This window comes from Colossoma macropomum, unplaced genomic scaffold, assembly GCF_904425465.1.
Source record: "Colossoma macropomum unplaced genomic scaffold, Colossoma_macropomum, whole genome shotgun sequence".
NCBI classification, from domain to species: domain Eukaryota; kingdom Metazoa; phylum Chordata; class Actinopteri; order Characiformes; family Serrasalmidae; genus Colossoma; species Colossoma macropomum.
Window position 1 is genome coordinate 30190410 of NW_023494800.1, and position 72089 is coordinate 30262498.

General features: G+C 41.0%; 1 protein-coding gene across 2 annotated transcripts; it reads right to left on the minus strand.

The window, feature by feature from the left end:
* Positions 1–5801: 5801 nt before the first annotated feature.
* LOC118820043 (noelin-like) lies at positions 5802–54036 on the minus strand. 2 transcript variants are annotated; one of them, XM_036588153.1, is made up of 6 exons: positions 53445–54036; positions 29939–30088; positions 27255–27410; positions 21245–21464; positions 14726–14832; positions 5802–8665 (listed from the first exon to the last, which is right to left on the minus strand). In XM_036588153.1, exons 1-6 carry the CDS (start codon positions 53508–53510, stop codon positions 7991–7993), a joined length of 1374 nt encoding a protein of 457 aa, XP_036444046.1. In that variant the 5' UTR covers positions 53511–54036; the 3' UTR covers positions 5802–7990. The 2 variants fall into 2 exon arrangements, with proteins under 2 accessions (XP_036444046.1, XP_036444045.1); XM_036588152.1 differs by lacking the exon at positions 53445–54036 and adding an exon at positions 33908–34441.
* Between the last annotated feature and the right edge of the window lie 18053 nt (positions 54037–72089).

Here is a 72089-nt window from a genome sequence, read left to right on the forward strand (position 1 = left end):
CAGGGGAGGCTCATTATACTGACAGACTGGTTCGCTTTCATGATTTTATTACTTTCATGACTTTTATTTTATATCTTTTACCGCTGCAGTCATGCAATGACGGATGATCTTTGGATAATTGGAGCGGAAGCTCTTCTTTCTTCCGTTCAAAATTCTGCCGTTTTTCTATATGAAGATTCTTTGAGCTTGAGCGTTAATTGGCCATGGGTCAAACTCAAATATTAGAGTCTAAAACTGAACACGTTCAGCTTTTTCAGACTCCAACCAGCACCAGAACCTGATATTCTACAACATTTTAAAACCACTTTGTCTGGTCTGATCTCATCTTGTTGGATGCATTGTAACTGTGCTTACAGGGGCTTTCCAGCCTTAAATTATTAAAGAAATTAAAGAATTTAAATGAATGTTATTTATTTAATTTTTTATATATTTTTTATATTTATATAGGGAGATTCACTCGAAAGAGGCCCCAAATATTCGTTAATAACTCTCACTAGGAGGAAGCAATTTGAACGAAATAACATGCAATGAGCTCCTCAGCATTCGGAGCTTCGAACAAACCGGGATGCCCCTGCGTCGGAGCGATGAGGTAGGCGCCGGACAGCCATCGCAATGTTTAACCTCCTTTTGCAACTTCCTGGTGCAGATCCCTGTACCCCTTCATGTGTCTGGCAGAAAACGGAGATCACCTCCAGCATCGCATGTAATGCAATCGATTACACACACGTCAAGATATGTAGTGTATTCTTTTGGTTCAGATTGCTTCATCCTAACGGGAGTCACAGCAGAATATTCGGGGCCTCTTATAAGTGAATCTCCCTGTACTTTATCTATTGAAGCCTTATTGGCAATGTTCTCTCACTACAATACCCAGCATGCATCACACAAGTACATCACACATCCATTGGGAATCCCTGTGGTGTCAACCAATCCTGACTGATTGCCCAGCCACAGCTATAGGCTAATAAATAGACTCAAGCTAGCAGAAGTATAACTCACTTCAACTGCCACACAAAGTCATAAAGAATAAAGAAACAGCATTTCTGTCTTTATTCAGGACAAAATTGAGTTTTTACCCTTTCAAGCAGGGAACGCTGCTAGAGGAACCAGCCTGTTGTTTTGGATGCTGGTAACCAACACCAGGCCAGCCTAAACCAGGATAGACCAGCTTAGACCAGCATGGAATGCGAGCTGGTTTGTGCTGTTTTTTCAGCAGGAAAAAAGATCCAAACTGAGGTAAGTTTGCTAACTTTAGCTTTTAGCTAATCATCATTATGAATTATTGGTTTTATGAGTCTTGGTTCCTCTGAGTGGTTCTTTTTCTCTGTTTGAGTTTCTCCTTTTGAGTTTTGGTTCTTCTCTGTGGTTCTTTCCTCATGATTTTAGGAAGTTTCTCCTTTTGAGTCTTGGTGAATCTCGGTGGTTCTTCCTCAAGTTCTTAGAGAGGCTCTGCTTTTGAGTCTTGGTGAATCTCGGTGGTTCTTCCTCAAGTTCTTAGAGAGGCTCTGCTTTTGAGTCTTGGTGAATCTCGGTGGTTCTTCCTCAAGTTCTTAGAGAGGCTCTGCTTTTGAGTCTTGGTGGTTCTTCCTCAAGTTCTTAGAGAGGCTCTGCTTTTGAGTCTTGGTTCTTCTCAATGGTTCTTCCTAACACTGCTGGGAAGTTTATCCTTTTAAGTCTTTCCCTCAGCTGGATCATTAGGGAACTGGACCTGCATTTCTGGAAAGCCACATTGGGACAATGTCTGCTATAGAAAGAGCTACACAAATAACAATGTACTTAACTGAAACAAAACATACAGTTGGGAGAGGCTCCAGCATCCCACTGTGACCCAGAAGGATAAACGGTTTAGATGGTGTGTGTGTGTGTGTGTGTGTGTGTGTGTGTGTGTGAAACAAAACATGAAAAACTGTTGGCTCACTTTGAAACATGAGTTCTCAGTTTATAATGTCGCCTGTTTAGCACAAAGTTTATTCTTATTGAAATTTCTTTTTGCTTTAGGCCATGAAAAGCAGTCCACATATTTTTGACAGAAAATGTGTTTTATGCATTGTGTTGTAACTATTCCGCCTTGCAGGCATGTCATTAAGTTTCATTAGATAAGCACTGTGCTCTCCAGGAGCCTTATTTGTGTCTGAACAGCTGTTTTAACTGGTAGTACTTGTTCTTTTATATATCGCAGTGTGCTGTACAGAAGTGCAGTTTATGGCCTACAGGTTATTGTCTGTATTGGATCATCTGTTTCACTGCCTGTAATAATGTGACTTTTGAGACATTTGAGGCCCAATTTCCAAAACAAAAGGCTTTTACAAGACCGGCTTTATGACCGGAACTTTTACAATAGTTTAGTTTCTTGACATCTGTGTGAAAATATTCTGCACTCGTCCAAATTGTTTGAAACTCAGATCAACTTTGGTAAGTAGTTATTAATGTTTTCGTATGAACAAAAAATATGATTTTTTACAAAACATGGTGGTACAACATGCTTACTTGCTGGTACACTGCAAAGAATGGCATCTTAGCCAGTGAAATCATTTTAAATCTATTAGATATATTTATGTTCCTCATTGTGTGAATGTTAGAAGACTATTATAAGATTACTTAACTTATTTTTCACTTTAAGTGAAACTCTCACTATATTGGCAGATACCTTGCTTGTTTTAAGAAATATGCTTGAAACAATAGTTATGCAACTGCAGTTATCTAAATGCATGGCTGCTGATAGATAGTAAACAATATATTAAATGGGGTTTTCTTGTACTATAATCTGGCTGAGCTGCATTCAAAACCATAATAGAATATTCAATATACATATATATGACAACACACATGAATTCTATATTTATGCATCAAGTTATTAAAATGGCATTGCTTGGTGAAAGATCTTTTAAAATGTAATTTTATAGCGGGTCTGGCAGCATTGCTCCCAGATGTTTTTAGTCATTGTAACATGATGAAAAGCCTGGTAAATTCTGGTGCACTCTGAGATTGAAGTACAATTAAAATACAATTTAATTACTGTGCATTTTTTCAGTTTAACAACTATGCTAACGCATGTCACGCAACATCAAACATTGTACTATATCAAAAAGGTCCTTGGGTACAAAATTTAACTCCACACTTTGTACAACCCAATCAATTAAATATGGGGTTTAAATGATTTGCACGTAATTGCATTCTGTTTTTATTTACATTTTGCACAGCATCCCAACTTTTTGGAAAAGGGGTTGTATTATATATTGAGACTATTTTAAAGACTTTGTCCATCATTTGTGTTCTACTGACTCCATAAGGCAAGTAGTGCTTGGACCCCTATTATCACCACTCAGGTGCATGGCAAGTTAATTTTGATATGTGCATATTTACGTCCCTCTATCTCCCCCTCACTGCTCCTGACAAACCAATGATCACATTCGTGTCATTCCACTCATTTCAAACTCATGGTGGCCATAAGTCCGAATGGTGTTTGGAAACAACTGACGAGTTTATTCTTCTGCACTGCTCATCATTGACATGTTCAAATATCTTTAAGGTTGCCAGATTGATTAGATTAGATTAAGTGACCCTTATTAGTCCCACAATGGAGAAATTTCACCTCTGCAATCTAACCCATCCGTGTAGTGAAACACCATATACACACTAGTCAACACGGACCCTAGGGGGCAGTGAGCACACTCGCCGGGACCGGTGGGAAGTCCTAGCCATGGAGCACGGGGAGCAGTTGGAGCTTAGGTGCCTTGCTCAAGGGCATTTCAGTTATGTACTGTCATCTCAGGGGATCAAACCGGTCACAAGGCTGGTTCCCTAACCTCCAGCCCAAGACTGCCCCAGGACTGGGCACCCTTGATCACCTGCAATACATTTTCATGTTACATTTTTACACTTACGGCATTTGGCAGACGCTCTTATCCAGAGCGACTTACAATTTGATCATTTTACACAGGTAGGCGAAGGTGGTGTTAGGAGTCTTGCCCAAGGACTCTTATTGGTATAGTGCAGGGTGCTTATCCAGGCAGGGGATTGAACCCCAGTCTACAGCATAGAAGGCAGGGGTGCCCATAACTTTGTGGCCTAAGATCTACTTTTTCCAGTGGACAGGTCATCGTGATCTACCTCTTAAAAAAAGCTATGATAACAGTAAATTGAAGAGACAGTAGCCACATTTCACGTTAGTCAATTATGTTGACCTGCCCGCCACCAGAAGCAGTAAGAAAGTCTTGAAATTCGATAGCCTGTTTGAATGAGGAGCGATCTACCAGCATTGACTGGTCGATCACAATCGACGTATTGGCCACCCCTGCACTGTACCAACCACTAACATTAGAATTTGATCCTAATTTGATTTTTAATCTTAATCTTGAAGTTTTAATTTTCTATTGACTATTTGAATATTCAAGAATAATTTCAACACAGTGGAAAATATTCCAAACAGAAAATATTTTATAGTTGCAGCTATTATAAACGTTACGTTATGATGAGACAAGCGATATGAAATTTTACCAAAGTTGTTTTTCAGTTTTATCCAACGTTCTGGTTACTTTTACTTTCCCTAAGGTGTTCTGATGTCCATGGTGATCAGGCGGAGCCTGTGCAAACTCCACCCACTACACTAGTAATAAATGACTACATTCTCCAATGTGTAACCAATCAACAGTGCGTAATGAATCATGACATGAGACAGGAAATTACATCAGCACACTCTGTTTATTGGTACGAATCATTGCAGGAACAGCACACATCCAGCCAAGCACAGAAAGAGCGGGAGTTCAAGCAGACGGTACAAAAAACATTCAACAAATGTAAAAAAATGGAAGGTCAAACTGGGAGAATAGAGGAGATAGAAGGACAGAGGGGAGTAATAATGTCTAACACTGCCTGAAGAGCAACGTTCCAGATATCAGAACAGTGGGCCCTGTCTTTGAAACTGTCAGGTAAATAGGATTTAAAACAATTTTTCAAAATCTCTATCGTTAAAGATGTAAACCACGTCATTCAGAGTGGTTTGGCGTGAAATGGTCCATCGGAACTGTTCACAGTGGTGGTGATAGGAACCAGACGGCGCCTCTAAAAGCTCCCTCACAGAAAGTTATTACACTGAACGTTAATTAATGTTCCTTAATGAACGCAAGTTCTTTCAGTTCCAAACAGCTTTTCTTTCTGTAGCACTGTCCATTTTTTCTTCCCAGAATGATCCAATGCAGTGATATTATATCATTTAGTTTTTAATAAAAACTTAGTCTACCTTCTAATAAGCTAATCAACAAAAACTGCATTATGTTTTTGAAAAAATATTAGAGTTAAATGTTCAAATGTAATTTCACTGAATGAATTTTGAGGGCCGGAGATCAGCAGACAAGTAAAATCCAGGCAAATCCATCAACCAAAGACTGAGGCACACTTGGAAACAAGTTTAGGAATTCCATGAAAACCACCAAGAACAAAACCAGAGAACAAGAAACAGGTGGTGGGGGTGATGAGGGGCGGAGCCGGAATATTCCAAGGAGATGCAAGCAGGGTTCCTGTGATTTTCAGCTACTACATCACTCCTAAATGGTTCTATGTAGAACCATGAATGCTCAAAAATCATCTTTATGTTTAATAGTTCTTTGCATGGTGAAATGGTTCGTCAGATTGATGGAAAATGTAGTGTATATGGTTCTATATAAAAGAGTTTTTCTATTGTTATGATGTCAAGCATGTAACAATAAAAGAACCCTTTTTGGTGCTATATAGAGTTCCATGTAGAACCACATACAACACTTTCTCCATCAATCTGAAGAACGTTTTCACCATGTAAAGAACAATTTAAGCATGAAATGGTTCTGTATAGAACTCATGGCTCTAAACAGAACCATTCCTTTTACTAAAGAACCCTTGAAGAATCACCTTTTTAAGTGTGTAGAACTTACGATGAACAGAGAAACCTTCCATCCCTGTAAGCAGAAGAGCTGGTAGGAATTTTGGGCTCTACATAGAACCATTGTCTTTATTAAAGAACCCTTGAAGAACTCATTTGTCTTCGTTTACAGAACAAAAAGTCTGAGTCCCCTCCCAACGTTCACCTAAATGAGACTCGTGTATGAAACTTTACCGGGATGTTGTGAGACAAAGACTGGGCCCCTTGGGAAACTGGCAACATCACCCTTCATTCACCGTTAGCACTGTTTAGTTGGACCATCTCTTAAAATGCAGGGAAATTTCACCTGAACCCAACAGCAGATGTGGTTCACATCAAACAATCTGGGATTGGTGGGAATTGCACTGGACATGATTAGGCATGCCAGCTCTATTTTGGGCTGTGCACGGATAAACCTCGATCTTGCTGAGTGTTGATTAGATGGTGGAGGATTTGTTTCTGGATTACACTAAAACCCTTCTGCTTGTGTGGATACAGTTGACCATTCCAGGCCACTGTGTAATCAGTGTACATACAGAGTGACACGTTATGAAAGCTGCAGCCCTGCTGCCTGATTACCAGCCATGTTCCACCAGCCTCGGTTCTCGAAGCGAGGCTTTCTTTTGTGGGTTAGAAAACAGCTTTTAAGGAATTCAACAACAAACTAAGACATGAGAGCAACAGTAACAACTGCTGCTAACTACCAGCAAGATACTGTGTCGCCTGTATCCATCTTTTTTTTCGCTGTTTTATAGCTAACGTGAGAATATGACATCCCACCAGCAGGGCGGCGCCAAAAAGCGATGAATTCCTTTATACGCCAGAAATATTAAGTGAGGAAATAATGTCAATATGATCTCTAAATGCTTTATATAGTGATAAGGAGATAGTAAGGAACCAATTTACCTTAACAGAACACATCTGTTGTTATGCATTATCAATGGACATATACATATGAAGCGTAGTGGTGAAATTGACCCTAACAGGTCACTGATAACAAACCAGAATGAGAAAGAAATGAATGTCTTTACCCCCATAGTTCTAGAAAGCACCCCCCCCACCCCTCCCACACACTGTTTACAGGATCATACAGGTATAAACATTCCTACAAGCACACCTGCATATGTAGAATCCGCTCATGCAAAATGAAACGCATCTCACGGCTAGTCACAAACACGGAAAATAAACCACAGTAAGGTTCTACCTGAACCGCCTTGTTGTACATCGTCAGTTACACTGGCTACAGCAGTCATACTGCATATAGCGATGCTAATGCTAAGTCTAACTTGATACATTAGCCAGCTTGTTAGAAAGTTAGCTCGTCGTTTAATGCCTCATAGCACTCTTTGGTCCGATATAGGGTGCTACATTGCTTGTTACAGACACTGTTGGGGTTTCGTTAATGGCAGGTTCAAGTAAAATCTCAGCAGAAACCTTTGAACAACAGCAGAACTTTCAACAGTCAACGCCCTCAGCCTATCGCTAGTTTTGTTTGTGTTCCGCTATCACAGCCTACAAATGTTTGCTGAGTATTGCCTATTGTATTGTCGCGTTGAGAATGTGCTGGGTCAGGCCTCAAGTCGGGTTGTGATTGGGCTGGACAAGGCTCGGGTAACCATTTGTTTAGGTTGGGATATGCTGTAATTGCTGTCCAAGTGGGTATCTTTTGATGTAGCACCTAATATTTCTCTCCACAAAGTTAGCCAGTGCAAGAAGGGGCAGTACATTTTGGTTAAGAGTCAGTAACCAATCTGTCAAGTTCATGGCTCTGCCCCTTTTTTCTCGCTTTGACCAACACTTAAGTCCTATTAGTGCCAGAGAAAGCCTGTACAGAACCCTACGATGAAAAATTGATGTGTTATAAAACATCAAAAGGCATGACTTTTTTGGCATTGGTCTTGGTTGTTTGTCCAAGTCCATGATCTTAAAGTATTCTCTTTGCTTTGTTTTTTATACATTTTTCATACTATCCATTAGCCCAACAGTTGTTTCATCTGTTGGCGTTCCACCCCATTACATATGACCGAATGTTCCATAGCATCCCTGTTCACCACTGCCAACGCACATAGTCTCCATAGTTACGCGGCATCTCCAAGCTTACAGTTCCTCAGAGCGGATCAGGTGGAAGAGGGTGACGTTGTAGAGCACCTGATGGCCGTTGTTCCAGGCATAGAGGGCGCGGTCCCGAGGATTGTAATCCAACATGGAGATGTGCGAGTATTTATTCTGCAGCGCGATGTCGATGTACTCGTAGGTGGAAGAGTTGGTGTGGTAGGCGTAGTAGACCTTCGTCCCTCCGGAGTAGCCGTTGGTCACGTAGAGTGTCCCACAGATCATGAAGGACTCCCCTGCGCTGCGCTTCGGGTGGTTAGTCGTCCACGTCTTGATGATCTGCAATGTGATTGGGTTGAGCTTGCTGATGACCATGTTACCTGCATTTTGATTGGTGGCGTAAACGGCCCAGAGCCCACCCTCATCTGCCATTAGGTCGATGTCGGAGTGGCCGCCCCAAGCGTAGTGGTACGCGTTGCTGAACCCTGCGTTATCCAGCCTCTGGGTCTTGCTGATGGTGGAGGTCTTGAAGTCAAACTTGATGATGACGTGGCTCTGGAACTTGTTGAAGTAGATGGAGCCGTTGTAGACCACCTGACCTGTCCCAGACCACGGGTGTGGCAGCCGGTGGGATGTGAAGTTATCTGACGTCATGAAGTCCGCCATCGACCGATACTCCCGCACAAAACGGTTGTTGTGGTAACCATCCATGTACCACACCTGCGTAGGAAGACAACAGAAAAAATGGGTACATTTTGAGAAAGTGGGAGAGAGCAAAATAAGGCTGGCTTTACATGGTATAACCGTCATACAGTTTACACGAATCTCATTTCACGAATGCAGTTCATCTGAAACTTGTTTGATACACAATCGCAATAGTTCTGACAATATTTCTGAGACGAGCTTTAAGAAAGAGCCGAAGAAAAGGGTCCTTTCTGTGTGGAGTCTGCATGTTCTCCCCGTGTCTGCATAGGGTTTCCTGCCACAATCCAAAGACATGCTGTCAGGCCTTGGATATGCTGAATTGCCCCAAGGTGTGAATGTGTGTGTGAATGTATATGTCTGTTTGTCTGCCCTGTGATGGACTGGTGACCTGTCCAGGGTGTATCCTGCCTTCTGCCCAATGACCGCTGGGATAGGCTCCAGCACCCCCCGTGACCCAGAAGGATAAGCAGCTTAGAAAATGTGTGTGTGTGTTGGTAGTAGGGCTACAAACGCAAATAAATAGGCTTACAAAAATGAATAAATATATGTTCAGTTCCTTAAAAAGCTCCTCAGGGTGATGCACATTTCTTCTCACATTTTACCATAAAGTCTATCCATTTTAGACACAACCTTGAGAATGAGAATAGTCATTAACTTTTTTGTGTACATGAGTGCTTTTCTAATTGGCCATTTTGCCTACTTGACTTGTTCTGGACATGGGGGAGCACGGTTCAAACCCAGCACAGGGAAGCAGTCGGGCTCCTAATGATATGTTCCTGCCAACCTAATAACGGCACTGTGAGTGTGAGGTAATTTGCTGATCTGTCATTGCAGCCCTTAACGATGTGTTTATCATGAAAACTCATATTGCGATAACAACAAAAGTCCGATTTTTATTGACGTTGCCTTAGCCTCAAGTGAGACCTCTACACAGACATGCTCTAACACTGAAGTTAGACAGTCAGATTCGTACAGCAGTATATTTGCCAGACAGGACACAGAAAACTCCAGATAAACAAACACCAGGGCAATGAATCAAGCTCAGTCCGGCAGCGTTTAATCGGCCTCTCTTCGCTCCTCGCTGTGGTGTCTTGCTGTCGGGTTTCGCGCGTTTATTGGCACACCACGGCCAGATTTTCTTGCTGGAAATGAAATCCCAGCTGCAGTGGAACTCGATTAAATCTCGCCGCCTCGGGGACCGTCCCGCTCCCGCTGTGGGAGGGGCCTGGCGGTGGGCCGGAGCGCCGCCAGAACCCGGAACCCCGTGAGGATAATTCCAGATCATTCCGGATAAAAACCCAGCTCTCTGTGGAGAATGCCAGCAGGGCCCAAACCCCTGCGTCTCGGAAATAGACAGAGGATGGGAGGGAGGGGGAGGAGGGAGAGATGGAGATAGACAGAGAGAGAGAACAGAGGAAGAAAGATGACAGAAAAAGGAAGGAGTGCAAAAGGAGAAAGGAAAAGCTTTCTCCTGGCTGGCTCTCTTTTTGACCACCTTAGGAAAGCACTGTTAACCCCACCACATGCACACAATCCTCCCCGCTCATATAGCCTACAGGCTCATCTATCATTCATAAAGGCCTACTTCCGTCACAGAAAGCAGAGAGAGAGATAAATCTCACCAAGAGCAGCCCCTAGTCCTACACAGGATGCCACACGTGAGCAGGGTACCCAATTACGACCTGTTGTTTGTGCAGAGGTGGGTACACTCTACAAATGGCTGGGCTGATTTTCTACCCAAACGCTGGGTCGAGCCTGTTGGGTTATTTTGTTGGGTTATTTCTAGGACTTTTTGGGTACCCCAGCTTTTGGGTTAATGACTGTTGCAATGAGAACCAAGCTAAAGGTTAGTGTTCAAGCCATAACAGTACCAGAATAGAGTCGTCAATAAAGGTCATCAAAGGTTGGTTAAATGGTTATCAATGACTAGTCGTAGCATTAAGATTTGAAGATCTGTACGATTGCAAGGGCCCAGAACAGACAGCGTCCCACAACGATTGTATCTTTGTTTATTCATTTATTTGCATGTGATTTTTCAGGTGTGATTAAAAAAAAAAAACATAAAAACATAAATTAGGCTTTCAAAAACCAAAGAACAGCAAAAAACATTACCCTGTGTTTGGGAGGTAAAAACTATATGCTTTGAAAAAGAACTCTTTGTTAATAGAGAGAAACCTGATGCTACCTTATGCTCTTAAGAACCTTATGCTACAGTACCTGCAGTTGTTAAATGGAAATGATGCAACAGAGCTTTGAAAACAAACCCCCAATGTTCTACTACACTGTTAGAAATAAAGGTTCTGTGCAAGTACATTTTTTTGTTTACTAAGGAACAAACAATGTAAATGTTCCCAAAACAGTGGTTTTAAGGTCTGATTGTGAACCTTAAATACCTTAAAGTTTTCCAGGTGAAAAGTTTGTATTTGTACCTTTTCATAACCGAATGTTTTAAAACAGAACAGTAAAATAAAAGCCTGGAGACGAGACGGGGTGTGTGGAGTCAGTACAGCTTAGAACATATCATTTCAGTGGATTATGGTACAGTTATGTTCCCTGACTAAAGGTACTGAGATGTACCCTTGAGGGTCCCACCCCAGTAACAGTTTCCTACCATTTTTGCTAAGAGTGTACAAACATGCCATTTTTAAGTTTTTCCCTCATTAATCAACAGTAAAACATACCCTCCGTTCTTGTGTTGTCATGTTCTCTCAACCATGGAAATCTAAAAGTTTAAACTTAGAAGTGAAGGCGAAGTTGAAAGTAGTCCGGTGTGGTTCTTCAAGGCTTCTACAGTAAAGGGAATGGTTCTGTTTAGAATCACCATTCATGCTTAAATCGTTCTTTGCATGGTGAAATGGTTCTTTAGCTTGATGGAGAATGTGTTGCTATTGTTCTGTATAGAACCTTTCTAAAAACAGCCCTATATTGAACCAAAAACTTCTATTGTTACAATACTGAGAAGAGCCTAATTTGGTGCTATATAGAACCATATACAACACATTCTCCATCAATCTGAAGAAACATTTTACCATGCAAAGAATCATTTAAGCGTGATTCTAAACAGAACCATTCCCTTTACTAAAGAACCCCTGAGGAACCATCTTTTTAAGAGTTTAAGGGCACTCTCTAACCTAGTCTTCCATCTTCCAGGGTAAGTAAAGTGCAAATTAAAGCCAGAATATCTCCATAATTTTTTCACAGAATTTCATCATCTGTAGCTGATAAAGGAGTTTGTCTATGGAGATTTTAACAAGCTTTGAATAATGTATGTTTTGCTTCGACAGCCAAGATGCAGCGCTTTTCAGAAGCAGCAAACATATTCTGGTATACAGTATATGGATATGCAGTTTTGTTGGTTACGTTCATATTCAAAGATGGCTGATTATGAATATAAGCAGCAAGACTGCATGTTAGAGATGTGGTGAAAGTAAGAGTTGGAATGATGAAGCTATAAAAATTCGGGCCATTATGAAAATTTTGGCACATTGAGGAGGTGCATGGCCCCGAAATTGCGACTGGCACCCCTGAGTAATGCTTACTTAGGTACCTTTTAGATGATTGCTTGTACTTCAGCAATTATTATTTTAAATTAGCAGTGCTTCTACTTTGGCTCCCCTCCCACCTCTGTGCGCCTGTGGCTTGGCTCGTGGCTTTTGCCTTTATGATTTGTGATTGTTTCCACTTTACAATATGCTAACCTGATATTGCTCTCACTGAATATAATGTCTCGCTGTGAGGCTGTTGCAGCAGTTTTTTACGAGAGTACGTCCGTGTTTGTGTTTATGACAGTGATGCATGGCTGGGACATGATTTATGTTTTGTGTTTTTATGACTGCGGTTACGGAGCCCAGAAAAAACTCTTTCACGCAGCGCACTAAACACACTCAGCGCGTTAAGGTGTCATAAAGTGCGTCCAGCAGGCAGTTCTGCTCGCTATAACGACATGCTCGTTTGACCGCACATATCAAGCATGCAGATTTACCCTGCTCATTTGCATCTTAACGAGCATTGGGAAATGACACTCTGTCCCACGGAGCCACTGAGTGTGAATGAAGGAGGATATTCTAGAGTGGTGTGAACAAGGGACACACTTTCTAGAACAGTGTAAATAAGGTGAGGACATTCCTGAGAGAATGGGAAAACATGCTTAAACAGAGTGAGTGGGAGAACCTTCTAGAACAGTGCAAATGAAGGGGAAACTTTCTAGAACAGTGTAAATGAGGGGAGGCCATTCCTGAGAGAGTGGGAAAACATTCTTGAAAAGAGAGGGACAACATTCTAGAACAATGTGAGAGGGAAAGAACATTCTAGAACAGTGCAAAAGAGGGGAAAATGTTGTAGAACAGTGTAAATGAGGGGAGTGGAGGTCTGCACCAGCCCCCTGTGGGTGGGAGCGGGCCGAAGCACACATTAATAGAAATCCCGAAAATTAATGAATATCGTAAATAAAATAGAATGATCACCAAACCATATATATATATATATATATATATATATATATATATATATATATATATATATATATATATATATAACCAATATAAAATGATAACAGTAAAACAGTTAAAATGAGTGAAGTCATTCTAAAGAGTTAAAGCAGCCGATCACATGAACAACACGCAAAGACAGCAGAGCCACAGCTGCCCAGCAAAACACCAAAAATAACTGCTTTGTGGTTTAATTCCTGCTTTGTGTTTAAATTGTGAATAAATGGCGTTTGATGAAGTTATTCACAGCAAGCCTGATGACCATGACTGCCATGTTATTTCAGCACAGAACAATAAATTTGTGAATAGACTGTGTCAGATATTGAATGTCAATTCTCCTTGACAGGACTGTGCTGGCGGGAGCGGGATAAAACGTTTCAGTTGTGGGCGGGAGCGGGACAAATGATTGCGATTTTCTTGTTAAATGGTAATGATAATTGGTAAATAGTAATGTTAATTGTTAAAAGGTAATGATAATTGGTAAATGGTAACGATAATTGGTAAATGGTAATAATAATTGGTAAAATGTAAAGTTAGTTGTTACATGCTAATGTTAATTGTCAATTTGGTAATGATAATTATTAAATAGTGATAATAATTGTTAAATAGTAATGTTAATTGTTAAATGGTAACGTTACTTGATATATGCTAATGTAAATTGTTAAATGGTGATGTTAATTTTTAAATGGTAATATTTTTAAATGGTAGTCTTAATTGTTATATGCTAATGTTAACTGTTAAATGGTAATGACAATAGCAATGTGGTAATGATGATTGTTAAATGGTAATGTTAATTTGTGATTGGCTGAGTAGAAATGCGATACAGCTACACACATGCTGATAACATAATAAAGCTAAAATATGAACAATGAAAGAAAGTAGAAAAACATGCAGTTTTTGTCAGGAGCTGGTTGGATTGTGGATATAACTGATACCACATTGATAAGTTCCACACTTGTTCACCCTTTTTCATTAGTTGGTGCAGCACTTTACCCCAGGAGTATTTCTGCTTCTCTTCTGTAGCTCTGATTCAGGCGATTCTTTGTCAAAGCACTGGCACTTAGACAGGTGCTCATGCTTTAGCTTATTTACAAACCAGTTTTGACTAGCTTTCACAGAGTACACATTACACATTCAAAGTTATACATTTATTTTTTTTTACATTTCTGAATAATTTATTGTGTGAGATGTAAACAGAGTGATTCAGAGTGTTTTGGTGTAAAATAGTTCAGATGTCTTTACAGTGGTGGTGATAGGAACCAGGGGTTGCCATGACTACAACACAAATATAGACATTTTATTTACTATCCAGAACCACCAGTGAACCTACACGAGTCTTCTGAGTTTATATGGAATGTTGATGATGGAAAATAGTGTAAAATCTGAAATAATACCTTTTCTTTGGGGGCTATTTAGCCTTAAAACTCCATGCATGTATCACCCCAACATGAATGGATTTTGAGGCCAAAATCGTCTCTAAACCATCATAAAACAGTGTCTCAGTCATCAGGCAGTGAATTCATAACCATTTCATGTAGTAACTTTCACACTGTGTCTGAAAGTGCAGCTGTGTATGTGGTGTACTCACTCTGGTATCTCCCTCTGGAGCCAGTGGGTCAGTCATCCAGGATCCAAAGCGAGATCCAGATGTTTTAACGGTGATGGGGTCACTGATGCCCGTCAGCTTTCCACATGCTGCAAACACAGACACACACACGTTAATTATGACAGGACCCCCACTGCCCCTCAGCTTAACACATGCTCAAAAATGCACAATTACAGAGCACTGTACAGTAGAGGTTAAAATAAATCCACTAGTGGGCGCTGTGGGAAGCAGTCTACAAATCGAGGACAGTGCTAAAGGACTGCACAGGGTTGATTTTTAATGCTTACATGTCTGCAGTGGTCAGCTCTGACTATTAGAGATAGGGCTTCAATTTGCGCCATGAGGGGAGGACATTCCTGAGAGAATGGGAGAACATTCTTAAACAGAGTGAGTGGAAGAACATTCTAGAACGATGTGAATGGGAAAGAACATTCTAGAACAGCGCAAAAGAGGGGAGAACCTTCTAGAACAGTGTAAATGAGGGGAGAACCTTCTAGAACAGTGTAAATGAGGGGAGTGGAGGTCTGCACTCCCACCACACTATCTTGCGGCACAGGACTAATTTTCAGTGTTGTGTGCGGGAGCGAGTGGGAAACCAGCCCCCTGCAGGTGGGAGCGGGCTGAAGCACACATTAAGAAAAATCTCGCAAATTCATGAATAGCCTAAATAAAGTAGAACGAGTCATTTGTCCTGACTCCAATTTTTGATAAAATCTTGCAGGAACGGGCGGGAGCGGGATTTAAAAAAACAGTCTCACGCAGACCTCTAGAGGGGAGGAAATTCTTGAACAGAGTAAAAGGGGGAACATTCTAGAACAGTGTGAATGAGGGGAGTACATTCTAGAACAGTGTGAATGAATGGAGAACAAGAACCTTCTAGAACAATGTAAATGACAGGAGAACATTTTAGAACTATGCAAATGATGGTAGAACATTCCAGAATATTTTCCTCATTACCCTCATTACTCCTGCCTGTTAATTGTTAAATGGTAATGTTAGTTGTATAACGATTAACATATTCACAGTCAGTCACGTATCTAGAACTTCCAGGAGAACTAGAGTGCCGTTTTTTTTTTCTCACAAAATTGGTCCCACCCATTGGAAATCAAATGATCGGTTGATTCCTCTATCACTTCATAATTATGCTGATAGTTAATCTAACACTTCAGGCCTTCTCTTCAGCTCCTGAAGTCCTAACCAATAGGAGAGCTTGCTTAGCTGTGCATACATAGATAACACAGAAAAAACAATTCCTGATTGGCCAGTTTTTAGCTCACCATTTCAGGAATTTAACCATTTTGTTTGTGTCCTATACTTAACAAAGAATCAAGAGCAGTACTGTAACTCTTAGACATCATGACTACTTAGAAGACCCCGAGAGTTCCCCTCTGCATGTCTGCTGACAGAGAGTCATCCTTGCCCACTCCCACCCATCATGCCCACCCACACCCACCTACTTTGGGCTGAGGTTCTCATCCACACCAACCTGCGTTTAGCCTTTGTAATCCACACCACTGGAATAGTGCTGCCCACACAACTGCCCACTGCCTCCGGACTACACCTCCATAAACCAGCCCAAAAATAAACATCTCAATGCTTAAACATAGAAGTAAATATTTTGTGCATGTTTATACTAAAGAAAACCAAGAGAAATCACACATAGCACCTGGCTAGCACCGGACAATGCCTAAAACAGACTCCAGTGCACAGTGGACAGCCAAAGCCAGCTTAAATTCTGAGTGAGAGGTGAGATTATGAGGGCTGTCAGTGATTTTAGCGTGCAGTTTACATCAGACAGTCAGTGTACTCTGCGTGCAGAGTGACCGAGACTGGAACCCACAGTCATATTTTGAATTTTTTATGGTAATGACAACTTTTTCATCATGGAACCCCAACAATACACTGTACTAGACCCACATTCCTCATTCTAAACATCGATTTTGATGTGTATACCTGCTGTGTGTGCAGGGTGGGGGGTTATATTCACTATTCACTGATAAAAGTGGGTAATATTAAGGAAAACATTGCTGTTCTGGACCCTTTATTATTGCACCACAGCTAAATGAGCCCTGACTGGGGTGTTTATCTCATTTTCGAGAATGGAAGCCATCGATAATAGGCTTTAATTGGCAAATGTGCTCCAGATATAAGGAGAAAGAGAGAAAGCAATACTTCCTGTAATCGTTCTCTCAGACCAGGGAAACACAAAACACACCCACTCTGTTCATTAAGAAGATGTGTGCACTGGAGGATGTTTTCCCTTCTTCTAATTTCTCTCTCTGTCTGCCTCCCTCTTGTTTCTTAATTAATGAAATACAATTTATCTTTAGCCCATTAAGTGGTGGGTGAGGCAGCTCACTCTCTCCTTCCTCCATTCTCTCACTGCCTTCAGCTCAGAGCTTTTGGCTGTTAGAACACAGAGAGAGAGAGAGAAATGGGAAATCATGACTTTTGCCCTTCTCTGTTGAAGAAACAGTCTGAACAGAGGAAAAAAGCAAGGGAAACAAAAGAAAAAGCAAAAAAGAAAAAAAAGAAAAGAAAAAGGAAAGGAAAAAGGAGGGAAAGCAAGAACAGGAGGAATAAAGGAAGGAAGAAAGAAGCAAAGAAAGAAAGGAGCAAAAAGGAAAACATTAAAATAAAAGAAAAAAAGGAAGGAAAGAATGAATGGGCGGAATGAAGGATGAACGAAAGAAGCAAAAAAGGAAAAATGAAAGAATAAAAAAGAAGAAAAAGCAGGAAAAGAAAGAATGGGAGGAATAAAGAAAGCAGCTAAGAAAGAAATGAAAGAAGGAAAACAAGAAAGAAGGAAAGGAGCAAAGGAAAAACAGAAAGACGGAAAGAAATAAGGAAAAGAGGAACAGAAAAAGAAAGAAAAGCAAAAAAGAAAAACTGACAGAATAAAAGAAAGAAGCATGAAAATGAGGGAAAGAAGGAATAGGAAGCATAAAGAGAGAGAAAGAAAAGTAAAACAGGAAAAAATGAAAGAAGCAAAGAAAGAAATGAAAAAAAGAAATGAAAGAAGGAAGACAAGAAAGAAGGAAAGAAAAATAGAAAGACTAAGAATAACACCAAGAAAGAAGGAAAGCAAGGAGAAATAAAAGAAAGAAAGAGAGAAAGAAAGAAAGAAAGAAGCGAAAAAGAAAAATGAAAGAAAAAAGATGAAAAAGGAGGGAAAGAACAAATAGTAAGAATAAAGGGGGAAAGAATGAAGGAAAACAAAATAAAAGAAAGAAGAAAAGAAGGACAAGAAAGAATGGGAGGAACAAAGGAAGAAAGAAAGGAAAGATGGGACACAGGAAGGTAGAAAAAAGGCAAATAAAAATAGAAAGATTAAGAAAGAAAAAACAAAGCAAGCAAGAAAGACAAAAGTACAGAGGGAAAGAATTAAGGAAAACAAACAAGTAAAGAAAGAAGCAAAAAGGAAAAAAGGAATTATGAAAGAATGAAGGAAACAAAGATGGGAATAAAGAAAGAAGGAAAACTAAACAAAAGAAGGGCTCTTTTTATTTGGATAGGCTCTACAGATTATCTACAGAGGGTCAGACTATAAACAAACTATCTGGTCACTTCTCACAGGAATAGGATTAAGATTAGGTTTAGTACTGGGGTTGAGGGTCAGGTTAAGGTCAGAGTTAATGGTTTATGGTTATGAAGAATTAACATGAATTTTATTGATATTTGGTTAAATGTGAGTTAAAGGAAAGTTGAGCCTCTGTGAAGAATCTGCAGAAGACAATCTAAATAAGCCGTTAACAGAAAGAAAATGGAACAAAGAAAGATGAAAAAGAGAGAGAAGTGCCACTCACTCTGTCCACCAGAGTTTCGGGGCAAATGTGGCTACGCTAATTGTGCTGCTATCTTTAGAAGCTTCTCAGTGGCAGAAAGCAGGTTAGACGAGTGTAAACAAGCTATAAAACTCACTTCTACTCACTGGATACTTTATTAGACACCTCAGCAATTTAAGACTCGACTCAGATTCAAACCCTGAAGACTCAAGGTTTGACTTGGAATCACACCTCAGAGACTCCTGACTCAACTCGGACAGGCACACCGGAGGCTTGACTTAGACTCGCACCTCAGAGACTTGACTCACACTCACCCCAGAGACTCCGGCCTTGCCCCTAGAGACTCTAGACTTGACTCAGTCTTGGACCCCAGAGACTCCAGACTCTGACTCACTTCTCAGATACTCAACTCACAATTAGACTCGCATTTCAGAGACTCAACTCGGACTCTCATCCCAGAGATTCGACTCAGACTTTCACCCCAGAGACTCTAGCCTTGCCCCAAGAGACTCTAGACTTCACTGAGACTTGCACCCCAGAGACTCAAGACTCTGACTCACTTCTCAGAGACTCAACTCCAAAATAGACTCGGAGTTCAGAGACTCAACTCGGATTCGCACCTCAGAGACTCAACTCCAACTCTCATCCCAGAGATTCGACTCAGACTCTCACCCCAGAGACTCTGGCCTTGTCCCCAGAGACTCTAGACTTGACTCAGACTTGCACCCCAGAGACTCTACTTGGACTCACACCTTAGATACTCAAAACTTGATTTTGACTCACACCTCAGAGGCTTGGCTTGGACTCACCCCAGACAGTTGAAACTTAGACTTGAAATGAAATGAAATGAAAGAATCTATCCAGAGACTCAGACTTGCACCCCAGAGACTCAGACTCACATGAAACGAGCTGTGAATATCTGTTTTAAATTTCAGGTTTTCCCTCTGTGGTTATTTAAGCTACAGTAAATTAGGCTGCTGGTTGTCATCTCTATCATGATGTCTCTGGCACATAATGCTTACTAGCTCCCTCCACCTGTAACCAGTTCCCCCCCGCCTTAATGAAACTCTGGCTATGCCGCTGGTGTGTGAAGTTTTATATAAAGTCGTGCTGGCGTCATAGAGATGGGAAAACGCTGAGAAGATAACAAGAGTGGGGAGACAGAGAGAGCGAGAGACTGTGGGCATCAGCTTCTTCAGTCTTTTATCTGGCTGAGAGTCATTAACACTGCAGACAGGTTAATCCAGTGGATTAGTGTGTGGATGTGTGAGTCTCACGTACATCAAAGGCAGCTGTGGCAGCTGTGTGTGTGCACATGCCATGCTTTCCTTTGATTAGTCAAAGTTCGTTAATGAGTCTCTGATTTGAAAATGGCTGACTTTAGATTGGAATGTCACAGCCAGTCGAGCTTAATATCTGGAAGAAGATTAAATTTGTCATGCCGCTGGCCTGCAGCATTAAGCCTTAAAGCTTCATTTAGACTCCAAGATCAATGTGTTTTGATATCAGTTCAGCAGGTTTTTGAAGGGTTGCAGACAGTGCTTTATCTCTGATGGATATTATAGTCACTCGTGTTTACTAGGATGTCCTAATCCAGTCTCAAAGACGATGGCATATTTTAACGGATCTGTATTAATCCAGATGATGTTCCAGTTGTTAATGCTATTTTACCTTGTTGTACTACATTTAGGCTTTGTTAACATAGCAGGTAAAAGTGGCCCAAATCTTTTTCTTCATATGTCAAAAGCCAAGAATGACGAGAGACACACAGACCTTTAATTCAGTGTTTTCACTCCAGGCTTGGAGCCCCTGCACTGTATAGTTTAGTGTTTCTCTGCTGTTCACACCTTGTTCAGCTCAAGAAGGGATTAATTAGCTAATAATATCAGGTATTTTAACCAGGAAACCACAGTTATGCAGTGCAGGGGTTTCAGGACTGGAGCTGAACTCTGAACTAACTGCACTAACAAACTTACAGAATCACGTCTGTCGAAAGATGACGTCGTTTTCTGACCCACGACATTCAGTCTGATATTTAACGCTTATGTTTCTCCATTCAAACCTCATTTAAATCTCCAGAAACAGAGAGTAAAGTTATACCAGCTGTCTGCAGCTCCGTTAGGGGGACGACTGTTCATCTCTCGGCTGATAACATCAGCTAAAGTTATCTAAAGGCCAGCATTGTTCACATCTGTGTTAATTATGAACTAAAACTATGATGACAGTGATTTTTCTCCTCTTTATGAACACCATGGGCTCCTTTACCCACCCTGACATGAAGAGCCGGTGGGCTTCTGTGCTTTTAAATGCTTTGACAGACTCTCCAGAATAGGGAGAGGGGTTGTGTATGAGATAAATATTGATGTCCAGAAAACACAAATTTGGTATCTTTCCGCCAGTTTAAGTGGGACCAGGAGTTCAGGGGGGAAACTGACACAAGATCACAGCCTATTTTATCGACTTTGTAGAGGTAACATAAAGAAAGGTGAGTAAGTTTAGTGAAGCCAGAAATTTGTTCCCAAATATGGCAGCCACAACAGAAAAATCACGTGACGGAAACCCTAGAATAGGTCGTGCCCTAGCACTTAGTAAAACAGCAGAAAACCTGTTAACTCAAAAGTTGCTCATTATAGAAGCCAATGAGCTGTTGCTTTGGGGCAGAAAGAGATTGAGTTAGGATTCCTTTAAGGTACTGTATAGACATCTCCTCTCCTACCGAGTTTCTGCATGCACGCCCGGAGTCTCTCCTCCAGACTGGAGACGCGGGAATGAAGCTCGTCATAGTCGTAAGCTCCCATCTCCTCCTGCAGGTGAGCCAGGCTGGTTGTCAGGTTCTGCACCTCCTGTTTGAACTGCAGCACCAGCCGTGCGTCCGCCTTGTACTCTTCCAGCACAGGGATCAGCGGCCGTATCTCCGCCATCTTCGCCTTTATGGCCTGCAAACACGCCACAGAGTGCGCTCAGTCCCCTGCAGGGCTGTAAAGCCCACTCAGATATGCACACAGCAAGTGGGACCATGCTAGACGTGGTGCTCTGTCTCCAGCAAACCTGCACTAATCCTACTCTCTTAACTGCTTTAATGTGTATGTGTGCCTGTTAGGGCTGCACGATATGAACAGAATGTTACCACCATTGTATTGCAATTTTGATATGTTTTGTGATATATTAACCTTTTACTGCATAAACATTTGTCTTGCTGAAAATGACATAAATTAAAAAAAATTAAAACACTGAAAAAATGTTACATTTTGTTGCCATATGGCCCTTATGTGCAACAGTGAAACTAAAATCTGTAATGCATATAGTCTGAGTAAACCAATACAATGGATATACAATATAGTCACAGTCACTTTCCAGGCATGGAATAACAGCCAAATATGCATAAATGTTTTAAAAATACAGAAAGGAATCATTATGTTGCCATAGGGCAACAGTTCTATTTTATTGCTTTATATAAACCCTTTTAAATCTATGTCACATATCAGCATGTAAACAATATTGGATACTCCATAGGCTTTTAATCTAAGCTTTATCTGCTGCATCTGCACTGCACAGTCAATTGCAACTTTTTTATGTTTCTGTGCACTTAGTAGGGCTGGACTCATATCAGTTTGCTGATAATATCAGTCAATTTTGACAACCCACAGTTTTAGCAGCATCGGCAAAAATATACCTGATAACTAGTTCATTATCAGCATGTTCATGTACTTATACTGTGTGCATCGCAGCTTCAGGTTCCATTGTTGCATGCTGTTGCCATAAGGCAACAATTCTATTTTGTTGCTTTATAAGAAGCCCATTAAATCAATGTCACATATATCAGCATGTAAACAATATTGGATACTTCATAGGCTTTTAAGCTTTTTCTGCTGCATCTGCACTGCACAGTCAGTTGCTACTTTTTTCTACTTGTTTTTATGTTTCTGTGCACTTAGTAGGGCTCGACTCAGTTTGCCGATAATATGAGTTGATTTTGACAACCCGCAATTTTATCAGTATCAGTATATAGCTAATAACTGGTTCATTATCATTTCATGTACTTATATGAATTTCATATAAGCAAAAGCATTTATATGCAGTTCATGCACTTATATTGGGTGCATCGCAGTTTGAGGTTCCATTGTTCCATGCTGTTGCCATATGGCAACAATTCTATTTTATTGCTTAATATGAAGCCCATTAAATCTATGTCACATATATCAGCATATAAACAATACTGGACACTCCATAAGTTTTTAATAATAATTTTAGGGCTTTATCTGCTGCATCTGCACTGCACAGTCAGTTGCTACTTTTTTCTACTTGTTTTTATGTTTCTTTGTACTTAGTAGGGCTCGACTCTTATCAGTTTGCCAATAATATCAGTCAATTTCAACAACTCGCAATTTTATCAGTAGCAGTATATTGCTGATAACTGGTTCATTATTATTTCACGTATTTTGCATTTATATGCATTTATATGCATTTCATGCACTTATATTAGGTGCATCGCAGTTTGAGGTTCCATTGTTCCATACGGTTGCCATATGGCAACAATTATATTTTACATTTTATCTAAAGCCCATCAAATTCAAACTGGGTTTATTTATGAAAAAGAAGTTAATGTAGTTTGTGTTTACATATGTTGTTGTGTACTAATGTTAAATGATGCACACTGAGAGGGCTTTGGAGGCCTGGCCTTTTCATGTGATGAAAAAAAAAGATGCACAAACTGCATGTGATCAATAAGGCATGTGATCAGATAAACTTCTACTATGTTACTTAGAAGGCCTTAAGTTTCCCAAAGATAAAAAAAAATATTCAGACTTTTTACTGTAGTGAGGCAAAAACTTTCAAAAAACTAATTGTTGCCATGTGGCAACACCATGCAGTAAAGGGTTAAAACTACCTTAATGTGATACGACTAAAGATTGTTTGATCAAAATTGTTTTAACCAAAATTCTTTGCATTTCTTGGATCATGTGAACACCTAGATTCTTCAAAGCACCCACAGAACATAATTTGCAATATCAGTACTGTTGAGATTAACAGCCAATAGAATGCGCAGCCCTACTGAATGTATATATGTTTCAACTTGAAAGGGTCAGTTTAAAGGTGTGAGTTAAGTGTGCAAGAGAATGTAGTGCATGGATTTATGTATAGGAGAGCCATTAGGAGACCAGAAGCCAAACTACGGCAAAAGCTCTAGCTATCGGTAAAAAAAAAACGCTTGGAACACGTTGAACAATTGGGAAAATCACTTTATTGGTTTTCATGGATTCAAACAGCAAAGGCGAAACATGCTCATTTGACATGTTACACACAACAACGTGGCTTTCATCTATATTCCATTATCGTTAAAGCGTTTTAAATTCCAGTAACCAAATATTGCAGAGAGACAAAATGAATAGCAACGTAAGCAGTTAGCAACTAGGAATCATCGTAATTATGATAACAGCAATATTACTACAAATGAAATAAGAATATGTAATAAGAATATGTAAATGAAACCTAATGAAGGATTTAGAGGCGCATGCAGGGAGGGATCTGATCGGTGGTTCGATAAGGAGGAGGAGGGGAGGGGGTTTATCTTACAGTTTAATGGTGTATAATAGAATACGAGAACTGTGACATAAACGGCGTGACTGACGCCCACTTCAGCCAATCGTGGGTTAGACCTGCCTCTTCTGGCCTCAGGCTCTCCTATAATGTCTTTATAGTTAGCCCTGCAAGCAAGAAACAACAAACTGAGTACAGGAAGCTAGCTCGCTAACCTGGCTAACACACACCCTCACACACTCGCACGCACACCAACACACACGTCTTCAAGCAAACTGAGGTTAAAAGCACAGAGAGTCACAGAATTACATTCGTGGCAAGCGGCAGGTCAGTGCACTTTGAGTTAGCATGCATGCATGCAGTGGAAAAGAACAGCTCAGTGAAAAATGCTAACGTTGGTACCAGCAGGTAGCAGACGAGCTCGGAAGCCACCAATTAGCATGAAATCATTCAGCTAGAAGCAGTTAGCACGACGTCACTGGCCTCATGCTAAACGGTGCCTGACAGCGTCCACACATAGCCACGTTAGCATGTTTGCTTGAGCTGTTTCTTTAAGATATCACTGTGTTAGTGTGCTAATGTGCCTCGTATCATAGTGCCTGCGTATCATAAAGTGTGCGGTGGTATGCTAGCACGCTAGCCGTGAGCTAACCATGCCTGAGTAGGACGGGTCAATGTGATTAGCTAAAAGGGCAGGACACTGGGGGACCAGGGCAAATCAGATTTTTGAAACCTTGCCCTACCATCTCAAACAGGGGTCACTCTATTCTTTATTTCGACCATCTGAATAAAGAATAGCGAACCAAAAGAGAGGAAAAGAGATTTACCGGATCCTGCGTCAGAGGCAGAAAAACAAGAGCAGTGGAGAATTTAATCTTCGCGCATTTACTGGGTTTAATTTCATTTAAGCTATCCTCAAAATAATGACTAGAATATTTAATCTAAGGTGTATGTTTATATTTTTGTATTATATTTACATTTTTTTCTAATGCTTAAGAGACATCTAGGGGTGTGCAATATGACGATATTTTCTCGTTATTGTGATACTCTGTGCCGCGATATGCTCTTCCGATACAAAAATGATTGTATTCATAGTCTTTTATAGCATTTTCAAAGGGAAAAACTGGGAAAGCTTCAAGAGATGACTTGCTCTATATTTATTAGGCAGTGATCAGGCAAAGTAACACCAACCGTTACCGTTTCTGGCACCTAATGGCAGCGTAATAGTGCTGTATGATATTATTTCTGGTCGTGTTCCAGTTCAAGAGAACGAGTTCCTCCCTCAGGGGGAAGAAGGGGCGACTGGAAAAATGTGTCAAGCTGGGCTTGAGTCCAGCTCAGATCAATTCTTTTGCCCTCCATTTGCTGCTAGAAGTAGGAGTCCAGTCCAGCTGACCCCCTTCAGTTAATATTTAATTACAGCAAGTCTGGCGGAAATTTTATGACATGGCTGTTGGAGCGAATGGTAGACTAACCTCAGTCTCTCCGGAGTCTGTTTGTGAGTGTGTGCTTGAATGCGACAGCAAACATGTTTTTTTTTTTTCCTGTATATGTGAGTACTGAAGTATGACAAGGTACTTGGTAACATGTATGTGAGCATCTGTTTGCTCTAGGGCCTGACCGATATATCGAACGGCCGAAAAGATCAGCTGATATTAATGATGATGAATTTATCGTTCTTCTTTAAAGCACCGCAACTAAAATCTGTGCTACTGTGCTATTTTACAAAGAAGACAATAACATGGAGAGTTCCACCACCTCAAACAAGATCTGAAGCTGTTTAACGAATGATTATAAAGGTATTTTTGCATGTCATTGCTTCTGCTAGTAGCTCTGCTCATTGATAACGAAAATTCATTTTAAAAATTATTTTAATCCTGTTGTCATATAAGCTTTTGTGCTCTGCCACAAGCAAGATTAGCTCTTCTGCTGCCACTGAGATGCACATTCATTTGGACTGCAAACACGACACGAGCTGTGATTGTTTAGCCTGATTTTTAACGCCTCCATACAAGGCTGAAACTCGAGCTGCCTACAGTTTGGAGTTACCCCCTTAAAATCTCAGGCTTGTTACATACTAAAGCTTATTATTCAGTAACTACAGGGACTCCAATGCAAACTGGTTGAGCTATTCTTGGGTTGTAAAAGTGTGTAATACAGCTAAGGGCCCGTCGACAGGCCCTGTCCATTTGAGGGGTAAATATCGGACCTGCTATGGATCGCCTTAACTTGGAAATACGTCACTGTACAGAAGGAAAGCGTTACGATTTCTGACTCATGCTGACTTTAATGGTAGATGAATTTATCAGTATCAGAGAAAATTACACCGATAAAACAATGATGTTTGTGGCTTGTTTTATACTGTAATCAAAACAATGCTCTAATATGAGGAAAACTGCTTGTTTATGAGGATTTCAATATGCTAATCTGTACAAAAGCTGCTCAGTTAGCAGTCACCAACTGCCTTCTTAGGCTTAGCTGGTAAACTTGGGCACAAATTATTTTTAACATAACTAAAACATGTCAAATCCATCCAAATCTAATCTACATTTACATTATGTAACACCTATTTCACACCGGATGCATGCGTGTCAATCTGGACGACGCTTGATATTTCACACCGGTTGCTGTTTGTGTCGCGTTTTCATATAGTATAAGCTACTTCCTCTACACTGTTAGAAATAAAGGTTCTGTGCAGGTACATTTTTTGTTTATCAAGGTACGAACAATATAAATGTCCCCTTAAAGGTACAACAGTGGTCTTAAGGTCCAACTGTGCACCTTAAATACATTTTACCATGTGAAAAGGTACTGATGGCATTGATAATTTGTTTAATCAGAGTAACGATAAAACACGACTGACGGATGTTTTATTTTTACACATTTTCTTGTTCAAAATGTGGTTCAAACAGAATTTAACGCCTTGAATTTTCAGCTTTGTTCTTTACGTATCAAATAAATGCAACGACAGCATTCAGGAGTCATTTTTTTGGCGGAAAGGAGTGGATAAAACAGCATAAATAGGCACATTAGCATTATTATTATTAGAGTGTTTAATTTTTGACCACATTATCTTATAACAGCTGATATTATCAGTTATTGGTATTTTTTGCTCTTCGAAATCTGTATCGTGATTTAATGTTCATATCGGTCAGCCCCAGCATGCGTGTCCGTGTGCCGTGGCGTACCTTGTATTGCTTGGCGAGGTTTTGTTTGTGGTTTTCCTCCACTTGTCTGAACTTGGTCTCCAGGCCTCTGAGCTGGTCCTCCATTCTGACCACGTACTGCAGGTCCCTCTGCGTCCGCTGGTCCAGAACCTGGATCGACTGGGTCATGTTCTGAACCTGCAAACACACACACAGTGGAATAATGATAACTGTTAATATTAGAGTTGTAAAAATGTCAGTACATCAATCAGAAGATGGTCATTCGCCAGCATCTTGGGATGTTAGGATATTCAATTATGAGTACTATTATTATAAATATGTGGTCAAAATAAAATTGTCAGTCTACTGTCTACACCGACTGCCCACTTCATTAAGTCCTTCTCCTTGTTTCTACTCTCATTGTCCACTTTATCAGCTCCACTGACCATATAGTTTCACTCTGTAGTTCTACAGTTACAGACTGTAGTCCATCTGTTTCTCTGCACCCTGTTCTTCAGTGGTCAGGACCCCCATGGACCCTCACAGAGCAGGTACTATTTGGCTGGTGGATCATTCTCAGCACTGCAGTAACACTGACGTGGTGGTGGTGTGTTAGTGTGTGTTGCACTGGTCTGAGTGGGCCAACAGCGTCCTGTGGGCAGCGTCCTGTGACCACTGATGAAGGACTAGAGGATGACCAACACAAACTGTGCAGCAGCAGATGAGCTACTGTCTCTGACTTTACATCTACAAGGTGGACCGACAAGGTAGGAGTATCTAATAGAGTGGACAGTGAGTGGACACAGTGTTTAAAAACTCCAGCAGCACTGCTGTGTCTGATCCACTCGTACCAGGACAACACACACTAACACACCACCACCACGTCAGTGTTACTGCAGTGCTGAGAATGATCCACCACCCAAATAATACCTGCTCTGTGGGGGTCCTGTGGGGGTCCTGACCACTGAAGAACAGGGTGCAGAGAAACGGATGGGCTACAGTTTGTAACTGTAGAACTACAGAGTGAATCTATAAGGTCAATGGAGCTGATAAAGTGGGCAGTGAGTGGAGATATGAGGAGGTGGACCTGAAGTGGCGTCCAGTGGTCACCAACCCTGGAGACTTTAGCTCTAACCCTAACTGACCACAACACATCAATCTAATTACTGCCTTCAGAAGTCCTTGATTAGCTGAGAGAGGCTTAGATTTGGGTTGGAGGTGAAACTGTGAAGCTGAGAATAATACAGTGATTATAATAATTACAGTAATTCATTTTCCAAGAAATCAACCAATCCTGCGTTTGTATCTCAGAAAGCTTTTAATTATACCTCATTAAAAGTACTGGCTGATGGTGTCTAAGAGTTGGACCTGCTGTTGGGAGACTGTGACGCTCTCTCTGGGTGGGCAGGTCGCCCCCCCATCACTCAGCAGAGTGCCATCCCATGAAGATGATGGTTCTCATCAGATTACAAATCAAAGTCCTTCAAAAATTAATATTCACACATTTATTTTTCCCTTAAATCAAATCTCTCTCTCTTTTTCCCTTTCTCTCTTTCTCTCCCCACCTCTTTCTCTCTCTTTCACTCTCTCCTTTTTCTTTCTTTCTGTTCCCCCTCTTTCTTCCTTTCACCGTCTCCTTCCTTTTTTGATACTCATCCTCTCTCTCTTCCCCTCTCTCTGCTCTTTCCTCTCTTTCTTTCTTTCCCACTCTCTGTCTTTCTCTCTCACTTTTTTTCTCACATTTTCTCATCTCCCTTTTCTCTCTTTATCTCTCACTTTTTCTCTCTCCTCCTTTCACTGTTACCTTTCTTCTTTGTTAATCACTTTCTTTTTCCCCTCTCTGTCCTCTTTTCTCTTTCTTTCCCACGCACTCTCTCTCACACCTTTTCTTCTTCTTCCTCTCTTCCACTCTCACATTTTTCTTTCTTTCTCTCTTCTTTTCACTGTCTCCTTTTTTCTTTATTTCTCATTCTCTCTCTTTTTCCCCTCTCTGTCCTCTTTCCTTCATTTTCCATCCATTTTTCTATTTAGTCTCTCACCTTTTCTCTTCTTTCACTCCTCCTTCCTCTCTTTCCCAATCTCTTCTCTCTCACCTTTTCTTTTTGTTCCTTTTCTGTCCCCCTCTCTCTCTTTCTCTCTTCCTTTCACTCTCTCCTTCTTTGTCTGTTTCTCATTTTCGCTCTCTTTCCTCTTTCTCTCTCTCTCCCCTTCCTTGTTCTCTTTCTTTACCACTTTCTCTTCATTGTCTTTTTCTCTCTCTTGTTTTTCTTTCTCTTTCTCTCTTTGCCCCCTCCCTCTCATTTGCATTTTTTTTCTCATGTGTTCTGCCCTGCTCTCTCATTTCTTTCTCCCTTTCTCTCTCTGTCCTTCTTCTCTTTCTATCTCCCCTTTTCTCTCTCTTTCTCTGTATATAAATATATATCCCCTGTCTCTCCCTCTCTGATTGCATTATGTTTTGTTTTTATGTGATGTCATCCTGGGGGATCTCATTAGCTCTACGAGTTCATGTAAATGTGGGTGTGTGTGTGGTTGTGTGTGTGTGCGTGGTGAGAGAGCACGGTGCTCTTCCTGGCGAGGTCAGGCTCGTCTCTGGAGAGCGAGGTTGACCCGGTGATGCTGGTGTCTGATCATTCTCTCTGAGATGTGTGACAGCTGGCAGAACGGAATCGGGTTATTGGGTGAAAGGTCACGCGCGGCAGTGGTGCGGAGGCGGTCGCCATGGTTACCTTCTCCAGAAGCTGCCGTAGCTGCTTGGTGCGAGCATCCCTGGAGCACATGGTCTGCTGCGGAGCGACGACCGTACAAACACACCTGCCCTCGCTGTCCTGCGCCGAGCTGTACACCTGCCACGATTCCTCCGGATTAGCAGGCAACACCTGAGAGAGAGAGAGGGAGAGAGAGAGGGAGAGAGAGAGAGGGAGGGGGGAGAGAGAGGTAGAATGAAGAGAGAGAGAGGGAGAGAGAGAGAGGGAGGGGGGAGAGAGAGGTAGAATGAAGAGAGAGAGAGAGAGAGAGAATAGAGAGAGAGAGAGAGAGAGAGAGAGAATAAAGAGAGAAAGAGAGAGAGAGGAAAGTAGAGGTGTAAGTATTGATTAGCTTCATCCACAGTAACGGATCCAGAATGCGCTCTGACTTAAAACCTGTTTTGTTTGTACTGTAGTCCATGTTTATAGATGACAGACTGTCATACAGTGTAAAAAACTACATAATCACGTCTATTAGAGATACTGAACACTCCACACGCTTTGAGATGAGGTGAAATATGACAATATTTATTATTATTGTTTTAAACTTTGTCACAGTAACATGTCTTTCCGATCTAACGTGTCTTTCTGATCACGTCATCAGCACTGAAAGAACACGGAAGATCTCATCCTGTTTAACTGGATTTAGCGCAGTGTGTTTATACTTGCTGATGGCATCTGAAAGCATTATTGACGCTTTTATGTCTGTTCCAACTTATCAAATCTCAGAAAACCTAAATATTGAGATTCATATCGTGTCATACTGTTGTGTTATGTTTGAACCTATCGCCCACCCTTAGTTGAACAGTGTTTGATTATTTCTGGCATGCAGTTAGCATATTGATGGGCTTTCATTACGTGCTAGCCACAATAGCATCACAGCTCTAGTGCAAAACTATAGAAGCAAAAACATTTCTTAGCTGCATGTGGGATGAGGGTGTAGTGTAACCATAGAGATGCAATGGAATTGGCTGTAGCACAGCCATGGAAATGTCTGTAGTGCAACCATGGAAATCATTGAAACATAGCCAGGAAAGTGTGGTAGCGTAGCCATGGAAATGTTTGTAGTGTAGCCATTGATACGGTTGTAGTGTAACCATGGAAATGGTTGTAGCATAGCAATGGGAACTGTTGTAGTGAAACCATGGAAATGGTTGCTGCACAACCATGAAAATGGATGTGGCATAGCAATGGAAATGGTTGTAGCGCAACCATGCAAATAATTGGAGCATCGCAATAGCATAACTATGGGACTGTTGTAGCGCTACTATGGAAATGGGTGTAACATAGCTATAGACATGGTTGTAGTGTAATTATGGAAATGGTTGTAACTGTAGAAATGGTTGTTGCGTAGCAATGGGAATGGTTGTAGTGTAGATATAGACATGGCTGTAGTGTAACTATGAAAGTGATTGTACTATAGCCAGAGGAATGGTTGTAGTGTAACCATGGAAATGATTAGAGAAGTGCAATGGAAATGGTTGTAGTGTAACCATGGAAATGATTAGAGAAGTGCAATGGAAATGGTTGTAGTGTAGCCATGGCAACAGCTGTAGTATAGCGATGGAAATGGATGTGGCATAGCAATGGAAATGGTTGTAGGGAAACCATGGAAATATATGGAGCGCAGCAATGGAAATGGTTGTAGCGTAACTATGGGAATGTTGTAACGTTACCATGGAAATGTAACATAGCTATAGACATGGTCGTAGCATAGATATAGACATGGGTGCAGTGTAACTATGGAAATGGTTGTAATGTAGCTAGAGAAATGGTTGTAGTGTCAGCATGGAAATAATTCGAGCATCGCAATTGAAGTGGTTGTAGCATAACTATGGGACTGTTGTAGTGTTACTATGGAAATGGGTGTAGTGTAGCAATGGAAATGTTTGTATCTGTAGAACCGGTTGTAGCGTTGATGTAGACATGGGTGTAGCGTAACTATGGAAGTGGTTGTAATGTAGCCAGAGAAACGGTTGTAGTGTAACCATGGAAACACTTGTCGCAATCGCAAGGAGTGTCGCAATCGAAATGGTTGTAGCCTAACTATGGGACTGTTGTAGCTTTACCATGTAAATGGGTGTAACGTAGCTAAAAACAAGGTTGTAGCTTTACTATGGAAATGGTTGTAGTGCAGCAGTGGAAATGATTGTAATATAGCTAGAGAAATGGCTGTAGCGCAACTACGGGAATGTTGTAGCGTTACCATGGAAATTGCTATAACATAGCTATAGACATGGCTGTAGCATAGCAACGGTAAATCATTGAAGTGTAGCAATGGAATTGGTTGTAGCGTAACCATTTTGTAACGTAACCTATTGATCCATTTATCAGTGGTGTAGTTCCACTTCTCTGCTATTACTCTGTTTCTATCATCCACATCGCCACAGCAGTAAGAGTAGATGGACACTATGTATGTATCTTTATGAAACAGTTCCCCTACAAAGATGAGCTGAAGAACCCTGTCTTAGGTTCCGCAATGAGATCTGCAAATCCTCTAAATTACCTCCACAAGGAGGTATTAGAGGCATTGAGATGCTCACATTGCACAACAACAAAAAACATACAGCTGTGCAGAAGCGATTTGACACCCAAAAAAAAAATGTTTTTATCCAAAAATCACTGGCAAAGCGCCCACACAAGTTTATGCAAAGCTCCATCTTCTCACACTACGTCAGACCATCGATACCGACACCGCATCACTGCTAGAACTTATGCTAGACGCCCCCCTCTGGACCCACCCTGTTACCGCCCATTAAAAAACCCATAGTGTCGAGCTGAGCTGCAGTTCTGTCAATCACATTATTTATGATAGAACAATAAATCAATTAAAAACTGCCTCTATTATTTTTTTTCTTCCTCTCTTGGTCAAATGCTTCTTACTCTAGCACACATTCTTTCTCTCTCCCTCTGATTTTCTCCCTTTGTTGTCCCTCCCATCTCTGCCCTTCACTCGCTTTCTCTCACCCATCACTCTCTCGCTTTCTCTTCTCTCTCTCTCTCTCTCTCTCTCTTTATCCACACGTTCAGCAGATGATCAGTGTGTTAAAGCAGAGCTATTACAGTTCTCGCATTAGGGGAGAGAGAGAGAGAGAGAGAGAGAGAGAGAGAGAGAGAGAAATAGAGAGAGAGAGAGACAGAGCAGGACTGGAGCGGCACGAGCACGAGAGTAGAGAGGAAAAGAGGAAGAAGAGATTTACAGGGAGACTGTGTCGCCTCTAGATGCCCCATTTATTGAAAAAAAAAAAGAAGTATTATTATTAAATAATAATTCTTATTACTTTTAATAGTGTTATCTATTAGTATTAGTATCTTCTTATTTTCAGTAGTATTAGTATTATTATCATCATAAAATAAAAATTAAAAGAAAATTTAATTTTTTCTTGGAATCTAAATAAAAAATAAGAAAAAAATAAATATATATATTTAATATATAACTAATATATATATATATATATATATATATATATATATATATATATATATATGTATATGTATGTATGTGTGTGTGTGTGTGTGTTTTAATTTGATCATTGCTATTAAATATATAAAAAAGGTTTTTTGACTTTAGTGGAACCCTTTTTGGTGCTAGAACCATCTACAACATCTACACACTTTAAAACGTTGCTTCTTCAAAGGTTCTTTCATAAAGGCAATGGCTCTATTTAGATCCACGAGTTTTATCTAGAACACTTTTGAGCTTAAATGGTTCTTTGCATGGTGAAATGGTTTTCAGATTGATGGAGAATGTGTTGTATATGGTTCTGTATAGCACCAAAAAGGGTTCTGCTACTGTTAAAAGATATCAGAACCATTATAGACAATTAGAACTATATAGAACCATTTTCACTGCCTTCAGAACTAGTTACGTCTGAGTAAATGATGGACAGACAGACAGACAAATAGGTAAGTAAGCGCAGTGGTCAGTGAGGGTGCGCTCTGTGCTCTTACTCCGGTGCTCCGGTCCTGGTGTCCGCCTTGCGCGGCGCTCAGCCTCGTGCTGTTAAGCCCCACGAGCGCGGGCAGCGTCTGGGACATCCAGTTGGTGATCATGGCCATCGTGCTGAGCACCACGCCGATCTTCAGCAGCGGCACCGACATCTCCGCGCGCTCAGCCCGCGGCCGCGCTCATTCAGCGCACGCGCCCCTAAACACTACCGCTTTAGCTGCTGCTGCCTTTCAGCTCGCGCGCTTCTGCTTCACTCACAGCTGCTGGATCTTCAGAGCAGGAGACGCGGGGAGAGGCCCCGTGCACCAACACGCGGAGACGCTCCCTGGCCGCCCGCGAGGACGGCGGCGGCGTGCCGGTCATCATCTGCTCTCCTCTCCTCTTCTTCTTCTTCTTCTTCTGGAGCGCGTGCGGAAAACTGAGCCGCTCGGGTGGCGCGCGCGGAACAGAAAGAGTCTCGTACAGCGAGCGTGTCTCTGCGCTCCTCTCGCGCTCCGTTCCAGTGGTTCGCAACTCCACTCGACTCAACTGCGCGCGCTTCGCCCCTACACCTCGCTTTTGGAGAAGGAGGAGGAGGAAGGTGTGGTGACGTCACTACACACACCCCCCCTCCCCAAACCCCCCCAACCCGCCCTTTAAACCGCCGCGTGCGCTCGTGAGGGCAGTAAGTAGTAGAACGGACGCTTCGGCTAAGGTCACGCGCCACGCGCTCTCCTCGCGGTCAGCAGGAGTTTGACCACAGCCGCTCAGATTCCCGCAGCGCGCGGCACGTCGGTGTGAATGAACGAATGAATGACGCGCACGAGCCGCAGTGATGTCACAGACACGCCCTTCTCACGCGCGCGCTCCTTCTGTCCTCCTTTGTTGTTTCTCTAGTTATGTATTTGTGCATGAAGAAATATAATGCGTTTGTTTGTTTGTTTGTTTTCCTTTTTTCCCTCACAGTGCACGCGCTCATCTGGATGTTCTCCGTAAGGGGGCAGGGCAAAACAGATAACAGAAAATGTCTTCATTATTATTATTATTAATATTATTATTATTATTATTATTATTATTATTATTATTACTATTTATTTGTTAGAACAAACGAGGTTTTACAAAGCAGGCGATGTAAACTCTACACTCTTAAAAAGGGTTCTTCAAGGGTTCTCTAGTGTTCTATTCAGAAACATGAGTTCTGTACAGAACCATCTGCATGCTTAAATGGTTCTTCGCCTGGTGGAATGGTTCTTCCGATTGATGGAGAATGAGTTGCATACGGTTCTATATAGCACCAAAATGGGTTCTGCTATGCTAGCTTGATATTGCCACAATAGCAGAACCCTTTTTGGTGCTACATAGAACCATTTTCAAAAAGCTTCTATAAAGAACCATATGCTACACATTCTCCACCAATGTGAAGAACTGTTTCACCTTGGTTATACACAGAACCACTCCCTTTACTATAGAACCCATCTTTTATAAAAGAACCCTTTGTGGTGCTGTACAGAACCCTTTTCAAAAAGGTTCTATATTGAAACGAAGCTATCTGCTATACTGAACCCTTTCCAAAAAGCGTCTATATAGAACCACATGCAACACATTCTCCGTCAATCTGAAGAACCATTTCACCATGGCTCTACATAGAACCATTAACTTTACTGCAGAACCCATCTTTTTAAAAAAGAGCCCTTTTGGGGCCATACAGAACCATTTTCAAAAAGGTTCTATGTCGAAACGAAGCTGAAGTCAGCTTCTGGTTCGAATTTTCCGTTCCACCTTAAATGACCTTTTAAGGTGGAACGGAAAAATTCGAACAAGCAGCTGGCGAATAGAAATCCAACACATTCTCCATCAATCTGAAGAACCAGAGAACCATTTAAACATGCAAATGGTTCCATATAGAACTCTAAACAGAACCACATCGTTCCACAGCAGAGAAAATCTTCACACAGCTGATCAATAGTAAATCTGGGCGCGTGCGATTCAGCTCGGGGCTCCTGTTGGTGGAGATAAAAAATGAGCGGAAGTTAAAGGGACTAAAGTCCCGGAGAGATGCGGGAGAAGGACTCGCGCGCCCTCTGCTGGCCGCACACGTCACTACGTCGCACCGCCTCAGCACTCAGGTTCATGTTCAGCTGTTGGAAAAGTGACTAATTAAATTACAGCTCAATTAAGACGCTTTTTGTTCTCTCACCATCGCTGTGAATGAACAGAGCGACAGTGCCACGTGATCACGCTTAAAAAAGCAGAGCTTTGAATTTACTCCCATATCACACAGCTCTGTTAGTGTGCTGGTGTATTTAAAACGCTTTATTCAGGTTAAAATCTGAATGAAAGGGGAGCTCCACCAAATTTTCAAAATTTCAGCATAGTTACACAGTTAAGGTGGTGGTGATAGGAACCAGGGGTCGCCATGTCTACAACACAAATATAGACATTTTATTTACTATCCAAAAGCACCAGTGAACCTACACGTGTCTTCTAAATTTTTCTATGGAATGTTATATGTCTCACTAATGGTAAATCTAGAAACTAAAGGTTTTACTGGGGACTACTTTGCCTTATAACACCTGAAGTGTCTCTCCACCTATTAATGGATTTTAAAATGTAAATTGTCACTCAAAAGTTTATCTCAAAACTTTAAACTATATGAAAAACTCAGTCATCAGGCAATGAATTCATAACCATTTCATACAATATGAGGGAGCTTTTAGAGGTGGACGTCTGATTCCTGTCACCACCACTGTGAACAATTCTGGTATCTGTAGTACGGAGTATTGAACTCCAAACAACTCTGGATTAACTTTGTACATCTTAACAATTGACTTGTGGAGAAATTTGGAAAAATTGGTGGAATTGCCCTTTATTTAAAATCATATATGATGTTTCTCTCTAGAATCGTTGTCTATATTTCGCGGTGATGTATCATGTATTATGTTCACACACAGGAGGCTGCTGGTGATTTCCCAGTCTGGCGCCGATTGGGGTGTCAGTGTTACCGGGATTCTGGGATTATATTTGGCTGTGTACCTCCTCTTTTACTAGATATGTTGATATGAAGGGGGGGTTGATTATGTGTTCTTGGTCATGTGGTTTTGTATGTGACAGCCACATGTGTGTATGTGTGTGTGTATGTGTGTGTGTGTGTGTGTGTATGTGCTTGTCTTGTTATACTTGTGAGGTCCATGCCCTCCCAGTAATACTCTAACATGACAATTTGCTAGTCCTCACTAGAGCATGTGTTGTATTCACCACATTAAATTGTTATTATTATTATTTTTTGCAAACAAAAAGGGCAGAAGCATTGCCCATTGGATACTGAGGTTAAGATTGGGTTCAGATTTAGGTGTAGTATGACTTGGCTACAGTGAAACAAAAGTCGATTGAGATCATAGGGAAGTCCTCACAAGTATAGCAAGACAAAGGTGTGCGTGTGTGTGTGTGTGTGTGTGTGTGTGTTGCATTTCTCCAGTCTGACCTGAAGTGAAAAGTTGAAGTTGGGTTACAGAGAGACCTTCAGATTTAGAACAGAGGAGAATTTAAATGCAGTGATAGAGAGACAAAGAGGCAGAGAGAGAGAGAGGGAGAGAGAGAGAGAGAGACAGACAGATAAATACAGACAGAGACAGAGATGCCTATCAGCACATATATTATTTATTATTATTATTATTATTGTTGTTATTATTTTTATTATTATACCTACTTGTTATTGTTAATACATTTTAAATAGATAGATAGATAGATAGATAGGTAGATAGATAGATAGATAGATAGATAGACAGACAGACAGACAGATAGACTGATAGAGAAGAGTAGCGTGAAACTGTCTCATGTTTTCAAATCACTACCGAAACACAAAGATTTTTAGACTGTAGGTGGAGCCTTGTTTTAGCCACGCCCCTGCATTTTAGAGCAGGAAGTGAGGCTGCATCCCTGTCCCTCATGGCCACATGGTGAGCAGTTAGATCCCAGTGTTTTGAAGTAAATGTGTCCCAAAGTCTGTAAATCAGTGTGGAACATTGAGTATTGTCGTATTTTCTGCAGTGACTTTTTGTGTTTTAATTAAAATATGATGATTTTCTGTGTGAACAGCTGCTCAAAGCTGTGTTTGTTGGTCATGTACTAGCTGCATTTCTGAGTTCTGCTCAAAATGAGCTAAAATTGTCACCACCAAAACAGTCACTACTGAAACATTTGGTAAAGTTTCACCAGTGTTATGATTGTTTTACAATGCTCAAACATTAGTTTTAATAAAATAAATCATGGAGCACTTTATTAGAATTAGATTAAGGTCTTTGCTCTTCAAACAGCCTTAATTTTTCATGGCATGAACTCCACAAGATGCTGACTGCATCATGCAATTCCTGCAGATTTTTCAGGTTCCCTTTCATGCTGCAAAACTCCTGTTCTACCACATCCCAAAGGTGTTCTGTTGGATTCACTGCATTAGAATATAGTAAACCATGGCCATGAAGGGATGCACATCTGTGGCATTCAATCGATGATTGATTGGTACTAACAGGCCCAAAGTGTGCCAAGAAAACATTCCCCACACCATTACACCACCTCCACAAGGCTGGACTGTTCACACAAGGCAGGTTGGTTCTATTGATTCATGATTCATGCTGTTGGTGCCAAATTCTGACCCTACCATCTGTGAGCCTCAGTAGAAATCAAGATTCATCAGACCAGGCTACGTTTTTTCCAGTCTTGGACTGTCCAGTTTGTGCCCACTGCAGCCTCAGCTTTCTGTTCTTGGCTGACAGACGTGGTCTTCTGCTGTTGTAGCCCATCCACCTCAAGGTTCGACATGTTGTGCATTCTGAGATACTTTTCTGCTCACCACAATTGTACAGAGTGGTTATCTGAGTTAACGTAGCCTTTCTGTCAGGTTGAACCAGTCTGGCCATTCTCCGCTGACATCTCTCTTCAACAATGCGTTTCCATCTACTCACTGGATGTTTTTCTTTATCATGGCATTCTGTGTAAACTTTAGAGACTGTTGTGTGTGAAAATCCCAGAAGATTAGCAGTTATAGAAATACTCAAACCAGCCCGTCCGGCACCAACACAGTCAAAATCACTGAGATCAAATTTTTTCCCCATTCCGATGGTTGACGTAAACATTCCCTGAAGCTGCTGTTCTATTGTAATCTATAACTATATCTATGTCTATTGTTAATATGGCAGTAGTGTATGTTGTTACATCCATGCTGATAATGCACCACTGAACTGAAAAAGGCAGAGAAATAGGGGAGCGAAGGGGGTCAAACACACAGGCTCCTCACGTCACGTTGGAGGAGAGAGCAAAAGGAGACGGCGTGAAGGAGACATGGAAAGATGAAAGGAGAAGGTCACTGTCAGCACAAATCACTTTGGGCTACAGCAGCTCTGTTTGGCCTTGTGATATCAGAGTGCAGGTCCACAGTGCGGAGAAGGGAGGCAGAGCAACCGAGACCAACTCTGAAGCATCTCCTCCAATCCTGTCTTAATGCGCTTTTTATGACATGGCTACACAATATACTTTTACAGCACAATCAATGCCTGACAAGCAAGAACAGCGGCGCCGCCATTAGGTGCCGTTTATATCGCTACTGTCTAAAGCCGCAGTAATCCCCCTACTCCCGCAATGAAAGAAAAGCAGAATTGGAAGCTCTCCGACTGGTATCAAACTTTAATTTAATTCGGGACCGGATTATGTTTACTTATTCATGTTCAGGCTCTGTGCGCTTTGGCATCTGCGATGGCGATGTAGATGTATGACGCTGCCAAGCAATTTGGTTCGTTATTGGAATGCTTATTAGTGCAGCCAAGTCGGCTGTAAAAGAAAAACAAAAAAAAAAGCAAACTCCATTGTGGTCATCCTTTAATTTAATTTAGCGGTTTTATTGTGTTTAATTATTCATGTGATGGTGCTGTTCCTGCCGCAGCCTTGTAATAATATCAGGACACTGCGGTCTGCAGATGGAAAGGGAGTAAAATGTGTTTGAGCTTTTGGTACACATAAAGTATCCCTATGGGCGTTAAAGGAACAGGAGCTTTAGAAGTTTGATACAGAAAAGCCAAGGTCTTCTAGATAGCAGGTGTGCGAACAGTTGCGTAGGTGCATGCGTGTGATGCATGCAGGTGTGTGCAGATCTGTATGGGTGCATGCAAGTTTGTGTTAGTTTATATGGTGTATGCAGATGTTTGCATGTATGCAAGTGCGCATAGGCATAAGCAGGTCTTGCGTAAAGGTGTGTATGGTGATGCCTGTAAATCTGTGTAGGTGCATGTAGGTGTACACAGGTGTGTGTGGCTGCATGAAGTGGTGTATAGGTGCATATTAAGTGAGCGCAGGAGTTGCATGTAGTTGCGTGTTGGTGTGCACAGGTGAGTTTAGTAGCATGCAGCTGTGTAAACGTGCATGTGGGGGCATGCAGGTATGTGCAGGTCTATATGGATGCATGCAGGTGTGTGGAAGTACATACAGGCGTGTTTATGTGCATCAGGTTGTGTTTAGATGCAATTAGTTGTGTGTGTGTGTGTGTGTGTGTGTGTATAAGTGCATACAGGCATGTGTGGAGTGTGTTGGTGCATCCAGGTGTGTGGGGGTGTATACAGGTACAAGCAGGTGTTGCATGAAAAAGAGAAACATGCATGTGTGTGCAGATCTGTATGGGTACATGCAAGTGTGTGTTGGTTTATATGGTGTATGCAGATGTTTGCATGCATGCAAGTGTGTGTAGGCGCAAGCAGGTGTTGCATAAAGGTGTGTATTTGTATGGTGATGTCTGTAAATCTGTGTAGGTGCATGTAGGTGTGCGCAGGTGTGTGTGGCTGCATGAAGTGATGTATAAGCGCATATAAGTGTGCGCAGGAGTTGCATGTAGTTGCATGTAGGTGTGCACAGGTAGGTGTACTTCCATGCAGCTGGGTAAACATGCATGTAGGTATGTGCAGGTCAGGTATAAGCGCATACAGAATGTGCAGGTCTATATGGATGCCTGCAGGTGTGTGGAAGTACGTACAGATGTGCACAGGTGCATGCAGGTCCACCTGCGTTCAGGTGTGTGTAGTTGCATGCAGGTGTGTTTACGTGCATCAGATGTGTTTAGATGCAATTAGGTGTGTGTGTGTGTGCTGTGTGTGTGTGTGTGTGTAAACAGAGGTTAGTAGGTGCATGCAGTTGTTTGTGGATGCATGCAGGTGTGTTTAGGGGCTTAGGGGCAGGCAGATGTGCAGAGGTGTGTTTAAGTGCATGCAGGTTGACACAGATACATGTAAGTGTATGTAGTTTTGCAAGTTTTACAATCCAAGGTAAAATGGTCTAATAAATCAGTGTACAATATGATATCAACATGCATAGAAAAACATTTGCGCACAACAGTACATATACAAACACTACGGAATCAGAGAAGAGCCTCCTGGAACATGACACAATAGCAAAGTTTGTGCATTTGTTCGTTTTGGGTTTATCCTCTTTTTTTTTGGCCAGGTACTCCGCACTGAGATAGAGACTTCTTTTTAAAATCATACTTATAGACACAAATAAAATAAGCGCAGGATGAAGCGGGATGCGGTGCTGGGAACTGGGGCAAGCTGACTTCAAGACTGCAGGCAGAGCATAAGCAACATTAAAGAAAAAGAAAGATGTTGTCATGGAGTAAACTGCAGTGGAGAAGCACGAAACATCGTGATACGGGACCTGCAGTGGCATGAAATATCGTATTGTAAATGTATACTGAGATGTTTTATTGCTAACCCCTCCAAGTCGAATAATCATTTGTAATGTTTTAATGGTCAACAAAGATTGTGTCTGTAATAGGGCTGTCCCAAATACCATTTTCTGGGCTTCGGGGCTTCAGCAGTAATCAACAGTGAACACTCGAAGCTTCGCAAAATAGGAGGGAGGTTGGGAGAAGCTGAGAAAGTCATTCAGAAAATCTGTATCCGGCCTTATCTGCTGTAAAATCTGAATCTCCAAGCTTGCTGCTTTCCTCGCGGCTTCGCTCAGTCTACCAGGCCCGCAAACCTCGTTTAAGTGGCAGTCTAGGGGGTAACAGCATAGTGCATGCACAAGTTAACCAGGGACTTCACAGAGGTGGTCTAACTCAAGGTACAAGGGTACACATCGCGCCCCTAGTAAGGGTCCAGTACGACGGCCACGCTGGGAATGCTTGCTGTATAGCACTTCATTAGCGTGACATTCACTGCTGTAAGCGAGTGAGATTCAGGGCGCCTGAGCTGAGATGGTACATATTTCCACATTTAAACAGTGCAGGTAAAAAGTGTAAATAAGTTTGACAACTTGCTGACAAATAAGTCTATACGTTTGTGTATAATAAGTTTGACAGTGTGCTGACAAAATATATTGTGCCGTTGCCACAACACATAAGCTGTTCAGCTTTTTAAACAGAGAAAATGTTTATGTTGGGCTGTTTTGGGGCCATTCGTACTTTTATGTTGAAGGGTCTGAATGCAGGTGGAGTGGTGTGTTTTCTGGAGTAGAGCAGAGGCTGTGTTTTTAGCTGTTAGCACTGGACAGGCTGTTTTGCAGTTCACCTTTATTCATAGCTTAAATTTAGCCAATAAAAAGTGTATGTGTGTATTATATATATATATATATATATATATATATATATAGGTATATATTCGCTGTTGTCGGAACAAAACCTTGTATCTCCATTTTCGTCATTTTTCAATTTTTGGCATAATTTGAAAGTACCTGTTGCCCTTTACATTTAAATTTCATGAGGAATGGACCAAAAGAAACAGCCAAATTGACTTTGAAAAAAGTCTGGTATATATGTATCACTGTTGTCGGAGCAAAACCTCATATCTCCAAAATGGTAACTTTACCGGAGAAGGAAAAAACATACTTTACTTTTAATGTAAGTCAATGGAACCCACCTTTTTTCAAAGTCATTTTGGGCCGTTTCTTTTAGTCCATTCATGATGAAATTTGAATTTTGGGATTTGGATATACATATATAGGGGTATATATATATACCCAACAAGCGAATATCCAGCCCTAGTCTGTAAAAGTCAATAAAAGTTTTATAGTTATTATTATTATTATAGTTAAAGCTTAGATATTTCTGCAAAAGCAAGTTCTGGATGTAGCTTGTGAGTCTCCATGTAAGTTTCCAATTTGTACTGTTTAACCAAATCTATTGTTCACATGCACCACTTACGAACATTTATTAAGTGTTGCCATAGTAAAATATCTAAAATTGACCTCCCCCATACAAAATTATTTTCCATTAATATAAAAATGCATCTTGCTTGTTTACTTGTTATTGTTACATCTATGACAAGCTTATGCTGTCAAAGCATGCAGTGGCGAACCGTGACTATTACAGCTAGGCCTTTAACGTAAACGTCGGTCAAAACATGTCCACAGGTCTACGATAATGCTAATTTCTGCAAGCATTCTAGACGTTTTAGCGCTAAGCTAACAGCTTACCTTCTAGAAGACATTCCATGTTTTACCTGATCGTGACGTATCTAGAACTATAAGAACTAGTGTGCCCATTTTTTCACACATTCATTGGAAGTCAAAGCATGATTGGTTGATTCCTATGTCACGTCCTAATTATGCTGATGGTTAATCTAATGGTTAGGTCTAATGCAGCTCCTGAAGGCTTAACCAATAGGAGAGCTCACTTAGATATATTTACCTAGACACCACAGGGAAAAACAAGTTCTGATTGGCCAGTTTTCTGCACAGTGTGTGAAGGATTTTACCTTTTTGTTCCCATCTTATATTTAAGAATAGTGTTTTAATTCTTGTAGAGTTTAAATACAAGTATGATTACTGAATAAAGATGGACTAAATCTTATAGACATACATTATTTAGCTCCAAGAAATCAATAGGCCTTCTCTGAAATCCTACAAGGCCCTGAGGGTTCCCCTCTGACGGCGTCTAATGTTAACTTAGATCTTATACGTTAGTAAAGTAATATCTATAAAGCAAATATTTCCAGTCCTAAAATCTGATCTAACATTCTAAGCTGCAGTAAAATGCTCCATATACACACACCTACCTGCACAAACACTCTAAACACTCATTGTGCTGGGAACAGAGTGTTATGATCACATCCACCGAGTGTGCTGATGGACGCTGCCTTGTGGACCTGAAGAGATGTTAAGCCCTCCAGAGAGTGTCACACTCTCAGACAGCTAACCCAGCTGATTTACTGATACAATACAATTGTCGCTTAGCAACAGGGAGACGCACAGCCAGAAGCCGCATTCTGAAAAACTGCAGTGTGAATCCCAGCACAGGCCTGCAGTGTGCGCAGTGCTAACTGGTGGGGCACTCGTTAGCTTCATTAGCCTGCTAGCTCCAGCGCTAAAACTAAAGAAGCACCAAACATGTCTCAGCTGATGGACTAGATTTGTAGTATTGTGCAAATTTCATTATTTGGTGAACTATTCCTTGAAGGTCGCTGGAAGTTTGTCGGGTGAAGTTGTTTTTGGGTGAAGTCCAATTAAAACAGTTTCCTCTCCTTAGGAAGTCTTAGGATTTCTTTCTTTGCGTGCTGCTTTAGAGGCCTTTCAGATGGAGAGTTCTGAGCCTCTCTCTCTCTCTCTCTCTCTCTGTCTGTCTGTCTGTCTGTCTGTCTGTCTGTCTCTCTCTCTCTCTCTCTCTCTCTCTCTCTCTCTCCCTCTCTCTCCTCTATTGTTATTTCTCCCTTTAACTGTCTGTCCGTCTGTTCTCCCTCTTTCGTTCGCACAGTTCTCAGTCTTAATCTCTTTTTCTCTCTCCTGTTAACACTGCCCTTCACTCCTCATTCACTCTCTCTCTCTCTCTCTCTCTCTCTCTCTCTCTCTCTCTCTCTCTCTGGCAGAGTGGAATTGCACTCATTTCTTCTTTAAAGTTTCCCCCACAGAGGAATTGGGGGGTGTTAGTGTAAGGATGACTGGGCATCAGGTGAAACACACATACACACACACACGTTTGTTTCTGTGAATTGTGGGGGACGTTGCATAGACTTCCATTCATTACCTGGAGACTTATCCAAACGTTAACCATAACTACTACTAGCCCAACCCTAACCCTAACCTTAACCCTAACCCTACCCTAACCTTAAAACATCTTCACCTTAAATGTAAAGATTTACGTTGGGAGGACCAGCTTGTGGTCCCCACAAGGAAGAAAGGTTCCACAATGTGGCATAAACCTGGCACACACACACACACACACACACAGGTTCTGCGCCTTGTGCCACTTTACATAACAGGACTGGTGCATGTATACATGAAATACATGAAATAAAAAAAGTGAAAGAAATAAAAAAATAGGGATAAACCAAAATATTGGCCGTCAAAAACTTCCAGCTGAAAAAGTGTCAGCTTCAGTTTTTGGCCAAATCAAGAAAAACAGCAAAATATCTAACACTTACAGGGCTTATATCACAGAAAAAAATATGCCTGTTTTTTGTTTGTTTGTGTTTTGTTTTTTTTGTAATGACAGTATTTGATGTAGAATGTAAACATTAATGTTTTAAAATTTATTGCTCACTTCTCAGTCCATACAATCCATGTATGGGAACTGAGCAGCAAGAACAGCCTGTTGTGAATTCATTATTATTGTGATGTCACACCCAATTCATTTGCATATATCCTCCCTATTGACAAAAAATATGGCGGCCCCTTTTGGCTTGGGGGGTGATTCCTAATACTGCTTATAGCTAGAAATGGACATGACTTATACACTAATGTAGTTGAGGTATGCGCTAGGTGTGGGTGATATGGCAAAAATATCATATGATGATATGTAAAGACATTTCCTCGATACATATTGTGACATTTTGATGATTTTTGTTTATCATTTTATGTACTGCATGGCACTAAATCCAAATAACAGGACTAATTATGTGCTATTTTAAGTTGGTTAGTGCTCTTTAAGTACTGACAATATCCACGATATGCTCAAAAATACGACGGCGGTTTAGGGTCACTGTTAATAAAAATAAAAATAGTAGACTTTGAGAAAAAAGTCAGAATATTTCGAGAAAAAAGTTGTATTATTTTGAGAATAAAGTCGTAATATTTCGAGAAAAAAGTAATATTTCGAGAAAAAAGTCGTACTAAAAGTCGTACGACTTTATTCTCAAAATATTGACTTTTTTCTCGAAATATTACGACTTTATTCTTGAAGTCCACCATTTTTATTTTTATTAACAGTGGCCCTAAACCGGCGTCGTACAGAAAATCTGACTACTAATCTTAATAAAATGTATTATGATAACAATAAAATATCACCTTTTTACCCACCGCTACATTCTTGAAAAAAAGATGGTTCCTCAGGGGTTCTTTAGAAAAGAAAATGGTTTTATTTAGAACCATGAGTTCAATGCAAAACCATTTTATGCTTAAAAGGTTCTTTGCATGTTAAAATGGTTCTTCAGATCAGTGGTTCTATATGGAACCTTTTTTAAAATGGTTCTATATACAACCAAAAACAGTTCTTCTACTGTTACAACGTCAGGCTTCATACTTTAAAAATTGGTTCTTTAAAGGTTCCTTAAGAAAGTAAATGGTCCTATTTAGAACCATGAGTTCTGTATAGAACCATTTCATGCTTAAATGGTTCTTTTTGCATGTTGTAATGGTTCTTCAGATTGGTGGACAATGTGTTGTATATGGTTCCATATAGAACCTGTCTGAAAATGGTTCTATATAGGACCAAAAAGAGTTCTTCTATTGTTACAACATCAAGCTTCACACTTAAAAAGGATGGTTCCTCGAGGGTTCTTCAGTAAAGACCTTTTTGAAATGGTTCTCTTTAGCACCAAAAAGGGTTCTGCTATTGTTACGAGCACAACATCGAAAAAATAGAAGAACCCACATTCTAAAATATATGAAGAACCCACATTCTCCATCAATCCAAAGAACCATTTCACCATGCAAAGAGCTATTTAAGCAAGAAATGGTTCCATATAGAACTGATCGTTCCAAACAGAACCATTCCCTTCACTAAAGAACCCTTGAAGAACCATCTTTTTAGGCGTGTGCTACATGCTGCCTCTCTCTAAAGCAGTACTATTGTACTATGCACATTTCCACAGTACACCCTCGACTGAAAATAGAGCACTGTTATTAAGCTTCAGTAATTATAAGCCGTTCTCCATGGAGACAGCTAGTTCCACCCCCATGACAAAACAATCCCATAATAATAAGAAAGACAGTCTTCCACCTCAGAGATGAAACAACAGCATGAAAGAGAGACTCTCTGATGAAACGGCTCGATAAAGACGTTCAGTCTTCTGGTGCTGAACAAGAACCCCAGTCCAATAATGAGTCACGATATGTTCATATTTCACTGTACAGATTCACTTTTTCAGGCTCCTCGGAAAACAACGAGTCTCTTTCTCATTCGGTTACGTACCAAACGCTCCGTTTAGCAGCCGCCTACGAAATCAGACTCTGCCAAAGTGCTGAGGGCGTCGCTAATGTGACGTGTGATTGTTTGAACTGTGTTGCACTGATACTGATACTGTATTGGTATCAGCACCGATACTGCCACTTAAATGCAGTATCGGTGATGAGAACGGCAGTTTTTGGTGTTAAGAACACGCTAACTGAGAACACGCTTACCTGTCACTCATCTGCCCCTGTGTGGTCACTTACAGTCTGAGTTAATGTTACTGAGAGAGCCGAAGGAACTGCCAGACTCTTGGCGTAATGATAGCCTTTAGCCTCAAATAGTCCTTCAGCACAGCAGCCCACTAGCTGGGCCTGTGCGTCCACTAGCCCCGCCTGTAGTGCGCCCCCGTCGGTCAGCTGTATCACTCAGCAGTGGGGTCTTGCGGCCCATCTCTTCAACCAAGCCAGAAAAAACACTGCTAGTCACTGATACTGACAGCGTGAATGACGCTGATGTTTACTGAACGCACATCTGAGACAAACGACTTGGGAAAATGTTCACTCTGTTTTTAACTGTTTTACACTGTAAATATATTTTAGATTTACTTAAGCTGTTAAATATGCTTTTTATTACTAATTCTATAATAGTAAATAGTAAATATATACATTAAATAAACAAAAATAAGTTTTCTGTAACATCTAATAAACATAATCTAATAAGTAAATGTCATCTAGCCTAGCTGAGTGTGTTTTATTTGTGACACAGAACACAGATTTTACCAAAATATAATATTGTGAAAATGTAATTGTATAAATATCAGGACTTATAGGTGAGTTAGGTTACATAGAGTTAGTATCTGTATCAGTACTTGGTATCAGCTGATACTAAGGGATCAGGTATTGGTATCAGTGCATCTCCAGTTTTGGATAGTATGGATTTGTGTTATAGTCATGGCGACCCCTGGTTCTTCTCACCACCACCAACCATTTCACACCAAACCACTCTGAATAGCTTTGTTTACATCTCCCTTTTTCTCTACTTTTAAGTATTGATTATAAATTTAAAAGTGTATAATGACTATATATGTTGGAGCTTCATTATCATGAAAATTTATTATTCTGTTGCCATGAAAAGCAGTAATTCGGGCCGTTTCATGGTAGCTCACTAACTAGCTAGCTAATCTAGCTGTCTTAATGCTGCTAGCCTTGAAAAGAGCCCAACACGCAGCGACATAAACGTTGCCATGGTCATACTGTCATGTATAGTCACCTGAAAATGGGTCTCAGTTGCTCATTTAAGGTGGAATGTTTTGTGGTATCAGACCAAGTGCACATCACAAAAAAATCAACCAAAATAGCCTGAAATTAGCGTAGTTCTGTAGGCTCACGTTTAGCCTCTAGCACTGGAGGTTCAAATGTGAAAGCATGGTTTATTTTTCAGTAATAGCTGAAGGAAATCAGAGGGTTTTGTGCTGGATGAGTAACAGAAGCTGCCTCTTCAGCTGAGCTAATGAGCTAATGCTTTGGTACAGTGTTGGCTGTGGATTTGTCCTCTACACAAGCTCTTTTCTCCTCAGTGGACGATGTGCCAACATGTTATTCTGTCTGAGAAATATATTTACACTGTTTCTGGACCTGCTGGAGTAGTTAGCCTAGTTAGCAGAATAGCGCCGCTGTCTCTGCCTCCTCAGTCACATCCAACCTTCGCGTTCAGGCAACTAGCGAAGTAGAATATACGAGAAACACTGTTTACTGAGAAATATCATCTTGATCATGATGAAGTGTAGCAAATACCCGAACAGTGATTTCAGTATTAAAACACTGGCACCCTGAACGGTTCACGAGAATAACAACACCAACAAGGACACCTTCTGGGATCGCCTCAGCACAAAAACACTCCGGGAGTTTTTAAACACTGTGTCCACTCTCTGTCCACTCTATTAGACACTCCTACCTTGTCAGTCCACCTTGTAGATGTAAAGTCAGAGACGATAGCTCATCTGCTGCTGCACAGTTTGTGTTGGTCATCCTCTAGTACTTCATCAGTGGTCACAGGACGTTGCCCACAGAACACTGTTGGCTGGATATTTTTGGTTGGTGGACTATTCTCAGTCCAGCAGTGACACTGAGGTGTTTAAAAACTCCAGCAGCACTGCTGTGTCTGATCCACTCAGACCAGCACAACACACACTAACACACCACCACCACGTCAGTGTTACTGCAGTGCTGAGAATGATCCACCACCCAAATAGTACCTGCTCTGTGAGGGTCCATGGGGGTCCTGACCACTGAAGAACAGGGTAAAAGGGGGCTAACAAAGTATGCAGAGAAACAGATGGACTACAGTCTGTAACTGTAGAACTACAAAGTGCACCTATATAGTAAGTGGAGCTGATAAAATGGACAATGAGCGTAGAAACAAGGAGGTGGTCAGAATGTTACGCCTGATTGGTGTATTTATTGCTGTTGTCAGAAGAAAACCTCCAAAATGGTGACTTTACATGCGAAGGAAAATACATACCTTACTTTTAATGTAAGTCAATGGAACCAGAATTTTTTCCAAGTCATTTTGGGCCGTTTCTTTTGGTCCATTCATCATGAAATTTACACACAATGTAAAGGACAACAGGTATTTTCAAATTATGTCAAAAACGGTTTTCTTCTGATATATGTATGATGCTACGTCCTGAAGTTACAAAAACAAACGTGTGTGTGTGTGTGTGTGTGTGTGTGTGTGTGAGTGCATGTCTATTGTAATGTGCCTCTGATCTTCCCCTCCAGTTCTCTGCAAAATCACGTCTGTATAAGCTGAAGGTGACATTGTTCTCCTCGTTTCACTTACGGCTGACATTTTCTATCTCATCTTCTCAGAGACCCGCAATCAGAATTGTTTTGCAGTGTTTATATCTAATGCTTTCATGCATTTTATATCACGAGGACCCGACTGGAAATGCCACACACTCGCTCAGCGTTAGAGAAGGATTTGCTTGTCAGCCTTATCAGTCCGCATGACCAAACAGTAAGCCAGAAATTCCTCCACTGTTGGTCCACCATGGATGAAGGAGCCCTCTGTAGTGGATCCGCAAAGAGCCGTGTAACGTTCTGCCCCTGCCACCACTGAGCCAACTCCACTTTTAAAGCGCACTTCCTTGTTGGCCTCTGACACTGACACACTGCCACTGACAAACATGGACAAACAGTATGTTGCACTGCTGAAAACAGCAGTCGTCATCTAGTCTGATGACCATTTGTCCAGTCATTTGTCGCATCGGGTCAGTTTCCTGAGGCCTAATCCTGATACTACATTTCCTTTCAAAGAAGCGTCTCCATTCAAAACACTGTGCAGTCTAGGACTACACACTTTAAAAAGATGGTTCTTCAAGGGTTCTTTAATAAAGATGGTCCTACTTAGAACTATGAGTTCTATATAAAACCATTCCATGCTTAAATGGTTCTTTGCATGGTGAAATGGTTCTTCAGATTAATGTTGTACGTGGTTCAGAAAATGGGTCTATATAGCACCAAAAAGGGTGAATGTGTTGTTGCTATACAGAACCATATACAACACATTCTCCATCTAAAGAACCATTTCTGTAAAGGAGACACACGTTATTCATGTTACATTATGTGGAGGTTCTTTAAATATTAAAAGGTTCTTCACACTACTACATCTCATTTTCAGAACAAGGTCTTCTAAGGAACCAAAAGTGGATCCTTTATTGCATTGCTAAAGGAACCTTTTGGCACCTTTTTTTAAAGTCTGCATTGAAGACAAACTTACCATGTATTGTGTTGTATGTGGTTCTATATAACACCAAAAAGGGTTCTTCTGTTGTTACAACCTTGACATTGTCACTATAGAAAATCCTTTTATGATGCTATATAGAACCATTTCAGAACCATTTCACAACATCAGTCTAAAGAACCATTTTACCATGCAGAGAACTGTTTAAGCATGAAATGGTCCAATGTAGAATCCAAGGTCGAAATAGAACCATATATTTTACTAAAGAACCCGTGAAAAACCACCTTTTTAAGAGTGTATATAACTATTCCATGCTTAAATGATTCTTTGCATGGTGAAATGGTTCTATATAGCACCAAAAAGGGTTCTGCTATTGTTACAAGCTTGACATCAAAACAAAAGAAGAACCTTTTTCGGTGCATTTACAAAAGGGTTCTATATGGGACCATACACAACACACTCTCCATCAATCTGAAGAACACTTTCACCATGCAAAGAACCATTTAAGCATGAAATGGTTCCATTTCCTTTAGAAAAGAACCATTGAAGAGCCGTCTTTGTTAAGAGTGTTTACAGAATCATTTCATGGTTAAATGATTCTTTGCATTGTGAAATGGTTCTATATAGCACCAAAAAGGGTTCTGCTACTGTTACAAGCTTGACATTGTGACAATAGAAGAACCCTTTTTGGTGTTATATAGAACCATTTTCAGAAAGGTTCTATATAGGTCCATATGAAACACGTTCTCCATCAATCTGAAAAAGCATTTCACCATGCAAAGGACCATTTAAGCATGAAATGGTTCTATGGAGAACCCATGGTTCTAACTGGAACCATTTCCTTTATTAAAAACCCTTGAAGAACCATCTTTTTTAAGCATGTAGGCTTAATCGCCATCCTGGAAAACAAACAGTACCAGAAAACACATCAAGTCGATTTGATATTACTTAACAGATTTGAAGCAAAACTAAACTAAATCGGTGCCAATCAGCTTTCATTGCTTGTTAGCTACATTAGCCTCATAGCTTTAGCTTGAAACTAAGGAAGCAAACTTCAGACACCAAACTTGTTTTGGCTCTTCAGCTACAACCAAGAGGGGCTGACACACAGTGGGCGGTCTTTACCATCCTACAAAACCTCGGCAATGCATGGAGCCCCCTGCTGGCCGCAAGTGGTCGGCCGAATAAACTATTAAACTAACTTTTATTTTTTGAGAATACTTGAGCTACTTAAGCAGGGACCGTTGAAGACCATGATCACAGGAAGTTTCACCAATTTCCTCGCAACAGCAGCAATTAAAAGTCTGAAGAGGTGAAACTAACGTCACCATACTTTCTTACAAAACGGCATTTTGGCCAGAAATGTCGACTGACCAACATGGAGGACATAATCAAGGCTTTTTCTGAAGCCCAAACCAGGATGGTTGCAGTCAGAAGAGCTAGCAAGGTGAATATTGTATTATATTTGTATTATATTGTGTATATTGTCCTCAGGGTCAGTTTGACCCAGGCTATTTAAGCCTCTATCAAAGTTCTTTTGGGAGTTATGTGCCCTTCCCTGAATGGAGTGACCTATCAGTGGCCCTCGTGCTACTACAGGTGTGGTTATGTTAGCTTAGGGCCCTAAAGTAGAGGCAAAACTCTAAAATCGCATGTTATGTTGACCTCAATATCATCCAAAACAACCTAAACTGATGTGTGTAAAAGGATATTTCTCATGTTTTATACAACTAAATCAGCAAATTGACCCCAAAGAACACCAATGTGTACAAACTGCGTACAGGACATTGAAAACTATATCAGTATCATCATGTTAATGTTATGTTTTCCTGGTTGTTCCTATAAAATTAGCAGACATCATTAAGCAAAAAAGATGTCAATCATAAATCTTGAGAGTTTAAACACTGAATGAGGTCAAACTGACCTCAAAGATCATTAAGAGGGTTGAATTAAACGCCTTTGATTGGGGCCAAAAAAATAAAGCCAAATCTGTCCTTGGATGTGCAATAACTAACACCCGGTTGGTACAAGTTCTCTAGTTCTGTAATATTTGGGGGATTTTGTTCTTCCCCTGAGCCCACCCTCCCACACACACCCCACTGGATGGGGAACGCGGGGCACCAAACACCAGACAGATCCTGTACAGATTTCTATGAGCAAAGCCTGGAATCTGCTTGTAATTCCTCCTAACAATCGGGTTAACGTCGGTTTCGCGTCGGCTTAACGTCACATTAACTCCAGGCTTATTTTCCAGGCTAATCTTAAGTCTTGTTTGTGCACAGATTCCTCAGTAACTGCTGCCAAACTACTGTGTAAGTTAGGTCGCCATGAGCGCGAGCCTACGGTTTCTTAGAGCTTGAGAGGCTAACGTCGGTTTAACGTCGGTTTAGCGTCGGCGTGGTGAAGGGGGTTTGGGTTGGTTGTGTTGTCGGGTGATAAGATGGCGATGGACCTACTTGCGTGAGTTCCGTGCCCATGAGCACGAGCAGGATGAGCGTCGGCAGCTTGCTCGCGGGCTGCATCTCGCGCCTCTCACATTCAGCTCCGCTCTCGCGCCTCTCCTCCCGCCTCGACCGCTGTGGCTCGCGTGCTCTTCTCCTCTTCCTCCTCTTCCTCCTCCTTCTTCTTCTCCTTTCTTCTTCTTCTTCTTCTTCTTCTTCCTCTCTCTCTTTTTCTCTCTCTCTCTTTCTCTTTTTCTCTCTTTCAGCAGCGGAATGACGGGGTAAGCGGCGAAACGGGTCTCGCGCGGTCCTCTCCGGGCATTATTTTAGCTCATCTCGCGCTCCCGGTGCTTCGGCTGGTTCTGTATGTGTGTCTCGCGCTCCACTACCGGCTCTCGCGCTCTCCGCTCAGCATCAGTTTCAGAAACGAAACGCGGGTGGTGGTGGTGGTGGAGGGGGAGCTACCGGTACCGCGCGCAAGTTTGGCTCACCGTTTTGGTTAAGAGCAGGGAAACGGGAGCGCGAGAGAGGAGCTGCGAGGCGGTCTGAAACCGGATGTGACACCCAGAGCGCGTGGGAAATTCAAGTAGGGCAAATCGGGAATGGTGGGGGGGGGAGAGGGAGAGAGAGAGAGACAGAAAGAGGAAAGAGAGAGAGAGAGCAAGAGACAGACAGAGAGAGAGAGAGAGAGAGAGAGAGAGAGAGACTAGAAAGAGAAAAGAGAGAGAAGAGAAAGAAAGAGAGAAGAGAGAGACAGATAGAAAGAGAAAACAGTGGGAAAGAAGGGAGAGAGAAAAAGAAAGAGAAAGACGGGAGAGAGAGTGAGAAAAAGGGAAAAGAGAGAGAGAGAGAGACAAAGAGAGACAGAAAGAAAAGTCAGAGTGAGAAAGAAAAAAAAGAGAAAGAGGGAAAGAGAGATACAGAGACAAGATAGTAGAAAGAAAAGTAGAGAGAGAGAAAGAAAAAGAGGAAAGAGACAGAAAAAATAGAGAGAGAGAGAGAAAGAGAGAGAGAGGGAGAGAGAGAGAGAGAGAAAGAGTGAGAGAGAGGGCGAGAGAGGGAGAGAGATCGAGCCCTTGGGCCTCCAAACGAGTCAAAACAATCCAGTTGAATTTGGGTTAACATTCAGCTGCATGAGGCGTTTCAGTTTCCATGACGACAAATATAATAAAATAAAACGGAAGTACACTCTTAAAAAAGATGGGTCTTCAAAGGTTCTTTATTAAAGGGAAGAGCTCTATATAGAACCATTTGCATGGTAAAATGGTTCTTCAGATTGAGGGATGATGTGTTGTATATGGTTCTATATAGCACCAAAAAGGCTTCTTCTATTGATTAAAGCTTAACATCATAACAATAGAAGAACCTTTGTGGTGCTATAGAACCATATACAATACATTCTCCCTCAATCTGAAGCATTTTACTATGCAAAGAACCATTTAAGCATGCAAATTGTTCTATATAGAACTCATGGTTCTACATAGAGCCACTCCCTTTACTGAAGAACCCTTGAAGAACCATCATATTAAGTGTACAGAACTGATGATGAAAATCCTTCCAAACCTGCAACCAGAAGAGCTGGTAGGAATTTTGGGCTCCCTGAAAAATTCATGCACCTCGTTTCCCTTAACAGAACCTGTCAACATTAAAATGCACCAACATGTTGATATCCCACTAGCAAGCAGCAACATACGTATAAACATCACTGCATATCTGTACTGAACTGGCTGAAACCTTCCGTTGTGGAAAAATACAGATATTCTGGTTGTAGTTTGTGCTTTACTCAGACTAAAAGATGCTGGAGAGGGTCCTTAACATTCATAGCAGACCTTCTACTTCACCTTCACTTTCAGGTTATACCTTTATCTTTCAGTGGTCGAGAGAACGTGACAAAAGAGGGTTTGTTGTACTATTGATTTATGAGGGAAAACTCAAAAACGGTGTAGAGTAGTAATAGAACATGAGATTACAGTCGTAACTGCAGCATAAGCTTCCATTTTATTAGCAGCATGACGGCAGAGGAGGTCTTCATAACCCACCTTTAACTCCCAAGCACGAAGACTGCTGTCTTCCCTGTTTAGCCGTTCTTCTTTTGTTGATTTTTTTCAAGCATTTTCAAAATCTTGATCTCTTTCTTCATTTGAGTTAAAGATGAAACCCTGTTTCTTCAATTGAATTAAAAACAGAAGCCTCTTTTTTCATTTGAGTTAAAGACAAAATCCTCTTTCCTCATTTGAGCTTAAGATGAAACCTGTTTCTTCATTTGAGTTAAAGACAAAATCCTCTTTCTTATTCATCTGCGTTAAAGACAAAACCCTCTTCATTTGGATTAAAAACAGAAGCCTCTTTCCTCATTTGAGTTAAAGATGAAACCTGTTTCTTCATTTGAGTTAAAGACAAAATCCTCTTTCTTCACCTGAGTTAAAGACAAAACCCTGTTTCTTCATTTAAATTAAAGATGAAACATTCCTTTTTCATTTGAGTTGAACACCAAACCATCTTTTCTCATTTGAGCTTAAGATGAAACCCTGTTTCTTCATTCGAGTTAGACTACACCCTTTTTATTCATCTGAGTTAAAGATGAAATCCTCTTTCTTCATTTGAGCTAAAAATAAAACCCTCTTTCTTCATTTGAGTTAAAGATGAAACCCTCTTTCTTCATTTGAGCTAAATATAAAACCCTCTTTCTTCATTTGAGTTAAAGATGAAACCCTCTTTCTTCATTTGAGTTAAAGATGAAACCCTCTTTCTTCATTTGAGCTAAATATAAAACCCTCTTTCTTCATTTGAGTTAAAGATGAAACCCTCTTTCTTCATTTGAGCTAAATATAAAACCCTCTTTCTTCATTTGAGTTAAAGATGAAACCCTCTTTCTTCATTTGAGCTAAATATAAAAACCCTCTTTCTTCATTTGAGTTAAAGATGAAACCCTCTTTCTTCATTTGAGTTAAAGATGAAATCCTCTTTCTTCATTTGAGCTAAAAATAAAACCATCTTTCCTCATTTGAGCTTAAGATGAAACCCTGTTTCTTCATTTGAGTTAAAGACAAAATCCTCTTTCTTATTCATCTGCGTTAAAGACAAAACCCTCTTCATTTGAATTAAAAACAGAAGCCTCTTTCCTCATTTGAGTTAAAGATGAAACCCTCTTTCTTCATTTGAGTTAAAGATGAAACCCTCTTTCTTCATTTGAGCTAAATATAAAACCCTCTTTCTTCATTTGAGCTAAAAATAAAACCCTCTTTCTTCATTTGAGTTAAAGATGAAACCCTCTTTCTTCATTTGAGTTAAAGATGAAACCCTCTTTCTTCATTTGAGCTAAATATAAAACCCTCTTTCTTCATCTGAGTTAAAGATGAAACCCTCTTTCTTCATTTGAGTTAAAGATGAAATCCTCTTTCTTCATTTGAGCTAAAAATAAAACCCTCTTTCTTCATTTGAGTTAAAGACGAAACCCTCTTTCTTCATTTGAGTTAAAGACGAAACCCTCTTTCTTCATTTGAGTTAAAGATGAAACCCTCTTTCTTCATTTGAATTAAAGACAAAACCTGTTTCTTCATTTGAGTTAAAGACGAAACCCTCTTTCCTCATTTGAGTTAAAGACAAAACCCTGAAAGTGAGTCTCCTGAAAAGAATAGAAGCTGTAGTAAAGGAAAATAGTGACACAAAACACTAAAACAGCTGATATCATATTTAGTTGTCAAGGCTGTGGTGTCATTTTCTGCCTCATCTGTGTTTTCTGCTCTTTTCCTGATGAAACGTTTAGCTTGTACTTTTTACTGGAAACTGCATCTGCAGCAAAATTAGTTTTATATTATTGAAAACAGTGATTCCAAACTTTGGAGCGGTGTATAGGAGTGTAGTGCATGTGTACGTACATGAATCCAAAGCGTGAAGTAGTCCAGATCAGCCTATAAGAATATTTTTAGCAGGAAAACCATGTCAGCTCCACGGTGGATTAACTTAGCGCCAATTACTAAAGTGAAGAGAAGTCAATCTGCTGGCCTAGAAATCTTTTCCAACAGCCTTTGGCTTTTAGGAATGTTTTAGTGCAACATTAGAGTGACTGAATGTTTCATACAACACGAGACATTCGGCCCAGTTTTTCCTCCCATTATATACAGAGCAGCTTCAGCAGCAGCCGCTGTCCATGATGCTGAAACTGACCATCATCACAGCCCCATTAACCCTCTTCAGTTATTTGGCTTTGCAAGCTGTGGAGGGTAATGTGACTCTCCCTTTGTTCAGTTCCATCTAACCTCTTAAAAATATGGTTCTTCAAGGGTTCTTTATTGTTCTATTTAGAACTATGAGTTCTATATAAAACCATTTGCATGCTGTATTGGTTTTTGCATGGTAAAAAAATGGTTCTTCAGATTGACGGATCCTTTTTGGCGCTATAAAGAACCATTTTCCAAAAGGTTCTGGGTATAACCCACTCAACATATTCTCCATCAATCTGAAGAACCATTTCTCCATTAAGCATGAGCTGGGTCTTTATAAGACTCATGGTTCTAAACAGAACTATTCCTTTTACTAAAGAACCCTTGAAGAACCATCTTTTTCAAGCATGCATATAAAACCATTTTGTGCTTAAACGAATAAACTTAAATTCTTCGCGGGGTGAAATGGTTCCATATAGCACAAAACGTTATGATGTTAAGCTTGTAAAAGTAGAAGAACCCTTTTTGTTGTTATATAGAACCATTTTCAAAAAGGTTCTATATAAAATCACTTACATCCATCAATCTGAAAAACAAGTTCACCATGCAAAGAACCATTTAAGCATGAAATGGTTCTAAATAGAACTCATGGTTCTAAATAGAACAAATCTCCTCACTAAAGAACCCTTAAAGAACCATCCTTTTTAAGAATGTAGATATTCTGCTTATAAGAACTTTCTTACAGTGCTCGTTGCTTTGATCCATGAAATTAAAAAAATAGATTCATTCCTGTGAAGTACACTCTTAGGTTCTTCAAGGACTCTTAAGGAAAGAGAATGGTTCTGTTTAGAACCATGAGTTCTATATAGAACCATTTCATACTTCCTTGCATGGTGCAATAGCTCTTTAGATTGATGGAGAATGTGTTCTATCTTGTGTGAATCTTGTAACAATAGCAGAACCATTTGGTGCTATGCAGAGCCATATACAACATATTCTCAATTAATTAAGAATCGATTAAGAATCAATTAAGCATGAAAATGGTTCTATTTAGAACTCATGGTTCTAAATAGAACCAAACTAAAGACATCTCGTGTGTGGCTGACCCCAACGTCATCGCTGTGAAAGGCGAGTCACTGATACAAATGGGTTGTTTGTGTCGCTGCACTGAGTTTCTCTGAGCAGCACTACAGCAGAAAGCTTGCATGTCAGAAAAGCTTGCATGCAAAAACTGCACACTGTGGCCTTTATCAGATAAGCAGTGACCTTCTTTTTGTCTTACAGCCACTCTCCACATCGTCTGCAGTAGCCTTCAGTGGGCATGGGTGACATGTAGTGCTGGATTTTGGGGGGAAGTGAAGGGGTGTCATCATAAAATATGACAAAAACATCCCCCTTTTCCATCGCCTTAGGATTAACATGATGTTGCATAATGATCTCTATTATTGACATTATAATTCTATCCATATGTAAGATTTAAACCCCAAGTTTCCCACAGTGTCTGTGTTTATATGCAAAGATTTTCTCCAATGTGAAAGAATACATTATATTGTATTATATTATTATTATATTCTAGATTAAGACTGAGGTGTTCATATCTCACTCTACTCAAGAATCTGATGAAAATCTCACTACAAGTAATCTAAACCAAAATTACGCGCATGCATGAAGCACCCCTTAATGTAGACGTTACCATGACAACCAGCATCAGGTGAGTCCAGTCAGAGTGAGATGAGCAGCAGTGAGCAGTGCTTGTGTTTTTAACTGCTTTAAAATGATGTCAGACTCAGGAAAACGTCCTTCACATGTCCTTATTAAAGAGGGCCGAGAGGAAGACGTCGTGTTCTGAGACACATAAGCTGGACGTCCGTCCCACCGCCGTCTTTTAAAGATCAGAGCAGAAACTTCGTCTCCTCTGCAGACCAGTTTCTGCTCCACCATGTTGAATGGTATAAACTCTCACTATGACATGACGAACATGATCAGAATGGACTTAAACTTTCCGATAGGGAATGTAATCAGATACAGGCGTTTACATGGATATTATTCTTCTATTTAATGGATCATTTACAGGATTACCCACCTCGATCAGTCGGATAGAAACTGTATTCCGAATGGCCTCAATCGGACTAGACTATTCTGATTGAGGTGTTTACATGGATGTATTCTATTCTGATTGAGCTACTAGTTGGATTATTAACAGATTATCAGGCTATAATATATATATATATATATATATATATACACTACCCATCCTAGTCATATTCTTCTGTAGGCAAAATTAGAAAAAACAAATGAATATTTAATAATGTTTATTTATTTAATTTTGAGCAAAGAAGAAAATCTCTCAACTCACTGCACATTATCAATAATCGATAATGAATACATCCTAAAAAAAAGTACACACTCAGCGCCCCCTGATGGCTCAAGGCTATAAGCATCTGCTTTTCAGCGAACAGAAAGAAGCTACCATGACTGACAGTGTGACAGAAAACGGTTAGGCTACCATTCACGTTTGTACTTAGCTGTATCTAGAACTTCCAGAAGGACTGGAGTGATCCTAACCAATGGGAGAGCTCGTTGACACTATCTACCTAGATTTATAGAGAAAACATTTTATATGGACTGTTTAAAGATTTAAACCCAGTCAAAACTTAACAATGAATTAAGAGTATTACTACAATTCTTGTAGAGGCTAAATACAATAAGCACTCACACATTTTCTAAGCCGCTTATCCTCCTGGGGTGCTGGAGCCTATCCCAGAGCTCACCGGCCGGAAAGCAGGAAACACCCTGGACAGGCCGCCAGTCCATCACAGTGCAGAAGCAACACAGACATACACACTCACACTTAGGGCCTGGCTGCATGTCTTTGGACTGTGGGAGGAAACCCACACAGACACGGAGAGAACATGCAACCTCCACTTAGAAAGGACCCTGGTTACCCGGCCGGAGAATCGAACCCAGACCCTTCTCGCTATTATATCTACTATCACTGCTACTGTGACACATCTATTAAAGAAAATGTATTCTCCATTTTCCAGGCCTTCTGTGCAGACCCCTGCGGCCCTTCTTCAGGTATTGTGATTATCTCTATTGCAGACCTTGCTGAGTGTGTGTGTGTGTGTACAGTGTTGCTCTTCACTGCGTCCTGTAGTTAGTCCTGTTCTGTGGGAACACTGACAGACCACAGTGGACACATAATTTGTGTGTGTGTGGTTGCATGCTTTGTGTGATGTGGAGGGAGCACTGGTGGTCATGTGAGTGGGTCCATAAAGAGAAGCACATTAGATCGGTCACCTCAGGCTGCTTTATTTCCACTGACCGCTGTACAATTACAGAGAGAGAGAGAGAGAGAGAGTGGGAGAGAGGGAGTGAGAGTGTTGGGGGTGGGTTACATGTGTGCACACCATGCTCTATTTCTCACGGAATATGAATGTGCAGGAATGCCAGCTGTTCATGTTACGTATTCTCGCTTTCTCGCTCTCTTGCTCTTTATTTGTATTCCTTCTCTCTGTTCTGTCTCTCTATTGATTTTTCTCTTGCTCTTTCTTTCCAATCTCTCACTTTTCTCTCGGTCTCTCTGTTTTCCTCTCTCTCTCTCTCTCACACACACTTTTTTCTCTGTCTCTCTCTCTTTCTCTCTTTTTCCCTCTCTCACTCTCTTTTTTCTCTGTCTCTATCTTTTTTCTGTCCCTCTCTCTTTCTCTCTTTTTCTCTCTCTCACTCTCTTTCCCTCTATCCTTTCTCTTTTTCTGCTTTCACACTTTCCTCTCTGTCTCTCTCTCTTTTCTCTCACTCCCTTTCTCCCTCTCTCTCTCTCTCTCTCTCTCTCTCTCTCTCTCTCTCTCTGTAGTTAATTGTTGGCGAGAGTTAATAGTGGGAGGTTTTCGCAATGGGCCACTTTAACTGTGGACCATCTGCTACACATAAGAAAAGGACAGTCCTGATAGATGAATAATAATAATAATAATAATAATAATAATAATAATAATAATAATAATATATTCAGAGAACACCTTTCATACAAGTGCCTTAAAGGACTATATGTGTATATATATATATATATATATATATATATATATATATATATATATATATATATATATAGATAGATAGATAGATATATATAGATAGATAGATAGATAGATAGATGTGGACTGGTCAGTCCATCGTTCAGCTTCTTTGTTTGATGTGTCCGTCTCCTTTTCTCAGTGAGGTTCTTCTTGACAGCTACACATCCTTTCAGACCCACAGCGCTGAGTCGTCTTCTCACAGTGGAAGGATGGAGAGAAACACCTGTGGATGTTTTCAGATCTGAAGCAGCTTGATTTTCTCCTCTCTCTCAGAGATGAAAGCTTTAAGTGCTGTTTATCTGATGGGGGCAGTTTTGGTGTTGACCAGGTCTTCCAGGTGGTTGTTAGGAGGCACATTTCCTCTGTAGCTTTTAATCAGTTTTTGAAAACTCCTGTTGTTTTTCTGCTTTGACTGTCTCCGTCCTTATGCAAGCAGTTATTTTATATCTAATCTCTTCAGATGTATCTCCTGAAAATGTACTAATTTGTATTTAATGGCTGTTTGGACTGGAAATTCAATAAATGAAGAGTGGATCTTTGACTTTTAGACAGTACTGAATATGATATCTCTTTCTATCATATCTACTCTCTCTCTCTCCCTCTCTCTCTGTCGCCTTCCCCCTCCCCCTTCCCTCTCTCTCTTTGCACTTAGACTGGAACTAATGACCCCACCAGACAGTGTGGAGGGAGAGAGGCTTTTACGCCATTCTCCACACACACACACACACACATACACACACACACACACACACACACACACACACACACACTCACACACATCTCTAACGCTTTTCCTCGCACAGTCTGAGGAAAATGGACAGAAAGTCAGAAAGGATGCACAGCACTGAAAGCTGGTAACATCACACCCCCTCACACACACTCACGCTCACACTCACACTCACAAAGCCATTACATTAACTACACTCCAGCAGCTTCACACACACACACACACACACACACACATACACACACACACACACACAGGTCCAGGACGCTGCTCTTTCCTTGACAGGAAGACTCACAAATAAACATTAAAAGCAATACTTTAGTAGTTTGGCAAAAAACTCGACTTTTTATACAGTTTCAGGGCTGCCAACTGTCTGATCCCACCTTCTCACACCACACTTCACATTTCTCATGCATTTCTCCTCGAAAGAGCCTCCCAGCTGAACCTGAACAGTCATTAAGTTTCCTACATCTGCTACCACTGCAGCTTTCACTGCTTAAAAAAACACTCTGTGCTTCCTAATGGGCGTCTTCCTTTTTAGAAGAAACAGAAGTGTGTAAGCTCTGGGTAAAACACTTTCCACTATTGCCTTACAGAAAGTTACTAACCTCAGAAATACAGGCGTTTGCATCATTTCAGCCACTACAGAAAGATTAGTCACTTTATCTTTGTCTTTGTTACCAAGATTGAAATTGGAGGATGAGTCCAGAACTGTTAGAGAACCAAACACAGAACAATGTGGGAGTCCAAACTAAATAAAGGATATAAATGCTTCGTGGAAAAACTGCTTCACAGCTATCAGAGCACAGTAACGTCCGCTAAGTTAACATCTACAGAGTGATAGATCAATGGAGGTGAACATAACTACAAACAAAACACCAGATTGTCCATGTTAGCAGGAGAAGCCAAAACAGCTTGCTAAGAATAAACTAAAAGATAAGGTGGCAAAAAGCTAAACACACGCACATTCCAGCAGGGGGCGCGGCGTGTCGTCAGAGTCCTTAGCGCCACTGTAGACTTTTTCTTATTTGCATTTTTAAGCACTCAACTATTTTCCTGATACGTTTAATCTGCAACAAGAAACTGTCAAACACTAAAAAGTTGCGAGGCTGAAGTAGCTTCCTGTTCGAATTTTCCCGTTCCACCTTAAATAGTGCAGCTGTTACATACTCATGCTCAGGCACCATTTATGTAGGAACCACCGACTCCAGTGATTGAACATCTACTCTCCGCCTAGCGCTCGCTCTCTCAGTCGCTGATCGTTTTTGAGGGAGAAAATGAAAACTGTTCCTCTGAAAGCGGCTGCAGCAGCAACTTTAAGCACGAACTGCCTTCAGTGTGTCTGCATTTCAATGTTAGACAGCAGCACAGAAATGCAGACACACAGGTTCTTTTACTCCGTATCACAAAGTTTGGTCCTTTATTAATCGCACAAACTCATTTTCCTCTGATCATTGTCAGCTGACAAACCACTGAAACTTAGATGAGGCTGTTTTTTGCTTCAAACTTTAATACTTGTCATCGTTGCTGCTGTAATTGCTTTCGCTGAGGCAGCGTAATCCTGCAACGAACAGAACAAATATGGAAATGTGAGAGGTGGTACCTGCTTGCAGTGCTTTGTTCCAACCTGCATCCCTTTCCTACCCAACACTAATGCATGTGATCCAGACCATCCCCAGACTTCTGAAGAAGTCAGTCAGAGCAGGCGTATCTAGAGCAGGTGTGGCAGATTGTGGTTGGATCCAGACTCTGCAGGAAGGTAGAGCTCCAAAGGCAGGTTGCCCCAGCCTTACGTAAGTCCAAACGTAGGCTAGTTGTAATGTAAGTGTTTATTAAGCTCAGGTTTATGCATTACTAAATCAGAACAGTGTGCACCATGGTCTAAATGGTTCTTTGCATGGTGAAATGGTTCTTCAGATTGATGGAGAATATGTTGTATATGGTCCGATATAGAACCAAAAAGGGGTGACAAAAACTCACTCACCAATCATGGTCACCCCTGCTGTTGGCATGAGGACAACCAAGATGATGGAGCAGCAAATTTTTCCACAAACACTAAAAGGATTGGAATTTCCAAAAGCAGCTCAAACTGAGCTACAAACGTCGAGTTAAATGTGGAAGAACTCAACGATTCAGCATCTGAGTGAAGTAATGAAGCTCTTCACGCCACTTTCGCTTTTCCAAAATGGACAGTAGCCCAGTGTCACTCCCTGCTGGAAAAACCCATAGAAACAATTAAGTGTTTCTGTTGGTTCCAGATGTGTTTTGTCTTTTTTAATGGGATGATATCACAGTGTAAAGGATCCCAGTGGTTTAACAGGTGACCAATGGCTGACTCTAAATGCATTTGATAGTTTCCCAGAATCTAAAGGTGTTATACAGGAGGTCTCGACTGGTGGTCTCTTTTGGAAACCATTTAGGCTGATTCTCTTAAGGAAGCAACACCATTAGGGGTTGTCCTAACACTTTTTAAGGGTCCTTTTTTCAGCAGGACCCTATCTGGACTAGCGGTTAACAACGATGAATGTATGAATGAATTAATGTTTTTTGGTAAATATTCTGTCCATTTTCTCACGGTATGGAATTCCAGAACAAGTCCCGTTGCATTCGGGGTGTAACGGCCTTATCAGTCGTGCGTCATCCCTGCCTGCGTCACAGACACATAGTTAATAATTGAGGGTGTTGTTGAGAGATCGGTGATGCTGTGATCGTTTCAGAGGGCCTGTTTCTGTAATGCATTATTGAGCATATTGCGGGTGGGGTGTGGGGGCTAGCGATTAAGCATGTCTGCTCATACAATAATTTATCAGCAGGCCTAAAACCGGCAGTCCCAAAGAGATCCATTAAACTCTAGCTGTCTGTCACAGTCTTATTTTTATCCCTCCGATTCAAAAATATCTCTAATTGTGATGGACGAGACGGTCGGTGGCGGCGGCGACCCAGTTAGCATTAGCGACCTAGCATCCACAGAGCAAAGCCAGACAGCAACAGCTGGAGATGAAGGAGGAAGAGAAGTGAAGGAAACGAGAGGGGAACGCATTTGAGCTACAAAAGCTTTTCCATTTAAAGTGAGTGAGAGAAATGTGAGGATGAGAGAGGTAGACAAAGAGAGAGAGAGAGAGAGAGAGAGGTTTATTACTGAGGACTGTGTGTTCAAACAAATCCTACTGTTCCCTCCCTCTCTCACTCCTCCCTCGGGTCTGTCTCTCCTGATAAACAGATCGATACATTCTGTCTCTCTCTCCCTCTCTTCTTTTGCATCTTTTCTGTCCTCTTTCCATCCTTCTTTCTCTCTCTTCTCTCCATGTTTCCTCCTTTCTTTCCATTTATCTCCTCCTTCTGTCTTGTGTTTTCTATTTTTTTTGTCCTCACACTCTTCTATCTCTCTTCTTTCTCATTTTTTTCTTTTTTTTTCCATCGTTTTCTGTCTCTCCTCTCTCGCCTTCTTTCTTTCTGTTTCCCTCTGTCCTTTGTCTTCTTACTTTTTCTCTCTTCTTTCCACCATTTTCTCTCTCTCTCTCTTTCCTGTTTTCCATGCTTCTCCCCTTCCCCTTTCTTTCTCTCCATCTTTCTATCTTTCCTTTTTCATCCTTCATTCTCTCTCTTCTTTTCTATCATTCTCTCTTCTATCTGTGATCCGTGTCTCTCTTCTGCCCCCTTTCTTCTCTCTCTCCTTCCTGCCCATGCTTCCTTCTCTCTTTCTATCAGTCTTTCTCTTTTTTCACCCCACTTTTTTGCTGTTTCATTTTATTGACTTTTCCACTCTCTCTCTCTCTCTCTCTCCTCTCTCTCTCTCTCTCTCTCTGTCTGCCCCTCTCTCTCTCTCTCTCTCTCTCTCTCTCTGTCTGTCTGTCTCTCTGTCTGCCCCTCTCTCTCTCTGCCTCTCTCTCTGCCTCTCTCTCTCTCTCTCTCTGTTGTTGTTCTTTTGTTTTTACAGCTGAAAAAAAGCGTCTCTGATGTGATTTGTAACAGTCCTGTAAGAGCATCCAGCTTCAGATTCATCACACACTCTCTCTCTCTCTCTCACACACACACACACTCTCACACACACTCTCTCTCTCACACACACTCTCTCTCTCTCTCTCTCTCACACACACTCTCTCTCTCTCTCTCTCACACACACTCTCTCTCTCTCTCTCTCACACACACACTCTCTCTCTCTCTCTCACACACACACACACTCTCTCTCTCACACACACTCTCTCTCACACACTCTCTCTCACACACACACTCTGTGTGTGTGTGTGTGGGTGTGGGTGTGTGTGTGTGTGTGCGCGTGTGTGTGTGTGTGTGTGTGGGTGGGTGTGTGTGCGTGTGTGCGTGTGTGCGCGTGTGCGCGTGTGCGTGTATGTGTGTATGTGTGTATGTGTGTATGTGTGTATGTGTGTGTGTGTGTGTGTGTGTGTGTGTGGCTGTGTGTGTGTGTGTGGGTGGGTGGGTGGGTGGGTGGGTGTGGGCGTGAAGAAGAAACCTGATTATGACTCTATAAATGTTCACACATGAGGAGAGGTGATAAAAAGGAAAAGATAATGAATGAGAGAAGAGAAGAAAAGAGAAAAGAAAGGAGGAGAGAAGAAGAGGGGAGGGAAGAGGAGAGATGAAAAGCAAAGAGGACAGCAGAGAAAAAAAAAGAGAAGAGAAGAGAGAAGAAGGAATAATAGAAGATAAAAAGAGAAAAATGTGAAGAGAAGAAGAAGAAATGAGAAGAGAAGAGAAGAGAAAAAAGAATGAATGAGAAGAGAAGAAGGAATAAGAGAATAGAAAATGAGAAGAGAAAAAAGAGAAGAAGGAATAAGAGAAGAGAAGAAGAAATGAGAAGAGGGGAGAAGCAAAGAGGAGAAAAGGAGAAGAGAAGAAGAAGAGGAGAATAAATGAGATGATAAAAGAACAATAGAACAGCAGAGGGAATGAGAAGAGAAGGAATAAGAAGAAGGGGAAGAAGAAGAGAAGAGGGGAGATGAAAAGCAAGGAAAACAGAAAAGAAAAGGAGAGAAAAGAGAAGAAGAGAAAAGAAAATAAGAGCAGATGAGAAAAGAAGAGAAGAAGGAATGAGAAGAACAGAGAAAAGAGAAGAAGAGGAGAAGGAATGAGAAGAGAAGAAAAAGAGGAAAGGAGCAGAAATAGCAGATATAAGAAGAGGGCTGGTATATAAAGGGAAGGTGGGGGATGAAGAAAGGAAACGCTGTAAAAGCCTGAAGCTTTATTTGTTCTCCATACTGCACCAGTGTGTGAAGGCATAATTAGGAGATGAGATGTATGGAGATCTGGCATCCCAAGCACCTAAACCCCCTGAGCAGAACATCCCGAGGGACCCTCACTCTAACTACAGCTCACACATCAGGGTCTCCCGCGCTCCGTCTCAGCTCCACAGAGCGAAAAACTAAGGATCTGCTTTGCTGGACTTTCAGCAAAGAAATCAGGACCTGGAGAAAATCTGAGAAGGTTAAAAAGCAGTGAACCAAGTGCAGCTGCCTTACAGTGATTCCACCACAGTCAGATTAGAGACCATGTGAAATTTGAACTCACCTACTGCCCGTTAGATTGTGTCAAAATTTCATGATAGACAGACCAACAGAAATAGTCCAAAATAAGTGCAGTTGTCAGAAAAACACCTGGTATCTCCAAAATGGTGACTTTACAGGAGAAGGAAAAAACCTACTTTACTGTTAATGTAAGTCAATGGAACCAGAATTTCTTCCAAGTAATTTTGGGTCGTTTCTTTTGGTCCATTCATCATGAAATTTACACACAATGTAAAGGACGACAGATGTTTTCAAATTATGGCAAAAACCAAAACATGACAAAAATGGAGTTACAAGGTTTTCTTCCGCATATATATATATATATATATATATATATATATATATATATATATATGTTGGTGTTCTTAATTGAAATTGTTATTATTATTATTATATACAATTATTATTATTACAAACATAGCCAAACAAAAAAACAACCCTCTTGTAAAATGAACCCCTGTCCATCCCCTTCATATTTTTCTTTCCATCCATATATGAGATTTACTTTCATATTCATGAGCCCTTCATGCAAAACAATAAAACAAACCAGTTCTGATTGGAGCAGAGCACCTACTGAAGAGGTGATGATGTAGAATCACATGCTTTCCCTTTTGATTGGTTATGCTGTGAAGTGTTTGGTGCAGCACACACGCCACCTTCAGGGTTGCCAAGTTTTTGGTTCAAATTGGGTTAGTTTGGACAGCTTTTGAGCAACCTTTGTGCTGAAGCTGTTCGCTGGATCTGGCAACCCCGCTCATCATAGAGAACTGAACTCTCTAAAAAGAACAGTTTTAAAGGAGTTCAAATATGCTCTTACACTGCCTGTGTGCCAGTGTTTTTGGAATGTGTTGCAGGCGTAAAATTTGTCCAAAAATCAATAAAGTTGATCAGGAAGAGATTAAATATCTCACTTTTGTGGTGATTTAGGTCTCATGCAGGTAAACTGCGGAGTCAGCTTTACAGGAACCTTGATTTGTGCTCACACTGAACTCACAGCTGTTTAGAAACCATGTAAAAGTGCACATGTGGAAGAGGCTTCGGGGAGAATGAGGGCGAGGAGAGAGAATAATGTCTTAATATATGGTGTTTTGGTGCTTGTTATGGAGAAAAACTGCATGATTAAGTTTCTGTTTAGCTGTGTGTGTGTGTGTGTGTGTGTGTGTGTGTGTGTGTGTGTGCGTGTGCGTGCCCTACTCTTCTTAATACTGTCACTCTGTTTTCTGAGCTGTTGCCAGGGGCAACACACATAGCAGGGAAGTGATAGAGTGGAAATCAGAACACACACACACACACCCCTCTGGTCCTGCTGGGATTTTGCCTGAAATGAAATTTTCTCCTGTCCACCTTACGCGCTACTAAATGACACACAGTCACAGCGCAATCTAATCTGAACGAGCCGACCTTTGTAACAACGTCCACCACAAACAGCGAAGCCCAAATGAAATCTAAATGAAATGGCTCTGCTGTGGTGGATAATGAAGGGACTGCAGGTGTTCTGGTGTTGTTGCTAAGCGCTCCAGTGCTATAAACAATGTTTAAAAAAAAATATACACATGTTGGTTTTTGAGCCCCAAGCATACAGATTTGTTGACTTTCAAAACGAAAAGTTTAAAAAATTACTTTTCTAAAAATTAAAAAAAAATTAAAAATCTGCTTACTGAGTTTAATCCTAACCTTAACCTCAACCCAAAACCTAGCCCTAACCTTCAGTCTGGCCCTAATCCTAATCCTAACCTTAACCTGAACCCAAAACCTAGCCCTAACCTTCAGTCTGGCCCTAATCCTAACCTTGACCTCAACCCAAAACCTAATCCTCACCCTCACCCTAGCCCTAATCCTGACACTCCTGTTTTTTCATGTAACTGAGAGTCTGTTGAGAGTTTGTTTCACCTAAAAGGAAACACTCAAAATAAAGTGTCACCAAACATAAAACATGAAATGAAATTATGATTATTATAATGAAACGATGAAATTAGGAATAACTGTGTAACTGCGCATTAAAATCTGCAGAAGTGTGTTCTCTGTCGAGAACTTCTTTCGCTAAAAAAATATGACTGGGGTAGACTTTTGCAGACAGCCACAGATATAAGATAATCCATTAATGCTACAGAGAAAATATGTCTCCTAACAACCACCTGGAAGACCTGGTCGACCCCAAAACTACCCCCATCAGATAAACAGCACTTAAAGCTTTCATCTCTGAGAGAGAGGAGAAAATCAAGCTGCTTCAGATCTCAAAACATCCACAGGTGTTTCTGTCCATCCTTCCACTGTGAGAAGACGACTCAGCGCTGTGGGTCTGAAAGGATGTGCAGCTGATCAAGAAGAACCTCACTGAGAAAAGGAGACGGACACATCAAACAAAGAAGCTGAACAATGGACTGACCACCCCAGAGTCCAGACCTCAACACCACTGAATGTGTTTGATTACTTCAGAAAATGATCAACCAGCTTCTAAGACTGAACTTTGGAGGAGTGTCTGCAGATTCTTTGAGAAACTGAAAGTGAGGCTCCTGAATGCAATGAAATGCAATGTGTTTTCTGACATTGATGACATTGAAAAATAAATATCTTATATTTAATGACTGTTTTGACTGGAAATGAAATAAATAAAAGCTGGTCTTTGACTTTTGCAGAGTGCTGTAGATGTATTTCTGTTAGTGAGGGTATAAATGTGTTTTGTTCATTATCTTCCTCTCCAGAGAGCCGTACTGAATGTAGAGATGTGTGTTTAATACGCAGTGATTTATTGCTGTTGTCTAAATGTTTATGAATGTCTGTGGGGGGCGGACAGTGAGAGTTTATTTCTGTTTTGGAGTCGTTTTTCTTTACAAACTATTTGATACAGCGTACAAATCAGGCTGCGCCTCCACTGTTTCAGGAAATACTTCTGCTCTCTGTTCAGCCTCTCTCCCCTTTTCTCCTCTCATCTCAACACACATTTTCCAATATGTCGCACTGTTAAAAATGTTTTGGTATTTTAACTTTGGATTTAGATCTTGCTGAATGTATTATAATATAAAAAAATAATTGACAAAATTTACCTGTTAACCTACTATTACAGGTTCAATTAACTCAAAATTCAGCCTTATGAATCCAGCCTCGAGTAACAATTTGGCTACAATTTTGTTAGTTTTAGTTCTTGAGCTATGAGACTAATGTAGCTAACATGTAATGTACCCTAAATCATTACACACTCTCCTCAAAGAGTTGTTCAGTAATCTCCTGTAGACCTGATTTTGTCTTTTCTGACACTGTATCACACACTGTCTATATAATCTATAAAAACTGAAAAAAAAAAACTGAAAAAAAATCTATAAAAACTGAAAAAACTTCAGGGCTGCTAGTGTTTGTAACTGTGCTAATGCATTTGAATCTATGTTTATACTACAGTTTCTGTTATTCAACTAGTCAAAACACTAAAAAATTTTTACCAGCCCAACCAACCTCTCTAGGTAACTAGGTGGCGCTAGGGGTCTGGGAACCAGCCCGACAATCTCCTCCATGGAACTAGGTGGCACTAGGGCACTGGACACCAGCCCGACAATGCCCTCCAAGAAACCAGGCAGTGCTGGAGAGCTGGGCACCAGCCCAATGATGTTGTCTTCCAATGTCTTCCAGGAAACTAGGTGGCACTAGGGATCTGAGCACCAACTCGACGATGCTCTCCTGGAACCTAGGCAGTGCTAGGCATATGGGCACCGTCCCATCAATCCCCTCCAGGGAACTAGGTGGTCCTAGGGATCTGGGAACCAGCCTGGCCAACCCCTCCAGGGAACTAGGTGGCACTTGAGATCTGGGCACCAGCTCGTCGAGGTCTTCCAGGGAAGTAGGTGGCACTAGGGATCTGGGCACTAGCCTGACGATGCCCTCCAGGGATCTAGGCAGTGCTGGGAATCTGGGAACCAGCTTGACAATATCCTCCAGGGAATTAGATGGCACTAGAGATCTGGGCACCAGCTCAACAATGCCCTCCAGAGAACTAGGCAGTGCTGGAGATCTGGACACCAGCCTGACAATGATGCCCTCCAGGGAACTAGGTGGTTCTAGGGACCTGGGAACCAGCCTTTCAATGCCCTCCAGGGAACTAGGTGGTTCTAGGGATCTGGGAACCAGCCTATCAATGCCCTCCAAGGAACTAGGTGGTTCTAGGGATCTGGGCATCAGCCCAT

Excerpts from the sequence above, each read along its gene's own strand:
- LOC118820043 (XM_036588152.1), bottom strand. The coding sequence starts at position 34,057 with ATGTCGGTGCCGCTGCTGAAGATCGGCGTGGTGCTCAGCACGATGGCC. Across the intron at positions 21,465-27,254 it reads ACCTCGCCAAGCAATACAAG|GCCATAAAGGCGAAGATGGC; the intron begins GTACGCCACGGC and ends GCGTGTTTGCAG. Across the intron at positions 14,833-21,244 it reads GGCGTGCATGCAGAAACTCG|CATGTGGAAAGCTGACGGGC; the intron begins GTAGGAGAGGAG and ends CTGTGTTTGCAG.